This window comes from Nomascus leucogenys, chromosome 4, assembly GCF_006542625.1.
Source record: "Nomascus leucogenys isolate Asia chromosome 4, Asia_NLE_v1, whole genome shotgun sequence".
Classification (NCBI taxonomy): domain Eukaryota; kingdom Metazoa; phylum Chordata; class Mammalia; order Primates; family Hylobatidae; genus Nomascus; species Nomascus leucogenys.
This window is the reverse complement of record NC_044384.1, coordinates 99772408-99838302: the sequence shown is the minus strand read 5'-3', so window position 1 is coordinate 99838302 and position 65895 is coordinate 99772408. Positions and strand designations below refer to the sequence as shown.

The window sequence follows — 65895 nt, the reverse complement described above, 5'->3', positions numbered from 1 at the left end:
GTTAACATACAAAATTTAATCATAGGTCCATATACTTCCATGAATTGTTGGAAACCAAAATTATAAAAACAATATCATTTACAATAGCTCCAAAAATATAATGCTTGGATTTATCTAATCTAATAAAACACATATCTAATAAAGCATGAGCAGAATACATATTCTGAAATATACAAAATGCTGATGACCAAAATAAAAAGACACAAATAGAAAGATATGTCTATTGATTGGGAGACCCAATATAGCTAAATACTCCCCAAATTGGTCCATAAAATAAATGTCATTTGAATCAAAATCCCAGCAGAATTTTAGAAGAGACAAGCTGATTCTAAAATTTATGAAGAAAAGCAAAGGAACTAGAATAGCACAATTTTGAAGATTAAAAAAAGTTGAAAGACTCACATAACTCAATTTTAAGACTTACCATAAAGCTATAGTAATCAAAACATTATGGCATTAGTGAAGATAGAAACACAGATAAATCGATCACAATAGAATGTCCAGAAATAGATCTCCACAGGCCGGGCGCGGTGGCTCACGCCTGTAATCCCAGCACTTTGGGAGGCCGAGGCGGGCGGATCACGAGGTCAGGAGATCGAGACCATCCTGGCTAACACAGTGAAACCCCGTCTCTATTAAAAATACAAAAAATTAGCTGGGCGAGGTGGCTGGCGCCTGTAGTCTCAGCCACACGGGAGGCTGAGGCAGGAGAATGGCGTGAGCCCCGGGGGGCGGAGCCTGCAGTGAGCCGAGATCGCGCCACTGCACTCCAGCCTGGGTGAAAGAGCGAGACTTCTTCTCAAAAAAAAAAAAAAAAAAAAGAAAGAAAAGAAAAGAAATAGATCTCCACAAATATGACTAATTGCTTTTTTTTTTTCCCACAAAGATGCAAAGGCAATTTAATGGAGAAAGAGTAGTCTTTTTTTTTTTTTTTAAGAAGGGATAATTGGACATCTATCAGAAAATTTAAAAAGGAGGACTCTCAGCCTAAACTTCCTACCTTATAAAAAAAATTAATCCAAAATGGATTATAGCTGTAAATGTAAAACGTAAAACTTTAAGAAGAAAACAAGAGAAAAATTTCCATAATATTGGGTTAAAGAAATACTTCTTAGATATAACACCAAAAGCATTATCCATGAAAGAAAACATGAATTTGATTTCAAAATTTAAAACCTTTGCTCAATGTATGTCAGGCGCAGTGGCTCACGCCTGTAATCCCAGCACTTTGGGAGGCTGAGGCGGGCGGATGAGGTCAGGAGTTCGAGACCAGCCGGACCAACATGGAGAAACCCCATCTCTACTAAAAATACAAAATTAACTGGGCATGGTGGTGCATGCCTGTATCCCCAGCTACTCCAGAGGCTGAGGCAGGAGAACTGCTTGAACCTGGGAGGCAGAGGTTGTGGTAAGCCAAGATCACGCCATTGCACTCCAGCCTGGGCAACAAGAGCGAAGCTCTGTTTCAAAAAAAAAAACTTTTGCTCAGTGAAAAAAACTGTTAACAGAATGGAAAAGCAAGCCACCGAATTGGAGAAAATATATGCAAATCACATTCTAGAAGGGACTTATTTATTGAGAATTCTAAAAATTAAATAATAAGTAAACAAACCCAATTAAAAATGGACAAAGGACTTGAACAAACACAGCATCAAAGAGGATATAATGATAGCAAGTGAATGTATTAAAAGATGTTCAATATAATTAGCCATTAGGAAAATGCAAATTAAAACCACAATGAGATATCACTATGCCCCTGTTAGAAATGCTAAAATTAAAAATCCTGGCAACACCAAGAGTTGGCAAGAATGACGAGGAAGTGGAACACTCATACACTGCTGGTTGGAATGAGAAAAATACAACCATGCTGGAAAATGGTTTGGCAGTTTCTTATAAGGTAAACATATACTTACCAAATCGTCCAGCAATCCCACTCCTGGGTATTTGCCCAAGTGAAATTAAACCTTATGCTCACACAAAAACATGTACACAAAGGTTCACGGCAATTTTAATTGTAATAGCCAAAAACTGGAAACAACCCAATGTGCTTCAAAGGGTAAATGGATAAACACGAACTGCTGTAATTCCAGCAGTGAAAAGGAACAACCTGTTGATACACACAACCACTTGTACAAACTCAGAGACATTAGGTTGAGTAATAGAAGCCAGTCTCAAAATGTTATATGCTGTATAATTCCATTTACTTGACATTCTTTTTTTTTTTTTTTTTTTTGAGACGGAGTCTCACTCTGTCACCCAGGCTGGAGTGCAGTGGGGCGATCTCTGCTCACTGCAAGCTCCACCTCCCGGGTTCATGCCATTCTCCTGCCTCAGCCTCCCGAGTAGCTGGGACTACAGGCGCCCACCACCACACCCAGCTAATTTTTTTGTATTTTTAGTAGAGATGGGGTTTCCCCTTGTTAGCCAGGATGGTCTTGATCTCCTGACCTTGTGATCCGCCCACCTTGGCTTCCCAAAGTGCTGGGATTACAGGCGTGAGCCACCGCGCCCGGCTATTTGACATTCTTAAAAGACAAGCAACATAATATTTAAATGAGCAAAGGATTTGAACAGATACTTCACCAAAGAAGATACACAGATGGAAAATAATCACATGGAAGATATCCAACATCATTATCCACTAGGAAATACAAATTAACACTAAAATGAGATACCACCACACATTTATTTAAATGGATAAAATTTTAAATACTGATAATAACAAGTGTATAAAGGATGTGGAGTGACTAGAAGTCTCATAAATTGCTGGTGGGGATGCAAATGGTATGGCTGCTCCAGAAAATAGTTTGGCAGCTTCTTATAAAGTTCAACATATGACCCAGCAATCTGGCTCCTTAGTATTTAACCTAGAGAAGTGAAAAAGTATGCCCATGAATATTCAGAGTAGTTTTTTTTTTGTTTTTTTTTTTTTAAGACAGAGTCTCACTCTGTCATCCAGGCTGGAGTGCAGTGGTGCCGTCTTGGTTCACTGCAACCTCCGCCTCCTGGGTTCACACAATTCTCCTGCCTCAGCCTCCTGAGTAGCTGGGATTACAGGCGCCTGACACCACACCCAGCTAATTTTTTGTATTTTTAGTAGAGATGGGGTTTCACCATGTTGGCCAGGCTGGTCTCTAACTCCTGATCCACCTGCCTTGGCCTCCCAAAGTACTGGGATTGCAGGTATGAGCCACCAGGCCCGGCTTCATAGTGCTCTATTCATAGTACCAAAAATTTGAAACAACCCAAATTTCCATCACAAAATGAATGGATAAACAAACTGGAATCCATTCATACAATAGAATACCACTCAGTTGGAAAAAGGATGTGAAAATATGAATGAATTTCAAAAACACTACGCTGAGTTGAAAAAGACAGTCTCAAAATGTTACATACTGTATGATTTCATTCATGTGACATTCTCAAAAAGACAGCTCAGTGGCTGCCAGGGGTTAGGGATGGGGGAGGTCTGACCACAAAGGGGTACCAAGGGGATTGTTTTAGGGTAACAGACTATTCAGTATCTTGGTTGTGATGGTGGTTACATGTGTTATAATGTATAATTCACAGAACTGTATATTCCCTTAAAAAAGTCAATTTCACTGCACAATAATTTTTAAAAATTTACAACCCTGTATGTCACATCAAGCAAGTTTATTGTGTGTAAATTTTAAAAACAACTCAAAACAATCATGATTTTTTTCTTTGAGACAGTTTTGCTCTTGTTGCCCAGGCTGGAGTACAATGGCAAAATCTCAGCCCACGGCAACCTCCCCCTCCCAGGTTCAAGAGATTCTCTTGCCTCAGCCTCCCAAGTAGCTGGAATTACAGGCATGCGCCACCATGCCCAGCTAATTTTGTATTTTTAGTAGAGACAGGGTTTCTCTATGTTGGTCAGGCAGGTCTCAAACTCCCAACCTCAGGTGATCTGCCCACCTCAGCTTCCCAAAGTGCTGGGATAAAAGGCATGAGCCACCCCGCCCAGCATGATCCTCTTATTTGGGTCTATATGAGAAGCAAAGAGATGAAGGTCCTTGCACTCCAAGGGCACAGGAAAGATCCCACATTTGGAGCCTAGGGTGACTAGAGAGCTGGAGCCCAGAATGGAGGGAGGCCCAGACAGGGAAGAGACCCAGGGGCTGGGGCATTCGTGGATGATGTGACTCTAGAGGCAGGGTGGGCGCTGGGGCCTTGAGTACCACCAAGACCAGCTCAGCCTCTAGCCAGTGGGCAGGGAGGAGGCACCCCAGGGGCTGAGGAGCAGAGGGAAATGCCATCCAAGGGGAGGTTGGAGGGTACGCTGGGTGAGGGGGCTGGGGCGAGCATGGTGGAGTGAGCCTCCTGGATCTGGGGTAAGGGATGCAGCACAGGGAGCAAGACACAGGCCCCTCAGGGCCACTGTGGGTGAGCACTGAGCACAGAAGTACCAGCATCCTGGGGCACCATTCTTCCATCCCACCTCCACCATTCTCCACCTCCTCTACCAGAGTTTCCCCCAGAGGTTCTCAGTAGGCCCCTTGAAGGAGGGCTGGAAAAGGGAAAAGAAAGCAGGACTCAGTGAGGGTCCCAGTGGGACCAGCCCTCTGCATGTGCTCCCAGCCCCATGGCCTGCAGAGGAGGAAATGCAGGTCTCCTGGGAATGGGCTGTTCTAAGGCAACCCTCAGCCCCTGCCTCAGGCATTTCTTCTGCAACAGCCCCAGCCCATCCCCAGATAAGTGACCCTCACATGCAGCCCCTGGCACAGCAGCCTCACAGGAGGACCCAAGAGTTTACTTGGTGGATCCTGCACCTTGGGAAGCCCCGTGGCCCCCTTTAAAGATTTCCACCTGATCTATATCCACCTGTGGTCCTCACCTGATCTTCTGCAGTCACCTTTGCTAGCCGGTCTCTTCCTTCTTCTGGCTCCTTGCTGGCAGAATCTGAGCATTTCCTCATTTGTGTCCCCAGATGCTAAAAAGTGCCAGCACAGATCAAGTACTAAATAAATGCTCATTGAATGAATGAATATTATAAAGTAGAAGAGGACCAGATGCTTCTCTAAGGAGACCCAAGGCCCTAAAGTCCCAAGACCCTTTTCTCCCTGCCTAGGGACAGGTCCTGTCACTATGCTTCCTTGTACCCAGTGTCCCCAGAAAGAGGTGGGGGTGAGCAGGAAGTGACTGAGCTGGGAATGAAGAAGCTCCACGTCGGGGAAGGTGGAGTTCAGCACTGGGAACCAGACAGCAACCAGAAGAGCCAGCGCTGGAAAGGTAGGGGTGGGGAAGAGAAATGAGACAGAGATGTGGTAGACTAAGAGGGGTTGAGAGAGGCAGGGCATTTAGCTGGCAGCCAACCCGTCCTGCACCAGCTACCCTTCTGACTTACTCACCTCTGCCTGGGGTTTCTGTACACACACTTCTCTAGTCAAGAGGCCCTGGAAAGTGGCTACTTGAGGAAGATTCTCTTGTCTTAGGCCTTTGCACAGATGATTAAAGACCGGGGGTGCTCTTCCCCCAGATCTTCCCATCATTCAGGTCTCACTGGATGTCACTTCTCCAGAGACCTTACCCAGTCTCTGTCCTGTCACTCTGCTTGACCTCTTCATAACAATAATCATCTGGATTTGCATTGTGTCTGCTTATTTACATGCTTTATACCTCCAGAGGGTAGACTTCTTGAATGCAGGAACTTTTTCTTGTTCGTTTCTGTATCCCCATGGCCTAGAACAGGAGCTGGGGCATCACTGGAACACAACAAAGTTTTATTGGATGGATGGATGGATGGATGGATGGATGGATGGATGGATCAATAGATCAATGGATGGATGGATGGATATGCTACAAGGTGCGAGGGATAGTTTTCCAAGAGAAATTGGAGTTACACTTTCAGAAGGAAATGGGAATGAGTACCTGGCAGACCACACAACAGGTATTGAAGACATATTACTGTCACCATCTCCATAAAGTGGCCTCAACCCTTCCTGTTTGTGGAAAGAAGGTGGGTTGCCAGCCCTATTGCCTTCACCTCCCTGATTTCTAGTTTCCCTTTTGAAGTTAGGACTGATGGTAGATTCCCCCAGAATGGCAGTGATTTGGGTGGCTCAGAGGTTCAGACTATACTCCTAGGCCCATTCTCAGGCAGGAGGGAAGAGTGGATACTGGCTGCTCATCTGTCATGCCAACCTCCTAATAGTGGCCAGGGGGTGGCCAGGGGGTGGCCAGGTGCTGTGGCTCATGCCCATAATCCCAGAACTTTGGGAGGCCAAGGTGGACAGATCACTTGAGGCCAGGAGTTTGAGACCAGCCTGACCAACATGGTGAAACCTCGTCTCTACTAAAAATACAAAAATTAGCCAGGTGTAGTGGCTCATGCCTATAAACCCAGCTACTTCGGAGGCTGAGGCATGAGAATCACTTGAACCAGGGAGGCAGAGGTTGCAGTGAGCTGAGATTGCACCACTGTACTCCAGCCTGGATGACAGAGCAAGACTCTGTCTCAAAAAAAAAAAAAAAAAAAAAAAAAAAAGTCGTCAGTGGGCTAGGGTCTGGCCGTTCATCCTTGACTCATCCTGCACCATCAGAGTCTGATGTTGCCCTCTAGCACATCCTCTGCCAACTCAGGAGTAAGAAGAGCCTAGCTCTGGCAAGAGAAAGGTGGAGTGATGTTCTGGACTGGACAGTAAACTATGTGGATTCCCTGCCCTTCACAACATGACATGGCAGTCACTCCCATCAAGAGATGAAGTTTCCTTCCCACGAATCTAGGATGGCCTGCCATTCACTTTGGCCAACTGAATGCAATAGAAGTACCAGATCCAAGCCCAGACCTCTAGATGACTTGCATGCTTCTCTCCTGGCCTGGGCTAGCCTGCTGGAGAATGAGAAACCACATATGGAAGTGCAGTTTTCCCAGTGTGTCCATTGCCAGCCAACCTCCAAACATAGACAAGTCAAGGTCAGCAGAGCTTCAAACACACAGCTGATGGCAAAATCATGAGTAAGCTCAGCTGAGACCAGAAGAAACCCCCAGCTGGGCTGGACGCAGTGGCTCATGCCTGTAATTCCAACACTTTGGGAGGCTGAGGCAGGCAGATCACCTGAGGTTGGGAGTTTGAGACCAGCCTGACCAACATGGAGAAACCCCATCTCTACCAAAAATACAAAATTAGCCGAGCATGGTGGCATATGCCTGTAATCCCAGCTACTCGGGAGGCTGAGGCAGGAGAATCACTTGAACCTGGGAGGCAGAGGTTGCGGTGAGCTGAGATTGCGCCATTGCACTCCAGCCTGGGTAACAAGAGCGAGACTCCGTCTCAAAAAAAAAAAAACCCCCACTGGCCTGCAGACCCATGCACACTAATGGTTCTAAGCCAGTTTTAGGATGGTTTGCACCCAGCAATAGCTAACGGATGCAGGAGCCAGGGAGAACACCTACTCAATCTCAGCCTGAGAGCTGGGTGGAATGCAACCCGCCCGGAACAGGCAGATTTTGGCCAAAGTGGAGGTGAGCAGAAGGGTCCTGGGAGAGGCTGAAGGCACCGGGTTCGCTGCTGGCAGCCCCTGCTCAAGAATCCAATAGCGAGGAAGCCCCGATGGAGCAAGGCTGAGAATAGAAACCATGGGAGAAGTTATCTTCACTTTGAATCCAGAGTCCTCGTTTTCATTTGATGAGAATGTACTTAGGAAAGGGTTCACTCGTTCAGGGGCTTCTCTGTGTTGTTTACAGTGTTTTTCAGGTGTGTTTATGACACTGCTGAGCTCAATTTGGGACGGGACACAGGAGTGAGTGAATTTTACCAACATCTTCTCATCTGTAATAGGATTTTTCAGGCTGGGCATGGTAGCTCACGCCTGTAATCCCCACACTTTGGGAGGCCGAGGTGGGTGGATCAGCTGAGGTCAGGAGTTTGAGACCAGCCTGGCCAACATGGCAAAACCCCATCTCTACTAAAAATACAAAAATGAGCCAGGTGTGGTGGCACACACCTGTAATCCCAGCTACTTGGGAGGCTGAGGCAGGAGAATTGCTTGAACCTGGGAGGCAGAAGTTGCAGTGAGCCGAGATCGTGCCACTGCACTCCGGCCTGGGCAACAAGACCGAAACTCCGTCTCAAAAAAAAAAAAAAAAAAAAAAAAAAAAGATTTTTCAGAGGCTCAGCCTGAACCTGACCCCTCTGGCCCCAGGTTAACTGCAGGCACAGGTCAGTCTGAGGGGGAGGCCTCGTGAGCATGGGGTCAAGGGGAGCCCTGTGGCTTCGTCTCTCAAGGGACCACACCACTCCTTCACAGATTCAGCCGTTGGGCCCCATGGGCACGGGGCTTTCCCTTAACACCTCCTTCTCCTTTTTCCTGATAGGAGGGGACCTCACTGTGCCTCTACACCTCCAGTCCACCTCTACCTCCTCGCTGGCTTCACCCCACAGCAGGAGGGAGCTACCCACTCGGTGAAATCAGAGTGAGCTTTCCTTTGACTCACTTCCCTGGCAGGTAGGTCCTGGTAGGTAGGTCCTGGTTCTGACATTCAGACCAAAGACAGAGCTCTTCCCAACTTGGACCCCTGTCTCCAAACAGTAAGCCCACCAGTGCAGGGTACCACTCCTACTCCCACTCCCGACCCCCACACCTCAGGGCAGTCTGTCCCCTCCAGCTTCCTGACCTGACCTGGGAGAGGAAACGAAGCCAGTTTGACGTGCAGGTCCGCTGTCTACAGTCCAGTCCTGACCCCAGCGCCAGCCTTTACAATCCCTGGCTTCTGAGCTGAGGGGTGAGTAGCTTCTGACCCCCGACCACCCAGAGCAGCGGCAGGCAGCTAGCCTGAGGAGGTTGTGCAGGACACGCAGGGACAGGAGCCAGAAGTCAGTTGAGGTCTCCATCCCAAGTTCTTTGGAAAGGATAACAGCCCTCAGGCTAGCAGAGGGGCAGAGCTAGGAGACTGCTAGAGTCCTGTCCCTCCCCAGGCCTTCTCCCACCCAGTCCCTGATGCACCCCCACCCCCACCAAGAAGCTACAAGAGACAAGGCCCAAAAGAGGAGGCTTTTAATACAAAGAGGTTGGGGCATAGCCTGGGAAGGACTTAAATAAGGAGGGTAAGAGTGTCAGGAACCAACAGCTGGGGGTACAGGGACCCTGTGGAGCGGGATGATGCAGACAGAATTCCGAGCCTCTTTGATCCTCCACCATCGGCCAAGCCTGCAGGGAGTGCAAGAAGCAGCTGAGACTTGGCCCAGTCTCCACCCCATTTCCACCCAGCTGTCCAGCCTGCACCACCTTACCCGAACTTTCGAGGGCCACACATACCTGTGCTCCTGCCCTACCCCAGCCACCAGGAAGTCCCCAGAGCTGGAGAACTTGAGGCTGTTGATAAAACCCACCTGAGCAGAAAGAGAGACAACAACGGAAAGACATTAGAATGCCCCCACCCCCCACCGTCCTCAGCATCACAGTCAAGGGCTGGGCCTTATCAGGCCTGGGTTAAATCCCTGCTCTGCCTCCTGCCACCTGGGCCGACACAGGCCAGCCCTTCACTTGTTGGGACCTCAGCCTCCACATCTGCGAGATGGGGGTAAGCAGAGCACAGGGCTAGCAGTGAGTTTGTGAGGATGAAGGAGGAAGTGTACACCAAGTATGGCCTGAGGCTGGCTCCTGGTGGTGGGGCCCTGGAGACCCCATGACTGTCCCCACTGACCTAGACCTTGCATTCTCAGCACACATCACTGACAGATCCTGCCACCCTCCCCCAGGTCACCCTAGTGTGGACAGTGAGGTCCACACCCTCTAGCCTGGCACCCAATCTGGCACCAGCAGTGCAGAACTCATCACAGGGCCAGGCCTCCATGCCTCTCCCCATGCTGCTCCCTGACTTGTACCCCAGCACCCTGGACAGGGCCTAGGATAGGAAGGGGAGCAGAGGAGGGTTCCTGCCAGACCCTGTGCTAGGAGCTGGCCCTGCCCTGCGAAGGTTCCCTTCTGGCAGGAAGAAAGACCTTAAAGAGCTAATTCCAGGGGCCTAGGCAGTGTGGCAGAGACAGGCTGAGCATTCAAGCCCACTCACTCACCAGGGGGATGTCACAGAGAAGGTCAAGCTGCCGGAAGCCTTCCCCACACTGCCAAAGCCGCAAGCAGGAGCTGTGGGAGCCTGGGGAGACTGGAACAGTGAGCAACCCCTGCACCAGCCCACCCGGCGACCCCTCCTCCCTGCCTCTCAGGGCACCCACCTGTGGCCACAAGGTCTGTGTTGAGGAGGGCTGCCACTGACGATATCCAGAAGGGCTGCTCCAGGCCTGGCTCTCCCTGCAGCCCGTGAGCTTCACGCTGCAGGGCAAGTGGTCGCTTCTTGGAGACGCCCCACAAGGCCACAGAGCTATAGACAGGGAGGGAATACAGCAGTGAGGGGGCCAGAGGCAGAAAAGGCCACATGTGTAACACAAAGGATTAATGCTTGAGGGGATGGATACCCATTTCCCATGATGTAATTATTACATATTGCATGCCTGTATCGAAACATCTCAAGTACCCTACAAATACATACACCTACTAAGTACCCACAAAAAATTTTTTTTAATTCTAAAAAAAAAAGAAAAAAGGCCACATGACAGGAAGGGATCAAGGGCACACAGCCCAGACAAGGTCATCTGAGCTCTCTGCCTCATCATCCTCATTTATGAAAAGAGGTTACAACAGCTTCCCCACTGGGGGTGCCCTGAGGCAAGCTCAGGGCCCGCAGCCAGCGCTCAGGAGCAGAAGCCGTGGGCAGAGACATCCAAAGGAGCTCTTACCCATCGTCCGCGCCGGACACCATGTGCTCCTCATTGATTAGCTGGATGCAGTCGATGGAGCCCCTGGAGAAAGGGGCTGTGAGGGGCGTGGCCCAAGCCCACCCCCAGCCCATGTAGCCCCCACTAGCATGGCAGGCCACCTTACTGGTGGCCATAGAAGACAAGCTGGGACTCCTCGGGGATCTTCCACACACGTATGGTCCCGTCCCGGCCCCCAGCCGTCACACAGCACTCCCGGCTCAAGGCATCCAGCGCAGCCACGGCGTCCTGGTGTCCGAAGCTAGAGGGCCGGGCAGAGCAGGATAGGGGGGATAGGGGTATTGCATGAACTCACGCACGCACACTCCCACACCATCCACACGCCCTCTCCCATACACACTCACAGCGTCTCCACGTAGGAGTTCTCTGCCACATTCCACACCTTCACGGAGCGATCGTGGGATGTGCTGTAGAGCTGGTGGGTGCCTCTGCGGAATGCCAGACCCTAAGGGTGCATGGGGAGAGGACAAAGGGGACCTGGACTACGGCAGGCGGGAGACAGGTCAGGCCCAGGGAGGACTTCCCAAAAAAGCAAGCCATGTGGCATGTCCTGTGAGGCACTTTTGTGCCGCCCACATGCCCGTCTGCCCCTGAGCAGATGCAGACTTCTTTTTTATTTTTTTTTTTTTAGCGACAGGGTCTCATTCTGTTGCTCAGGCTGGAGTGCAGTGGTGCGATCATAGCTCACTGCAGCCTCCATCTCCTGGGCTCAAATGATCCTCCATCTCGGCCTCCCAAAGTGCTAGGATTATAGGCAAGAGCCGCCACACCCCGCCCAGAGGCGGCTTCTCAAGGCCCTCGTTGATTTCTGAGCAAGCTCGGCCCGGTCTCCCCCAGCTCCTCCTCATCCCTTTAGCCCATTTATGTATTTTACAGCACCACTCACTACCCACTTGCTACCCCAGGATGCAGGTTCCCTGAGGACGGGGACCCCAGAGGCCAGCTCTGAGCCTGGAACACTAGCATGTGCCCACTAAAGATCCACTGGGGTAGACCCAGCTCCTCACCGACACTGCATCCCGGTGTCCTGTGAAGGTGTACAGGTGCTGGCAGCTCTGGGCCTCCCAAATGAGAATGAGCTTGCTGCGGTCACCCGAGGCCTGCAGGGATGAAGACAATGACCACAGGCACCCACCATGCACCAGACCTCCTACCTGCCCCCAGGGCCAACCTGGCCTTACAAGGTACTTGCCGTCGGAGGAGATGGCCATGCAGAGGACGTGGCTGCTGTGGCCAGGGGGCTTTCCCTCGGCACCCTTCTTGGCTCGAGGAATCACATGCAGCTTCCGTCCACTCTCCACGCTCCCTGCCGTTGGGGGTGGGGGAGAAGCTACTGGGATGGGGGGATAGGGCTGGCTGGCAACCCCCCTCAAGGGGCAGCATGGAAAGAACAGCCATGGCAAATGTCCCTTTTGCCAGAAGACCTGGCTCAGCCACCGTGAGCCTCTGGACAAGCTGCCTCAGTTTCCTCATCTATGAAGAAGGACATTAGTGCCAAACAGCAGCCACAAAGCCCAAAGAAGAGAAGGGATGTACAAGGGCTTTGGGATTGATGGTGTGAGTTCTTCTGTTACTACAGCGGATGTAGAAGGAACTGCTAGTCAGCCAGCAATGGATGGGAACCCAGGAGGACCAGGCACTCAATCCCAGGACTGCACAGCCTCAAATGTCTTCTAGTCCAACCACCCACCTGTGGCATTAATTCCCATTAAATCATCATCCTGACTTTGCCCAAAGGTCTCTAGGGACAGGGAGCTCCTAAGCCCCACTGCCGGGCAGCAGCTTTCACTGTCACCCAGAGAGCACTTCTAGGGCAGCAAACCTGCCTCCAGAGACTTCCCCACTTCAGGGCTCAGCCTGCCGTGACCACTCCCACTCCCCTGACCAGCCCTCTCGGATCCGCCATGGGGACTCTAGCCCCACCCAGGCACTCACTCACACTTAATGATGGTGCAGTCTTTGGCAGCAGAGAAGATGGCTGAGTCATCGGGGGTGATGACCAAACATGTGATAGAGAGCTGGTGCCCCCGTAAAACACGAATGTCAGCCGAGGCTGGGGCCTGGATCTAGACAGACAGGGGCTGGGTCACTGTGGCCAGTGGCATAAAGGCACCACCTCACCAACCCCACCGCGCAGTGTTGGCCTTTCCCACCCAGGCCAGAAGGAAAACAAGACCCAAGGCTACAAGGACCAGATCCTTACCTGACCAGATAGACCCAAGTGTCCACCATGTTCCAGAGCAAAGACCCCCACACCCTGAGCCCCCACTGAGCCACCTGCCCACCAACCCAAGTGGCGCCCCCAGTTCCCTCCAACCTTATACCAAAATACCATGCCCACTCACCTCTTTTGCCACCGACTTCTGCAGCCTGCCCCTCTGCTCGAGCTGCATGGAGAAGAGATGGATGAGACCCTGGGAACAGAACAGCTCCACCCCCGCCCTCCCCCAACTCTCCCTCCACACTTACCACATCCTCCTTCAGGCGCCCCGCCACCTGGTCCTCCTCAAATGCACGGGCCTCAGCCTTCTCCTCCTCTGTGCAGGACAGACCAGACCAAGTAAACTGAGGCTGAGACCCCTCTTTCCCTTCCATCCTGTCCCCATCCCACTGCCCCAGGGCTGGATAATGCAGGAAGCTCCAGCTGCCTCAGCAGAGGGGAGGGCCGGCTGGAGGGTTTCCTCCTGCCTTTACTTATCGGATCAGCCCCCTGCAGGCTCCCCAGGAGGCCCTTGAGAGCTCTTGGCCACCCCCACAGGGCAGCCAGCACCGACAGCCCAGGCACCCACTGGGAACCCATGTCGGTCACCCATCAAGCGGCTGGGGCTGCAGTGGCAGGCAGCAGACCAGCGCAGGCACAAGCCCTGCCCATGGCTGGCCTGCCCACTGGCTTACCTTGCTGACGGAGCTGTTCTAGGTAGAGCTTGGCCAAGCGCAGCTTCTTTTCCTGTGCAGTTTCCTCCAGCTCTTCCTCCTCCTCCCCCTCAGGCTTCCTTGGAGCTAGGCTGTGGGCAGGAAGGGGCTGGGTCTGAGGGGCTCATCTTCTTCCTCTGGCCACTAGGATCGTGCCTTCTGGATGCTCATCCTGCCATCCAACCTCCCCCATTCCCTGCCAGCCCACATGGCCGGTGACTACACTGCAGAAAACTGAAGGATGTGACTCCCCAAACTAAAAGGCCCCACTCAGTGCCCCAGGTAGGGGCGGAAACAGACCCAAATCCCAAAGAGATCACTAAAGCATCTCAACTCTGGGGGAAAGAGGAGGCTTCCAAGAGAAACCAGGCTTCCAAAAGAAATCAGGTCACATACAAAGAGTCAGGAATCAAAATGCGCAGACATCTCAACAGCAATACTGAGAACAAGAAGACAAAGGAGCCTCACACACAAAGCTCTGGAGGAATACACTGACTCCTAAAATGCCATGCCCAGTCAAACAATCAACGACGACACTGCCAGGTGTGCAAGGTGCCACGGAATTTCCTCCCACTTTTTCTTTAAGAAGGATAGAGGCTGTGCTCCCAAACAAGAGGGTAAACTGGGAAAGAGAAAGGCAAGGGATACCGGAAACCAGAGATGCAACACAGAGAGCAGAAAAGGTGACACCATCCCCAGACATGACGGGGGCAGTCTGGATCAGATACAAGGACCCACCAGGCAGACACACCAGGACTGTCATCACCGCAGCACCATCCTTTACCCTGGGAACAAGGTTCCAAGCGAACCTTCACTGTTTGGGGATTGGCCTTTACTGGTGAAGTTACGGCTTTCCCCTCCATGCCCCAGCCCCTGGACCAGCTGAGAGTACTCACTTCACTCAAAGCCAGGTCCAGCTTTGATCTGCTCCTGGGAGCTGGGGGTAGGTCATGGGCACTCAGACACAGAGAATCCAGGGCAGCCCACTCCCTCTGATCATGTGCCTGCAGACATCTAGTCTCTGTCCACTCCCCTCACCGTGTTTCCCAGGACTCACTCGTAACCCTGCCCCTGACTTCCCCAGAAGGGACCTTGAAAACTCTCAGGAAAGCCAAAGCTGGACCATGCCCCAGAAATAATTTAGTGCCCTGTGCCTGACAAGCCTTCAGCCAACAGGGCTGGTGCTGCCCTTCCCTTACACAGCCAAGGGACCTTTGTTAACTTCGGACTTCTACTCAATTTAGCCAAACTAATTAATCTGTTGTTGAAGGATTCATATGCATGAGGCAGAACGTTAAAGAAACGCAAGGGAAGTACACACTATGATTCCACTTACAGGGCATGCTAGAAAATGCATAACTCTAGGGGCAGTGGTTAGCAGAGACTGGGGGGAAGGAGAGGGGTTGACTACGAAGGAGCAGGAGGAGTTTCGGAGGGTGATGAAACTCTTTACCTTCAGGGTAGAGGTGGTCACACGACTGTGTGTGTTTGTCAAAACTCACTGAACTATAACTTTAAAAAATGAATGTTACTATATGTAAATTACACCTAAATGGAAAATGTTAATTTTTTAAAAGAACAAAGAAACCAAAGAAATGATTAACTCAAGTTAGGAATGACAGTTGCGGCGTCTAAGTTTCTGCAAATGTTCTAGTTCTTAACCTAAGTGGTAAGTAAGTGTACAGAGGTTTACCATTTTACCATTACTCTCTGTAGTACAAATATATCTCATTCACTCTTCTGTGTCTAACACACTTCACAACACAACATTCTAAAAATATTTAAAAGCACTTAGCCCACACTAGCCTGGCACACACTCACCCACAATAACCTTCAGATTAAGAAAAGTACATTAATGGCTGGGTGTGGTGGCTCACGCCTATAATCCCAGCACTCTGGGAGGCTAAGGTAGGCGGATCACTTGAGGTCAGGAGTTCGACACCAGTCTGGCCAACATGGTGAAACTCCATCTCTACTAAACATACATAATTAGCCAGGCATGGTGGTGCAGGCCTATAATCCCAGCTACTCAGGTGGCTGAGGCAGGAGAATCACTTGAACCTGGGAAGCAGAGGTTGCAGTGAGCCGAGATCGCACCACTGCATTCCAGCCTGGGCAACAGAGTGAGACTCTGTCTCAAAAACAAAACAAAAGAAAGTACATTAAGTCTTTCCGTGAGCAAATTAAGGCAACACATACTCAATCTTAGAAGCGAGGTTCTAAAGTCAACTCCTAGGGAAGGCACTAGGATTCTCTGGTCCAAAAGCCTCCAACCCACAGGGTCAGGCCTGACACCTTGCCTGACCCTTTGAAATCCTGCAAGCAACCACACCCATCACCTGCAGAAATAAGGGAGGCATTCAAAGCCCTCTACAACCTACATGCACTTATGACCAGTCCTCCTGTTTTTGTGTGTTTTTTTTAGAGACAGGATCTTGCTCTGTCACCCAGACTGGAGAGCAGTGCATGATCATAGTTCACTGCAGCTTCAACTCCCTGGTAAGGGATCCCCAAACCTTAGCCTCCTGAGTAGTTGGGACTACAGGTGCACACCACCATACCCAGCTAACTTTTTTTATTTTTGTACAGACAAGATCTCGCTATGTTGCCCAGGCTGGACAACTCCTGACCTCAAGCAATCCTCCTGCCTTGGCCTCCCAAAGTGCTGGGATTAGAGGCATGAGTTACCAGGCCCAGCCCCCTTCCATCTTTTCTACTGCCTATTCTGGCACACTTACACGTCAGACTTTCCTCTGATCACCGAATGCCTTCCCTACCTCTTCGTGAGAGACTCCTCTTCATCTCTCAAGACCCTATTTAAATGTCCCTCCTCTGTTCCCAAAACACACAACTATAAAATACACATCTCACTACAACACACACTCTTCCCCCGCCTGCCTATCTCTGCACTTCCAACAGCAAAGACAGTGCCTGGCATGTTAAGAGACGGGGAGTCCAGTAATTGTGAAATTGCAGGAAAACTGGCAAGGGAAGAAGGATGCAAGAAATACTTGACAGCTTTGTTCTGTTTTCCTGCAATTTCGCAATCAGTCCAGTCCCTGCCAAAACCTAAGGAGGTCTCAATGGCCTCGGATTGGGGCCCAGGGTCCTTCTCACCCAGAGACCTCGCAGAAACAAGACTTTGCAGGACCAGAAACTAAAGGAAAGAGCCACGATCTCAGAGCCAAGGGCCAGAATCTTGGGTTCTAGGCTCAGCTCTGCTCGGACTCACTCAGTCTTCCGTGCACCATGGGCCTCAGTTTTCCCTCCCACTATGTGGAAAAGAACAGCTCACCTCTCGCTCTCAGAGTCGCTGGAGATCTCCTCATTCATCTTGCCGCCACTCTTGGATTTGCCCCTGTCCCCCGCAGAGTCGGCCTGGGAATTATACGGTCTTTTCTTTGGTCAGGGGTCCAGACCACCCTGGCATTGACCAAGGGCCCCCCTCGGTTCCCTCAGAACCCCAGGACTGGGAAAGGCGGTGGCTCCCGGGTTAAGCGAACGGCTTCGTAGGATTTGGCCCGCGGAGAGAGGGACGAAGCTGACTCCAGCAGGGGTCCAGGGCGAAGGGCTGGGGAAGGGCCCGGACCCAGGTCCCCTGGATGGGATGACGGTTGTTCCAGTAGCAGGGCTGACCGCGGCCCTCAGAAGCGCCATGCTCACCTTCCGCCGCCGCTTGCCGGCCCCCGCGCCAGTCCCGGCCCCAGAGGCCGGCTTTCCCCGCTTACGAACAGCCGCTGTTGCCGACATTCTGTCCACCAGGCGTGTAGCAGCGGCCGCAGGAGAACTCACGTGGCAGCTGAACCCTCCCAGCTCCCCAGCCGCATGGCAAGACCCCGCGTCTTGATAGGCTTCCACCGCCCGCCGGGCCCCGCCTCCTACTGCTCCACTGGGTTCTTCGGCAGGCTCTGCCTCGCCCCCAAGCACCCATAGGATGCACGCTTGTAGCCCCGCCTCCTGAAGTTCCTAGGCTCCAGCACCAGGCTCGAGTAGGAAGCCCGCATCTCCACGGCGCTTCCGGCCTGAAGCTGTGGCGCTTGCGCTCTGCTGCTGGCCGACTTCGAAGTCGGAGCAAGAGCCTTCTCTGTGTTTGCGCCCCTTGGCCGCTGGGGGGCGCCAGAGACGCGGCGCCCTTTCGCGTTCTGGAGCGTGACTCCTCCCCTCCTTGGGCAGCCTGGCGCTAGACCCAACGCGGATCCAAGCAGCCCCGGGCAGAGGGAGGCTGCGTCTGTATCCGGGCCCAAGGTCACCGGGCGACCGGCAGATGCGTGCTGCAGGCCCTGGCCACATGAGCAGCGCTACGGACGCGACTGCCCCGGCCTTGGATATGCCAGATCGAGTGTCCACCCGTTCGTGGGACTGGTCGCCTGACTCGGCCTGCCCCAGCCTCTGCTTCACCCCACTGGTGGCCAAATAGCCAATGTCTAATCCCCCACACAAGCTCATCCCCGGCCTCTGGGGATTGTTGGGAATTCTCTCCCTAATTCACGCCTGAGGCTTATGGAGAGTTGCTAGACCTGGGACTGCCCTGGGAGGCGCACACAACCAGGCCAGTTGGCAGCCAAGACCTCTCCCATGTCCCTGCTTTTCTTGGGTGAGTGTCCTATGGTCCTGCCCACGGCAGGGCAGGGCAAGGCCTGGTGGGACTGGCCTTTGCCCTCTGTCAGTTCAAGGCCACTGATCTGGAGTTCTGGCTCCTCAGAACTCTTGAGTCCATTGGGAAGGGCTTCTAAAGCACTGGGTTCTAAGCTCTGGGAGGATAAATCTGGCCCCAAGAATCCTGCCCCCAGGAGCCTCTGCCCACCCTCCCCCATAGCTCGGTGACTCAGCCCGGCAACCATGCCAGGGCTGAACTAGCTGACACGGGGGGAGGAGCCCCGAAGTGGAAGAGAGAGATCCTCCTTTCACTTTCCCTACCCCTCAGGACACACAGGTGAGCTGGAGAGGATAGGGAGCCAGGCAGACCCTGTTGACCAGAGTGGGCAGACTTGACAGAGTCCTAACCTTGCACTTGGGACTGGGGAAAGGGGTGTTTCTGAGTGACAAAGAGCCGGGTGTGGTCTGGGGCTGGGAATGCCGTCAGGGTGGACACAGGATGCAGTGGGAGGCCACCGAAGGGCCAGCCCGGGGTGGGGCAAGTTGATGCTGTGCTGGCCCAGGGCAGGAGTGGGGAGTGAGAGTGGGTCGTTGGGGATGAGGAGACCATGGAGGCCTAAGGGCCTCTCTGTGCCCCAGGACAGCCATGGCTCCAAAGCGGAAACCCTCAGTACAGACTGAGGGCCCTGAGAAGAAGAAGGGCCGGCAGGCAGGAAGGGAGGAGGACCCCTTTTGCTCCACCGCTGAGGCCCTCAAGGCCATACCGGCAGAGAAGCGCATAATCCGCACGGATCCAACATGTCCACTCAGCAGCAACCCCGGGACCCAGGTGAGCTGCAGTCCCCAGTCAGGCCCAGAGCCTGCCCACTGATAAGCACAAACACACCCAGGCCACCCCCTTAGGGCTCAGTTCTGGTTTTGGAGCCCAAGGCCCCCAGGTAAGCGCCAGAGCAAGGCCATGTTCTCCTGACCCCAGACATCAGGGCTGTGTCCCATCAGGTCCAGGTGGGTCACATCTGCCCTTCAGACCCCATGCAGGCCTCCTCCCACCGCACTTAGGGAAAGGCTGTGACTACATCAGTCTCCTGGGCGCTCGTCCATGTCCCTTCAGGGCAGAGCCATGTCCCTCCCAGATTCCCCCATCCAGGGCCCAGCTGTGTCCCCCCAGAACCCCCCACACCCCATGTCAGGGTTTAGCCATGTCCTCTCACACCACATCCCCTAGGGAAGAGCAGTGACCGCCCAAGCTTCCAAGACAGGGTCCCTCTTACTCCCACTGCCATCAGACTCCTGTCCCCATCAGAGCCCTCTCGGTGTGCGGCCAGGCACCCCATCCGACCCCAGCCAGCCTGCCCCCCACCTCCCCTCTGGCCCAGGTGTATGAGGACTACGACTGCACCCTGAACCAGACCAACATCGGGAACAACAACAACAAGTTCTACATCATCCAGCTGCTCCAAGACGGCGACCGCTTCACCTGCTGGAACCGCTGGGGCCGTGTGGTGAGTGCCCCGCCTGCTCTGCACATACTCCCCAGGGTCCCCAAAAGACCACAGCTACTGACCGGGGGGGCACCCCCAACTGTCCCGGGGCGCTCAGCACAGGGCCTGGCCCGACACACAGGCCAGCAAATGTTGATGGTGGGCATACCCCTGAAGGCTGTCAGTTGCAGGGAGAGGTCGGCCAGTCGAAGATCAACCACTTCACAAGGCTAGAAGATGCAAAGAAGGACTTTGAGAAGAAATTTCGGGAAAAGACCAAGAACAACTGGGCGGAGCGGGACCGCTTTGTGGCTCACCCGGGCAAGTACACACTTATCGAAGTACAGGGAGAGGATGAGGCCCAGGAAGCTGTGGTAAAGGTGAGATGGCCAAGGAAGGTGGGTGGGCCCTGGGCTGAGGGAGGGGACTCTTTGGAGAGTTCCAGCTGGTTGGGCTCTGCCACTGCCCAGCTGCATAGCCTCAGCCACAGAACTCCCCTCTGGCCTCAGGCTGGCCGGTCTCTGTCTGGTGTCGCGCCCTGCCCAGCTGCTCCTGCCCACATGTGCCCTCTATCTTCAGGTGGACGGAGGCCCAGTGAGGACTGTGGCTAAGCGGGTGCAGCCCTGCTCCCTGGACCCAGCCACGCAGAAGCTCGTCACTAACATCTTCAGCAAGGAGATGTTCAAGAACACCATGGCCCTCATGGACCTGGGTGAGGGGTGAGGGGCAGGCAGGTGGCAGGGCCTCAGGGTGGCAGGGCTGTGGGGCTGAGTCTCCCCACTCCCCTGTCCCCCTAGATGTGAAGAAGATGCCCCTGGGAAAGCTGAGCAAGCAACAGATTGCACGGGGCTTCGAGGCCTTGGAGGCGCTGGAGGAGGCCCTGAAAGGCCCCATGGACGGTGGCCAAAGCCTGGAGGAGCTGTCCTCCCACTTTTACACTGTCATCCCGCACAACTTCGGCCGCAGCCGGCCCCCGCCCATCAATTCCCCTGAGCTTCTGCAGGCCAAGAAGGACATGCTGCTGGTGAGGGCTGGCAGGGGTGCAGGCAGGCAGTGGGGCATTGAACAGACAGCCTAGGCGAGCGAGATGAGGGGCAGGTGGCCAAGAAGGCCCAGAGGGATGGACTGCCTGGGCAGGCTGACAGACGGGTGGGGAAAGCTAGGCAGACAGATAGGGTGGGGAGGGACAGGGGGGACACACAGGTGGGGTGGCTGCAGTACCAGTCATGTGAGAGAGGAGAGGGGAGGCCAGAGGTCAAGTGGGAAGACAAGCTGCCAGGGCCCATCATCCTAGGTGCTGGCGGACATCGAGCTGGCCCAGGCCCTGCAGGCAGCCTCTGAGCAGGAGAAGATGGTGGAGGAGGTGCCACACCCCCTGGACCGAGACTACCAGCTTCTCAAGTGCCAGCTGCAGCTGCTAGACTCTGGAGCACCTGAGTACAAGGTGAGTTGGGCCCCATAGAGGGGCCAGGCTATCAGTGGGCACTGTCCCTCTGCCCACCTGCCCTGGAGGTGCCCAGAGGAATACTCGCCCTCAGCCTTCTCTTCCTGTGTCTCCAGGGCCTGAGGAGGGCTTGGGACTGGGGGAAGAAAAACGGGGGATTAGCTCCTGAGCCTCCCACCCTGGCAACCAGCTTCTGCTCTCCCTACAGGTGATACAGACCTACTTAGAACAGACTGGCAGCAACCACAGGTGCCCTACTCTTCAACACATCTGGAAAGTAAACCGAGATGGGGAGGTGAGGGAGGTTCCCCCACCTCTCCCCCATCACCACTGTGCCTTAGGAAGATGTCCTTGGCTAATCTGCCCCTTAGCAAATTGTTTAGCAACTCTGGTCAGTTTCTGCCGGCCATGAGTGCGTGTGAGTAAGCAGAGGGAAGCTAGGCCTCAGTCACGAGCAGCAGGGCAAGGCGCCTGAGTGCTCGGGTGGCATCACTCCCATTTCTCACTTCCTCTCCACTCAGGAAGACAGATTCCAGGTCCACTCCAAACTGGGTAATCGGAAGCTGCTGTGGCACGGCACCAACGTGGCCGTGGTGGCCGCCATCCTCACTAGTGGGCTCCGCATCATGCCACATTCTGGTGGGCGTGTTGGCAAGGGCATCTACTTTGCCTCAGAGAACAGCAAGTCAGCTGGATATGGTGAGGTGCCCCTCTGGGCCAAGCCCTGGGAGGGTTGGCACTAAGGTGGATTGGGCCCAGTCCTTGGCCACTGGAAATTCATGGTGAATCCAAGAGAGGAATCCTTTAATGGTTAATGACTACAGTGCTCAGTGGGTTGTCCTGGGCTTTGGTGGCAGGGGTCTTAGACGAAGTGTCTGATGGTCAGGGATGGCTTCCTGGGGGAGGCAATACAGAAAGGATGGGTGCACCAACCAGACCTGGGAGGGGGTAAAAGCGGAGGCTTTGAGCCAGTTGTGGTGGCCCGCACCTGCAGTTCCATCTACTCAGGAGGCTGAGGCAGGAGGAGCACTTGAGCCCACAAGTTTAAGGCTGCCATGAGCTATGATCACACTCCAGCCTGTGTGCCAGAACCAGACTCCATCTGAAAAAATAAAAATAAAATAGAGGAGACGTCAAGGCAAGGGGATGGGCAGAGAGGCTGGGAGGATGTGAGGATGTGGCAGGTCAGGGCTTCCAAACACTTCCTGATACTGGAGCTCAGAGCAATGCCTAGTGGGGGCAGGGTGGGTTAGGGGCCCAGAACGATCGAGGAGGCTTTATCCGGAGAGTGATGGTTAGCCCAGCTGGACTTGTCTGTAGCAGGATCCCAGTGGCTACAGCTGTGGAGAAGGGGGCAGCAGCCAGAGGCTGCAGAGAGGCCATGCTCTCATCCAGGCTGGATGTGATGGGTGCCTGGCCCAAGAGCTGGGAAGTGCAGGGGAGGGAGCCCATGAGAGGGGCATGTAGGAGGTGGGATGGGGAGTGTGTGGGAAAGGGTCAAGGCTGTCTCCAGTGACTTCTGAGTTTCTGGCCAGGAGTGTCCTCACCAAAATGACCCCCCCAGACCAGCTCCTCAGCCCAGGCTGTCCCCATCATTGGAGGCCACCACCCAGCTGGCCAAGAGAGCAAGGACCAAGGATTCATCCCAGAACAGATGGGGCTGAAGTTCTAGGATGCCTGAGGTCGCCAAGAGCAAGGGGTCCACCAGGAGGGCAGAGGAGCTTAGGAAAGAATGGTAGGGTGGAGGGCTTAGGAGAGCCAGCGTGAGGAAGTCCCAAGTAGGGGCTGATGATGTCAGGAGCAAAGTCAGCAGAGCAGGCCAGGGAGAAAAGCCCCTGCCCCGGGTTTGGTCACTGGGAGGCCATTGCTGACCTTGGTGAGGACAGCAGAGGGTGCAGAGGCCTGGCCATAGGGAGCACAGTGAGGTGGGAGGGAGCAGGCCGGGACAAGGAGGGAGTGACGGCTGGAGGAGAGTGAGCCTTTTCTTGCTGGAGCAGCAAAGCCAGAAGGGATAACATCGCAGCAGAGAGGGGCCCCACAGGTCAGCAGGAGGCAGGCTGAGCTGCCCACCGGTGCCTCCCTGTGTCCTGCAGTTACTGGCATGAAGTGTGGGGCCCACGATGTCGGCTACATGTTCCTGGGTGAGGTGGCCCTGGGCAGAGAGCACCATATCAACACGGACAACCCCAGCTTGAAGAGCCCACCTCCCGGCTTCGACAGTGTCATTGCCCGAGGCCACACTGAGCCTGGTGAGTGCTCAGAAGCTGTACAGCCCAAGGAGAGAGGTGGGGTCGAGATAGGGGCTGGGACATTTTCAGGGAGGGGGCTGTGAAGAGGGACACAAAGAAGCTTCCCTGTAGTCACTCGGTTTGTCATTTGACAAACATCCACTGGTTCAACAAATCATTCCTGGGCATCCCGGAGGGCTTCAAAAAGAGGAGTCGTTGACTGAGCATTGAAGGATGAGTGCGAGTTCCCCAGAGAGAAGTCAGGGCGGACACCCCAGGCAGAAGCCCCAGCCCCTGCAGTAGTTTGGAGGTGGGCAAGGTGGAAATAAGCAGGCATGCCCTGTGACAGACATGGAGAGTGTGGGGGGCAGGACTTAGTCATAAGGCCAGGGACCAGTGACCCCTGGGCCACCCTGGCCCTTGCTGTGCCCTGCAGATCCGACCCAAGACACTGAGTTGGAGCTGGATGGCCAGCAAGTGGTGGTGCCCCAGGGCCAGCCTGTGCCCTGCCCAGAGTTCAGCAGCTCCACATTCTCCCAGAGCGAGTACCTCATCTACCAGGAGAGCCAGTGTCGCCTGCGCTACCTGCTGGAGGTCCACCTCTGAGTGCCCGCCTTGTCCCCCAGGGTCCTGCAAGGCTGGACCATGATCTTCAATCATCCTGCCCATCTCTGGTACCCCTATATCACTCCTTTTTTTCAAGAATACAATACGTTGTTGTTAACTATAGTCACCATGCTGTACAAGATCCCTGAACTTATGCCTCCTAACTGAAATTTTGTATTCTTTGACTCACATCTGCCCAGTCCCTCTCCTCCCAGCCCATGGTAACCAGCATTTGACTCTTTACTTGTATAAGGGCAGCTTTTATAGGTTCCACATGTAAGTGAGATCATGCAGTGTTTGTCTTTCTGTGCCTGGCTTATTTCACTCAGCATAATGTGCACCGGGTTCACCCATGTTTTCGTAAAGGACAAGATTTCCTCCTTTTTTAAGGCTGAATGGTACTCTGTTATGTATATGCACCACATTTCCTCTATCCGTTCATCTATCAGTGGACACCAAGGTGCTTCCGTATCTTGGCTATTGTGAACAGTGCTGCAGTGAACTGGGACAGCAGACATCTCTTGAACATACTGATTTCATTTCCCTTTGATGTATACCCAGTAGTGGGGTTTCTGGATCCATATCACCCCTTCTTGCCAGGCTCCCCTGTGTCCCAGGCATCGTTCCCCCTCCCCTCCAATCCCTGTTAGCCTTGATGTGTCTGTGGCCCCAGAGGCTTGCCTCCTAAAGTGATGGGTGTGGTAGGGACGTATTACAGGGACACAGATGCAGCAGGCTACTCAAGGGGCACAGCTGAGAGTGGCTTGGATCCCACATCCACCCAGGCCGTCCATCCTGGCCTGGACTGCATGTCAGAGCCATGTGGTCACCAAGGTAGGCTAAATTGCAGGCATGCGCAAGTGGCTTTACTAAACGTAGTATTCTCTTGCCTCAGCCTCTGCCTGTCTATGCCACAACTGTGCTGGGCCTGGGCCTCCAGCCACACTCCAGGGAGCGAGTGCTCACATGGGTTGATGTGGATCATGCACATACTCCTTGCCCCTCGTGGTCCATCACTGCAACAACCTGCTTCCTCCAATTGAGCCTTCAAGGGGGACCCCCACTCTCTACTCAGAACTATTCGTCACCTGGGGACCCACCTGGTGATTCTGTCCTTTATCCCAGACATTGCCAGGTGAATCAAGCATTCCTCATGTCTTGGCACCAAACATCCCTTTGTGTCTTTCTTTCTTTTTTTTCTTTTTTTTTGAGGCAGGGTCTCACCCTGTCACCCAGGCTAGAGTGGAGGGGTGCAACCACTGCTCACTGCAGCCTCAGCCTTCCCAGGCTCAGGTGACCCTCCCACATCAGCCTCCAGAGTAGCTGGGACTACAGGTACATGGCACCACACCTGGCTAATTTTTGTGTTTTTTTTGTAGAGACGGAGTTTTGCCATGTTGCCCAGTTTGGTCTCAAATTCCAGGGCTCAGGTGATCCTCCTGCCTCTGCCTCCCAAAGTGCTGGGATTACAGGCGTGAGCCACTGCACCCAGCCTCCTTTGTGTCTTAATCTAAATGTTACAAACAAGTTGAGCATATGTCAGAGGGGCACAGTTCTGCAATCATGAAAGGAGGCTGTTCAGGCAGGAATGCCAGTGATCACCACAGACAAGGGGTGCCATTGCTGGAGCAGGCCAACATCCAGGCTAGGGTTGCACATTGCATTTAGTTGTTGTGTCTCTTTAGTCTCCTTTAATCTGAAAACACTCCTCAGCCTTTTTTTCTTTTATAACTTTGACATTCTTGACACTCTTGAGAATACAGGCTAGTTGTTTTAGAGAATGTCTCTCAGTTTAGGTTTCTCTGATGCTTTGTCATGATTAGATTTAGGTATTGCATAGGCAGGAATGTGACATAAATGATATGCCCTTAGGGAATTCCATCTGTAGGGGCATGGCCCATTCTTGGTGATGTTAATTAACTTCAATCATCCATTAAGGTGATGTCCACCATGTTTCTCCACGGTGAAGCTACCATTTCTCCCCTTTGTAATTAATCAATAATCTGTGGGGAAATATTATTGGGTGTAAATGTCCCTTTCCTCATCACCTTTCACTCACTAGCTTTATCCGTCGATGATAACTTAACTGAAATCAACTACCTGAATCAATTTTTGCTAAGATGGTTGCAAATGGTAGTTATCTAACTCCATCATTTCTTTTATCTGTATTAGTTTGTCTTTATTATCAGTGTAGACTCATGGATTTTTATTCTATTCAGTGAGTTATAATCCATTACTGTCATTAGTTATTTTGATCCTCAAGTTGTCCCAGATTTGGCCAGCAGAAAGTCCCTTCTGTGTCCCGATCATTTTTTGAGCACATCCTTTCTCTCTGGCATCACAAGATGTTCCAGGTTCATCTCGTACGAACCGGGAATCAGCCATTTCTCCAAGGAGCCCTGGTTCCCTGGAGCAGGAAATGTTTAGAATCCAAGATCTGGGCAATAGGTGTGCTCCTTGGTACTGAGGTGTCATTGCTTTTAAGTCCTTTCAGCAAAGAGAGCTAAGGAATGTGTATATGTGGCTGGGCGCAGGGGCTCTCGCCTGTAATCCCAGCACTTTGGGAGGCCAAAGCCGGAGGATCTCTTGAGCCCAAGAGTTCAAGGCTGCAGTGAGTTATGATTACAACACTACATTCCAGCCTGGATGACAGACTGAGACCCTGTCTCTAAAAAAATTAAAAAGGAAAAAAAAGGGGAGGGAGAGGGAATATGTATGTGTGAATAAATAACAAACACATCTCTCTATATCTATTTCTCCAGTTCCAATCAAACACCACAGTGTTCTTCCATTCTTCCCCAATTCCCTATTTCCTCGATTCTCAAACAGTAAGAACCTGGGTTTCTATCAACATCAATATATCTACGTATTTGCTCAATCCTACACAAAAAGGAGTTTCAGAATTGCCATACCCATACCCTGTGAAAAACAAACATTCTAAATAGAGCTCAAGATGTATCTGATCTTACTCAGTATTTTTTTTTTTTTGTCTCGTTAGACTGAGGGTCCATGGTCAAAGTAACAGTTTGAATACAGGTTCAGATGTTACTTGGATTGGTTCTTTCTCTTCAATGTGGTTATGTTATTCGTCTGAAATACAGGTAGGCTCAGTCATTTCTGTCTACATTCTTCTTTGTTACTTTATTGTTTTCAGTACGTAGAACATTAACATAGTTCCAAAACGTCCACTCTCTGCAAGCCGTGCTCAGAAGAGTCCTTCTATCCTCCTCACTCCATTCCTACTCACCTGCTGGAGGGAGCCAGTTTCATTAGTTTCTGGCATATCCTTCCTGTGTTTTTTTTTAATTTTGTTTTGTTTTTTGCAAATTTTGCAATACACATACACACATACACATGCTAAGGAAGTGTTTTAATTTTTTATTTATATTAATGATGTTGAAGGGAGCACGAACTCTGCAACCCACCACAATCCCCACCCCTCCTTATCGCGTTCCCTATTTTCTCATTTGCTGTTCCCACTTGGCCCCACTGAGCTCTCTCCAGGCCCTGGTAACTCAGGGGCTGCCCTGGGCCTACAGGGCTGCCCGGGTAAGGACAAAAACTTCAAAAATCCAGCTTCACCTCCTAGAGGCAAATGCCCAAGTTCAAGTTGTAGCCAAGGACAGGAAGGGACAGCTGTGTGGACAGAGCTCTAGGAAGCAAAACTCAGCTGTGTGACCTGGGATCCATTTCTCCACTCTACTTTTCTCATCTGAATAATGGAGAACTGCACTGGAGCCCTTTGAATTCCAGCACAAAATTAGTTAAACCAGGAGGTGCATGTCCTGTCTTCACCATCTAGATCTGCAGCGATGCTGACCATGTGTCTGTGAGGGGTGCTAGGGCCACAGGCACAAGTGAGGCTCAGATGAGGTCCCTGCTGTCATGGAGCTTACATTCTAGTAAAGCAGGCTCTAAGCAAATGTATGCATAAATATGAAATACCATAGCAGGTAGGGAAAGTGCCAGGAAGAAAAATAAAGCAGTATAAAAGGATTTGAGTGATGGGAAGGTGGAACAATTTTAGAAAAGATGGTCGCAAGCTGGGCGCAGTGGCTCACACCTGTAATCCCAGCACTTTGGGAGGCCGAGGCGGGCAGATCACGACGTCAGGAGATCGAGACCATCCTGGCTAAGACGATGAAACCCCGTCTCTACTAAAAATACAAAAAAAAAAAAAAAAAAATTAGCCGAGCGTGGTGGCGGGCACCTGTAGTGCCAACTACTCAGGACGCTGAGGCAGGAGAATGGCGTGAACCCGAGAGGTGGAGCTTGCAGTGAGCTGAGATCGTGCCACTGCACTCCAGCCTGGGCGACAGAGCGAGACCCCATCTCAAAAAAAAAAAAAAAAAAACAAAGAAGGCCAGCACGGTGGCTCACGCCTGTAATCCCAGCACTTTGGGAGGCTGAGGGGGGTGGATCATGAGGTCAGGAGATCGAGACCATGAGACCATTCTGGCTAACACAGTGAAACCCCGTTTCTACTAAAAAAAATACAAAAAATTAGCCGGGCGTGGTGGCGCGTGCCTGTAGTCCCAGCTATGCGGGAGGCTGAGGCAGGAGAGTGGCGTGAACCTGGGAGGCGGAGCTTGCAGTGAGCCGAGATTGCACCACTGCACTCCAGCCTGGGCGACAGAGCGAGGCTCCGTCTCAAAAAAAAAAAAAGATGGTCGCTGAAGGTCCCTCTCGAGCAGAGACCTGAATCATGTGAGGGAGCAAGCCATGGACAGATCTGCAGCAAGGGTGTTCTTGCAATGGAAACAGCAAATGCAAAGAAACTGGCTTGACAGGTGGAAGGAACAGCAAGCAGACTGCTGTGGCTAGAAATACTGTGGGCAAAGAGGAGGGTGAGCTCAGAAAGGGGCGGAAAAGGCAGATAAAAGGGCCTAGCTCCCTTTTATCTGCCTTTTTTTTTAGTTCCAGAGGAGCTGAGATTCTATTCTGATCTATTCTGATGACGGGAAGCTCTTGGAGGGATGAGAGCTGGGTCATGCCCCCATCTGCTTTGTTTTTAGAGGGATCCACTTCAGCCACTGTGTAGAGAGTGGACTGTAGAGTATATGTCAGTTAACAACCAGTCAGCAAAACAGAAATTACCCTAGGTATTTCAGACAAGGGAAATTTGATACAGGGAAAGAATTGAATGACCAAATAGGGGATGATGAGGCAATCCAAAGATGAGCAACAGCCAGAAGTCACTACCACTCTAAGACTGGAGAGATAAAGGAAGTGAATGGTGCTCTGATGCCCAGAGGCTAGGATCACCCTGCAGGAGCCAGAACCACAGAGGGGCCCACCTGAAGGGAGCCCCTGGCTAAGCTTCAGAGGGAAATAAATCCTGGCTTCTTCCCTCCTCCCATCCGCCAGTCTTGTGCTGGTAACTTTCATTGGCTGAACATACCCAAAGTCAGTTGACAAAGGAGCCTGGGAAATACAGTTCCCAGGAAGGCAGTATAGCACTGGGGAAGAAGGGAATGAATCTGAGGGCAAACAGGCAGATGGCCAGCACAAGGTGCAGGAGCTGAGGCCAGGAGACCAGTTAGAAGGATGCTGAAATGGTCCAGGTGAGAGGTGGTGGTGGCTGGGACCAGCTTGATGGTGATGGTGAGAAATGGCTGGATTCCAGAGACCTCAGCGGACTGGATCTAGGGTGTGGGGGGAGAGGGAGGCATCCTGAGATGGACACTAAGATGGAGAAGATTCTGGGAGGAGCAGGTTGTTGGGGAGGGGTCGAGAGTCACGGTTCTGTTTTGGACATAGGAAGTTTGAGATGCCCATTAGTGAAAGTCCTGGTGGGGAAATGTTGAAAAGGCAACTGGATACCCGTGAAAAGAGGAAGAGGCTTCAGATACCAATGCAAGCTATCAGACTATAGATAGGGTTTTGCCCATGAAACTGGGTGACTTCACCTGGGGGCATATGCCCCACTGGAGTTACATGGCTTTCCGTGAGCCAACCACATTGGGGTGGGGAACCCTGACATTCACTGATTAGTCAGGACTGGGTTTTGTGCCTAATCAGGAAAATAGAGGGTGGGGATCTTGTTCACCCAAACTTCCTGTCCTGAGAATTGGGGAGGGGTGGTTTCCTAAAGAAAATTCAGGGTGTTTAGCCAGGTGTGGTGGCTCATGCCTGTAGTTCCAGCTACTCAGGAGGCTGAGGTGGGAGGATCGTTTGAGCCTGGGAGGCAGAGATTACAGTGAGCCAAGATTTCGCCACTGCACTCCAGCCTGGGCAACAGAGACCCTGTCTCAAAAAAAAAAAAAAAAAGGAAAGAAAAGAAAATTTAGGGTGCTCTTACCAAAAGGGGACCTGTTTGCTAGCAGCAAAACCAAAAGCAAACAACAGCAACAAAAAACCAAACAGCATCTGCCTGCTAAGGCCTCCCCTCACTCATCTCACACACTATCATGGAGCACCTATTCTGTGTGAAGTTAATATTAGCTGAGCACCTACTATGTGCCATGTCCTATGCTTTTCTCTCACTTTTCCAGCCTCCTTTCTTTCTGAGAGTACTAGCCCTCTTGGGGGGCCAGGGCATGCCTAAGGGTCCTCCTGCTTCAGCTCTTGTCTCACTGGTACCTCAGTTTCCCTTTAATATGAGAGCTAAATGCTGTGATTACTCCCATTGATGAGGATGGGGGAGGACAGGAGATGGGGGGGCCACTTCTCACCACTGAGAAAGGTAGAACAGGCTCTGGCTGACTCCAAAGCCCACACACTAACCCTCTCAAGTCTAGGCTCCAAGCCTGTGCCTGCTCTGTCCTCCACCCCTCCACCCTAGAGGCACCCCCAAGCACTTCCACAGCAGAGCCTCCAGCCTTCAGCTGGCAGCTGCTAGGACCCAGGGGGCTGGCGCCAGGCCCTGCCCCTCCCTTGCCAGCCCTGTGTGGCAACATCAGAGTGACAGCCAGTACCATCTCCGACAGGGGCTGAGTTGCTGGAGCTGGACTGGGGCAGGGGAGAAAGAGAGCAGACTCATCCTTGCACCCCTCCATGGGCCTGGCCAAGCCCCCAAGAGGATGGCAGCCTGGGCGTCGGAGCCACCTCCTGGGCAGCCAATGAAGTGAGGGGCCGGAGGAGCAACGGACAAGAGGAGCAGGGGACAGGTGATGGAAATCTTGCTGCTGTAGGCTCCATTCTGCCATCTACATCCCAGCGCAGGGTGAAGCCTGAGAGCCCAAATGGCCAACTCCACAGGGCTGAACGCCTCAGAAGTCGCAGGCTCGGTGGGGTTGATCCTGGCAGCTGTCGTGGAGGTGGGGGCACTGCTGGGCAACGGCGCGCTGCTGGTCGTGGTGCTGCGCACGCCAGGACTGCGCGACGCGCTCTACCTGGCGCACCTGTGCGTCGTGGACCTGCTGGCGGCCGCCTCCATCATGCCGCTGGGCCTGCTGGCCGCACCGCCGCCCGGGCTGGGCCGCGTGCGCCTGGGCCCCGCGCCATGCCGCGCCGCTCGCTTCCTCTCCGCCGCTCTGCTGCCGGCCTGCACGCTCGGGGTGGCCGCACTTGGTCTGGCACGCTACCGCCTCATCGTGCACCCGCTGCGGCCAGGCTCGCGGCCGCCGCCTGTGCTCGTGCTCACCGCTGTGTGGGCCGCGGCTGGACTGCTGGGCGCGCTCTCCTTGCTCGGCCCGCCGCCCGCACCGCCCCCTGCTCCTGCTCGCTGCTCAGTCCTGGCTGGGGGCCTCGGGCCCTTCCGGCCGCTCTGGGCCCTGCTGGCCTTCGCGCTGCCCGCCCTCCTGCTGCTCGGCGCCTACGGCGGCATCTTCGTGGTGGCGCGTCGCGCTGCCCTGAGGCCCCCACGGCCGGCGCGCGGGTCCCGACTCCGCTCGGACTCTCTGGATAGCCGCCTTTCCATCTTGCCGCCCCTCCGGCCTCGCCTACCCGGGGGCAAGGCGGCCCTGGCCCCAGCGCTGGCCGTGGGCCAATTTGCAGCCTGCTGGCTGCCTTATGGCTGCGCGTGCCTGGCGCCCGCAGCGCGGGCCGCGGAAGCCGAGGCGGCTGTTACTTGGGTCGCCTACTCGGCCTTCGCGGCTCACCCCTTCCTGTATGGGCTGCTGCAGCGTCCCGTGCGCTTGGCACTGGGCCGCCTCTCTCGCCGTGCACTGCCTGGACCTCTGCGGGCCTGCACTCCGCAAGCCTGGCACCCGCGGGCACTCTTGCAATGCCTCCAGAGACCCCCAGAGGACCCTGCCGTAGGCCCTTCTGAGGCTCCAGAACAGACCCCCGAGTTGGCAGGAGGGCGGAGCTCCAGCATACCAGGGGCCACCTGAGAGTTCTCTCTCCTGAGCAGGAGAAAGGAGGGTGGTTTCCGTGGGGGCTCATCCAGCCCCTGCACAGGTCACAGCAGGTGCCCTGCTGGACATCTGGCTCTGGAACAGGAGGAGAAGGGGTGTCTGCAGCCTGGTGAGGCCCACGGACTTCTGAGAGCCAGGAATCCTGGGGTCTGGGCCCAACACTGCATAGCACTGTGCACAGGCCGACCCTTCCTTAGGCCTCAGCTTTCCCATATGCACCCTGCAGCATCTCCAAGGGCCCCTCCAGCATAGGTGGTTTGTGAAACTCACAGGTGGTCCCCAGGCCAAGGTGGGCAGGTGTCACAGAGAAGAGGGCCCTGAGGGCTCACAACCAAAGTGATCCGCCAAGCAGGGCAGTATCTGGGTTACAGCCACAGCAGGAAGAACCACTGGAGAGACACTCAGAAGGACTTCCCTGACATCTGCACCAAGGAGAGTCTGGACAAAGCTACTGAAACTCCTCCATCTGCTTCTAAAATGCCCGGAAGACAACTGGACCAGTTTGGTGTTAGAAGTAGGAGGCTGGATGACTTCATCCCCAAAGGGTCCTGAAGCCCCAAAACTGGCGTGTGGAAGGGGCTGAGGCCTAATTGAGGTTGGTGGATTCACACATGGGGGTCCTCCAGGACCTCAGCTGCACCCATTTTCTGGAAGTTTTGCTGCCCACAACACCAGTATTTCACAACTTCCTGGTCACTGAGAATATTTATTCAAAAACAGGGATTGAAAAAACTGTACAGAGTGTCTGCTGCTGAGAACTGGGCCCCTGCCCCATGCCGCTCCCCCAGCTACCTGGCAGTGCCCCCTCTTTGGGGTGCCCCCTGACAAGCCCAGCCAGTTCATTCCAGTCAAAAGGGTATCAGTGGAAGCAGCAAGAAATCTGCAGGTGGTGGGGAGAGAAGCCTGGCCCCAGCTACCCCCCGGGCCCTCCTCCCTGACTCCCACAAGAATGCAGGAGGCCAGGAAGCCCTAAGGGATGGGGAGTGCGTGAGTGACACCCGCCATGGTGGGGCACTAGGGAGTCTCCTGGCTGCTCCCTGTATCCAAGCACAGAGCTGAGGAGGTAGGGCCCCCTGCCCTGGGGCTGCCGCAGCTCAGACCCCTGGGCCAGAAACTGCCCCCACTCTGAGAGAAGGAACTCTCATAGACGGAGGCAGGGTAGGGGGTGCATCCATGCGTCTGGGCGTTAGCGGCGTTTGGGACCCCAGGGTGGAGTCTCCTTGGGTGGGTAGGGTGCGGAGGCAGCCCCCTGCTGGTGGTCCTGCCTGCCCCTGCCTGTACCTCAGCTGGCCTCAGTAGGGGGAGAATTTCTGCCGCTCAGCCTTCTTGCTCCCATTAGCCGCTGCCATCTTGGCAGTGTAGGCCGCCAAGCCCGGCGGCGGCCCTGGGGAAGCAGGTGGTAGAGCCAAGAAGGGCACGGGCTTGAGGCCGATGAAGTTGGAGAGGGAGATGGCATAGGGTGTGCCCAGAAGGCCAGGGGGAGCTGTGGGCAGGGCCGTCAGGGGTGGCGAGAAGGGGGCAGGCAGGTCTGCGGGGGCCGAGCCGGGCGTCCCCCCAGAGGTAGACTTGGCCGTCTCTAGACTGGAGAGAGGGATATAGAGGGGAGACAAAGGGGAAAGTGGGAGTGAGAGAGGGGCAACGAGGGCAGAGATGGGCATGAGATTAGATGAAAAGCAAGAGAGAGGTAGTGAACAGAGAACAATCACATGGGGTGGATGTGTTTGAGGGGAAAACAGAGAACAATCACATGGGGTGGATGTGTTTGAGGGAAAGATGGGAAAGGTGGAAGAGGAAGGGAAGAAAGGACAAGCAGATATAGCATGAGGTGCAGGGAGAAATGGGGTGGCCAGAAACCCAGGGAAAAGAGACAGCAATGGAGAATGAGAGGTGGATATATAGAGGGGAGATGGGGCAACAGAGGGTGAATTAGGCAAAAACCATGGGGAATTGGAGTAGGGTTAGGAGAGGCAGAGGTCGGGCCCAGACAGAGAGAGGAGGCCGGCTTCCTCTCCCCACCCCTGCCTTTCTTGGGCACATGAGAACCATGACCTGCTCCCCCACTGCCGCCCAGTCCGCGCTCACCAGGCAGTGATGAGGTACTGGGCCAGGGCGATGGAGACCGGAGAGCCAGTGATGGTGACATGCCGCTCCCCAGCGCCCTCTGCTTGGTTCCCGATCTTGATATGTGCCCCTGACATCTGCCGGATCTCACTGATCTTGCTGCCTTGGCGCCCGATCACACAGCCAATCAACTAGAGGGAAGGCAGAATTCAACCCTGGGTGAGGCCCAGACCCCCAGGCCCCCTACCCACCCTCCAGCCATCCCATCCCCTGCTCACGTCGTTGGGAACCAAGAACTCCTGTGAACTGGTCTGTGTGCCGGGATCCAGTCCTGAGGGGGAGAAGAGGGACTGAGTGTGGTTCTGGGCCTTTCCCGCCCCACCATTTCCACTCTCCCTGGAAGGGAGGGGGCTGCCCTCTTAGGACCCTCCCCCTGCCTCCTTGTGCAGGGGTGGCTTACCTGGCACCACGCTGGGTGTGGCAAAGGGGACCGCATGGCTTGAGAGCTGCTGGAGCTTGGTGACCTGTGCCAAAGAGGGGTCGGAGGTCAGAGGAGGCATGGTTCGGGAAGGGGTGCCTTGGGCTATGGGTCACTCACCTCAGCTGGGGTCACAGCCCCATACTGACCCTGGACAGAGAAGCCCTGTGGGGACAAAGTGGGTGAAAAGGGGGTTACTGTGACATTAGGGCAGTTCAACCAGAGTCACTCCTTCCCCCATCCCTGGACCTCCAATTCCTTCTTCCATCCCCTCCTCCATCTCAATCCCCCTTCTCCAGTAATGTGTCTCACTGCTCCTGTTGTTCCCCTCACCTGGTTAGCAGAGAGAAGAACAGTACCTAGGGAGAGGCTCGGATGGTAGGGGATAGTGGCTCCTTTGGGTGGGGACTGGAAAGCATAAACAGGGACGCTCTGTCAGGACCCTCTCAGGCTCCAATAACCTCCCCAACTGCCCAGCAGCCTCAGGCCCCCACCATGACCCCCAGGGAAATGCACATGATCCCTGGAGCTCATCATCCATCCCTGCAGCCCTGCCCTGCCCCACCTGCAGCACAGGCATAGGGTTTGGGGTGCCTGACAAGGCAGACCCAGGGCCCATCTCCTGCCCCCCTCTCCCTGCCCCAGGGCAGCACCTCCAGGATAACAGCGCAGATCTGGCGCACACACAGGATGATGGCATCAGGCACCCCAGACACTGTAACAGCTCGCTCTGTGGAGTTGGGGAGCAGGTCCCCTGCCACCTGTACCTGGGCACCCGTAGTCTGCAAACAGAGAACAGGGGCCACTTCTGGCTGCTCCCATAACCCAGAAAAGGGCTGCCCAGGCTCAGAGCTCTCTGGGGGGGAGGACGCCATAAGCCCAACACCCCTCTTACAACTGCTCCCTTGCCCTGGATTCCCTGTGGGTGGTATCCCTCACCCCTCACCTCTCGGATCTCCTTGATCTTGGTGCCAGCCTTCCCAATCAGTGAGCCACACTGACTGGCAGGGATGACAAGGCGCAGGGTCACTGGAGGCCTGGAGACATTTCCACCATTTGCAGGAGCAGCACAAAGGTCCTGGGACAGGGAGACGGTGGGTCGGCCATGCTTGTCCCTGCTGCACCTGCCCAGGGGTCAGGAGGGTATCCTTTCCCCAGTCCCACTTCAAGGGAACACTGCCCTGGGCTTGACCTCCCCTCCCACCCATAGCCATTATCTGGAGTCGGAGTCGCGCTCCTCCTGGGGAACCACTCTTGGCCTCCTGCCCCGGCCAGCCACGGACCTCGTCCAGTTTGAAAGCAATCATGGAGACTGCATGGAAGACAGCCGCTGTAGACCCGGTGATGGTGGTGATGCGTTCGGGGCAGGAGCCCTCGGAGATGGTGATCCGGGCACTGCTCTGCAGATACAGAATGAGCGCCGGGCAGCGGGGCAGCTTCCCTGCTCCCTTGCTGGAACTTGTCTGCCTGCCCCACTCACCAGGCCCGAGGCAAGGCTCAAAACTGCCACCCTCTGGGGCACTCACTGGTCAGCCCAGGAGTGGTTCAGGGAGAAAGTGGGGCAGGGATCTCCCCTCCACATCAGGTGCCCTGGGCTCCTCCCCCAGACTCCATCCTCACCTGCTCCCGGATTCGCTTTACAGTCTCGCCCTTCTGTGGGAGACAAAACAGACAATCACTCTTAACTTAGAGGTCACAGCCTCCTTCCCTGGGCTGAAGCCTCAGCTGGAGGGGGATGTACAGAGCAGAGCTGGGCACCTACCTTCCCGATGATGCTGCCCACTTCCTGCGGACAAGACAAGAGTCGTCAGATGGGTGCTAGTGCCCAGGCCCAGCCCCTCCCCACTGGGATACCCAGTGAAACCCAGCCCAGCCCAGCCTTTCCTCGCCTTGCCTCGCCTTGCCCTCCGCCTCCCGCTCACCTTCCCGTGCATCAGCATCCGCAATGTGAGGGTGATGCTGAGCTCTGGCTCCTCCTCCAGTCCCCCATCCGAGCCGCTCATTCTGTCAGGCGAGGCTGGGGCCACAGTGACCTGCGAGTGTGTCTGCGCTGCAACCTGGCCGGCTCTGGTGGGGGCAGCCAAAGAGGGGCTCGAGAGGAGCCCAGTTCACCCTGCCCCTGCCCTTACATGGGGACCCCAGAGCTGGGCTAATCAAACTCCCAGAGGAAAGAGACTGCATGGACCTTGAGCGCCATACATCCCTCTGACTGGGGTGCTTATGTGTGTCTCACGAGCTGTGTAAGCCTGGGGAGCCCATTCAACCCTCTGAGCCTCAGCTTCCCCATCTGTAGAAGGGGATACAAATTCCCATCTCCAAAGAGTGATGAGAACTAAAACAATAAGCACATACATGGTAGGTACCTAGCCTTTCCCTTACCCTGAGACACTAAAAGAAATAATTAACTAGGAAGCCTATGGGAGTCCAGAGAGGAAAGCCTCCTCCCTGACCTCTTGGAAGAGGTAACCTCTGTGGAGGGGGCCTTGAAGGTGGAGTTCAGGCTGAAAGCTTACTCCATATGAGAGGCACTTGCGTCCAGCGGCCAGACGCTGGATGGAGCACAGAAGAGCAGCTGGGGAGGAAGCTGGAGCAGCCATGGGAAGCCTTGAAGGGAGGGAGGCCTCGGGTGTGGTCAGGTCTTGCCACTGCCTGGTAAAGGCTTGAGGCAGGGGTTGAGGGGGGAATTGAGGCACACTCCCACCTACCAGAAGTCACTAGGGCAGAAGCTCACTACAGACACCTCTGGGCAGGGTTCATTCAGCACTGGGCTGCAGTGGGTGGGGCAAAGCGTGTCAGGGGACTGGCAGTTCTGCACGTTGGTTTCAATCTCTCTCCTATGTGCTGGAAATGGCCTTGGGAACAGGAGGTAAGAAGTGTCCAGGCTGGCCACATTCCCAGCCTGGAACACTTTCTACTGTACCAGAAACAAGTCACTTGGGCTCTGAGTCTCAATTTCCTCCCTCATAAAATGGAGGGAATACCTCTCCCTGGGACTGCGTGATGGGTAAGAAAAGGTTTTGGTGGGCTGCGGGAATGTCAAGGCCATTAACTGATGGAGGAAGGTGGAGCCTGAGATTAGCTGCTGGGATTAGCTCAGTGGCCAGCCCTCCCCACCCGACCCTTTTTCATGCCCCGACTTAATCCTCAACCTTAATCCTGCTTGGAAATCCCTCTCCTTAGGCGGCTGTCTCCTGCCAAGGCTCAGCCTTGATGGGGAGCTCACTGGGGGACCAGAACCCTATGGGGAAAACAGGGAGTGGGACCAACTGGTGCTAAGTCTGGGCCAAGACCAAGCCCTAACACTGCAAATTCCTCATGCCCAGGAGGGTGTGGGGGTGAAGGATGAGTGCGTTGAGCTTGGAACACTCCAGAAGTCTCTGGGCGCCTTCCTCCTCAGCCCCTTGCCCCATCCCGACATAACAGGAAAGGGCATGGAGTTCTGTCCAACGCCCTCTTCTGAACTCCCCTTGCTAGACAGAGCTTGAGCACGGAAGGTGAAAGGGGCTCCCAGCCTGGCTCCCTCTCAGAAGCCCCAGCAAGCTACCGTATGGCATAAGGTCTTTGTTTCCTCACCTATCCAACGGAGGTGACACCCTGCTCCCCTGGGCGCAGCTGCTTCTCCTTCTATTTGAGTTCTGCCACAGGGACTCCAGAGGGTGGAGATGAGCAGTGGATGCAGGGACTGTGCTCTCCGAGCATCCTGGCCAGCCTCATGCTGGCTGCCCTTGCTAGACATTCCCCCAGCTGCCTGCACTTCCCCCATCAAAACACTTGTGATGACGTGCTTGGTTTCTGCCTCTCTGGACAGCCAAGCCCAGGAGCCCCTTGGAGCAGGAGCCCAGGCTGCTGCCTTCTCCTTATGTCCCCAGGGCTCAGTTCAGAGCCAGGCCAGAGAAGGTGCTCAGAACATTCTGAGCTCAGCTGGAACTCAGCTAACATACTAGTTAGCTGAGCAGATGAATTCACTGCACAGGAGAACCTGATGCCTGGAGAGGATCAGTAACCTGCCCAAGGTCACAGAGAGGTGGGACACGGTGGGACTAGCATTGCTAGTGTGAAGCTATCCAAAGCCCCATCTGCCTCCCCTTTCAGGCTGCTCCTGTCTGGATCTGTTAGTCCTCTTCCTGGAGGGCGGGCTCCTTTGAAAGTGGGGATTGTGCTTCAGTCGTCTCTGAGACCTTTGCCTGGCTAGTAGACAGGGATCCTATTTGGAAAGGACTGACAACTTGTCCAGAGCCTTGGTCTTAAGTTCCAAAATTTTCTGGGGTTCAAAGACCCCCTTGGGATGGTAACCAGTAGGAGACCTGACATTGTCCCCAAACCATCTCCACATGACCTCTTGTGGCTCCAGGAAAAATGGGGCAGGAGGGCTGGAACACGGCCAGAACTAGAGCTTCTGCCATGAAAAGATGCCTGGGTCTCCAGCAGAGACCCACCGCCCCAAGTCCAGTGGGTAACTTTGGCCAGGTCCTCACCTGACCTAAACCCACCTGTATTGTGTTTAGGGAGAGAGTTGCTGGTCTATCTGCGCCCTTCCTATTCTGAGAGACTCTCAAGGTCTTTCCCATCTTTAGGCAAGAACAAGGGGTTCTGACCCATGTCTTCCAAATTATTCTCCTAGGGCCCAAGGAACAAGCAGCCCCATTAGGCATCACTGGCTCCCCCTGCCCTCACTGGGGCTCTAGGGAGTCATTTGCTGCTCCAGTCGGGTGGGCCCTGGGTCTTTGCCGGGCCACCCACGTGGCAGCCACACAACATGCCACAGTGACCTCCAGCTCACCTCCGAGGGTGCCCAGCCCCCTCTGGTCAGCAGGACTCCCTGGCAGGACACACCAAGCTCACACCAGGCCTCTGACCTCGGGCATTCCCTCCTGACTCCCAGGCCCCCTCCCCAGCCCCAGTGCCCACTCCTTCTGTCCCTGGCTTTCAGCCACTCAGGCTGGACGGGGCGGGGGGGGTGACAGCTGTGTAAGCGATGGTGGCTGCCCCCTTCCTGCCCCTCCCCCCCAGCTGTCTCTCTCCCATGACAGCTGCCCAATCAAAGGGCTGGGGGCTTAGCCAGCTCACCCCACATGCAGGGATCAAGTGTCCACCCTGCCTTTGTTCTGGAGCAAGAACAATCCGGGGGAGGGGAGGGCTCCTGGGGCCAGGCGATTCAAGTAGACTGGCCCGCCCCTTGGGGGATTCCCTCCACTCTGCTGGCCAGCATGTCTGGACCGGCTAGGGCCTGTGGACCCACCTGGGCTTCACTCTCCATCTCACATCCCCCCACATCCTCTCAGCACCCCCAGCTCCCCACCTAGCAGCCCCCTTCTCTTATTCCCACTCCCAAAGCAGCCATGCTAGCCACACCCAGTGATGCTGGGGAATGGCTCGGAGCATCCGGGGAGGCAGGGTGTGGTGGGGGTGGACCCTGGGCCAGAGCAGGTCTGCATCCAGGGCTCCTAACTCTTCTGCCCAATCCCTTCTCTGGAGATGCTCACTCTCCTAACTAGCCAGGCCTTCATAAGAACTGCCCCAGCATCCTTGGACACACGTGCCCAGCCTCTTGGCCTCCCAGTCTCCTGGCATGGCCAATCATCTATAGTTGGGAGAGGAGGAGGGGAGTGGGGAGCCTCAGGTGAGCATCCTGGGGTCCACAAGTTCCAGCCTCTGGCTTCTTGATTCAGATCTGCCATATAGACAAAGTGCCAGGAAGGGAAAGGCAGCTCCGACAAGTTGGCAGGCGCCAGAAATACTACAGCTTCCATACACCATCATTAAGCAGCCCCCAGGAGTATTCGGAACCAAGGGAAACCAAGTCAAGCCCGGGCCCAGGCTGGGCTCCAGGAGAAAGGCCACAGCCTCATGGTACCCATCCCCTCACTCTCTCACCTACACTGAGAAAGGCCTCTAGCTTCCATTCTCCGTGCTGAAAACTGTACTCTGCTGCTCAACAGCCACCCACGGCTGCCCAGTGCCCAAAGAATAAAGCCTGAGCTCCACGGACAGGCCATCAAGGACCTTCATGATCCAGCCCGTCTCTCTTGTCTCATCTCCACCCCATCCTTCACACATGCCAGGCTGCGGAACACACTTAGCACCTCCAGCCCTTCGGGCCTTTGTCCAGGCTTACCTCAGCTCAAAAGGCCCATCCTCCCCACTCTGTCAAAATCCTTCTCAAATGCCACCTCCTCTGTGAAGCCCTCCCCAGGCTTCCCAGTCAGATGTGATCACTCAGGCCTCTGTGCCCCTCAGAGATGTTGCTGCAACTCAAAGAAGTCCCCGTTGGGCATTTCTGAGCCTGTCTTTCCACTATACACAGAGCTCCAGAAAGAGGAAATTTGAGACAAGACCAGGGTCAGTGTGCAGGGAGAAGAGTTAAGGTTCATGGGGCCTGGGGACATTTGGAACCAAAGATGGGGCTGAGGGTCCCAGAGGAGTAATGAGAGTAGAGTGAGAAGACCCAGACATGAGGGGCCAGCCACATGGGCAGAGGTAGGACCTGCCTGGACAGGATTCCTGGTTCCTTTCTCAGCATCCCCAGCCCTACTCCTGCCGTTTTACCAGGACTAGGAGCTCCCTAGCTATGCTGCTGGGGTAGGGGATTTGGGCTGTGCTTTAGGTTTTCAGAGGGTGGGAGCAGAGTGGGTCTCCTCATGGAAGAGCGGGACTGGAAGAAGAGCTGGGGGGTGGGGTGCGTTTCACAGAGTTGAGTTGGGCTCAGCCTGTCACAGCTGGAAAGGTCTCACCAATCACAGGAGGGGCTCGAGGCCCAGACAGGAAGGGAAATGTTTGTAAGGCTACATGGGAGGCAACTGGCAGAGCTGGAGAACCCAGGGGTCTACCTGTGCAGCTCAGAGCTCTTTCCTCAAGATGTCAGCGCCACTGGGCAATGGTGATGGAGGCTGGAGCGGCAGCAGTGATGGGAGTAGGGAGGGTGGACAGCCCGTCTGGGGACACAGGGTGGGGCAAGCCAGCCTCCTTGTGGCCTGGGCCTGCCAGGGTGTGTGGGCTGCCTGCTCCCAGCCCCCCACCCTGAGCATGCAAGAAGAACAATCCCCTTGTGTTTGGGCAGCCTGAGCCTGCATGCTGATGAAGGCTAGGGGGTGGGGGCTGGGATGGGGGTGCCCTGAAGGTTGAGGGGGCTCCAGGACCTGGGAAGGCCAGGGGATTTTTTCCGATGGGGAAAGAATAGGGTCCCAGGTACTGGTCCTGAGGCAATGAGGGTGACCCACGGAACAGGGAAGGCAGGAGCTCAGCTCCTAGGCAGTTCATGGATTGTAAGAGCCTTTGTGGCGGAAGGCCAGCCCCTGGGGACACATGTCCTGCTGGTTCAGCACGAACATGAGCATCCTGGGCTTGGTGGAGAGAAAGGAATGCACCTGGCCCTGGGTGCATCATCACCTTGGAGACCACTCCCCTGGGTGCTGGGGCCGGGTGGGGCACTAGGTGCCACAGGTCTCAAGATGGCGGGCCAGGGATGGGGAGAGAGGAGGCGGGCACCTCCCTCTCCTGGCCAGGCAGGCATGAGGGCCAGGCTGAAGTGAGTAGCAGAGCCTCCCGCCCCCACCCCCCAGGACCCCAGCCAAGAAGCTAGGTCAGAGCTAAAGGGCTGAAGAGTTATGGGGCAAGAGGGACCACTCTGAGCCCCCAGCTGTCATCTCCACACACCCCTGGCCTGGAGATCTGTATCTGGCTCCCCCAACGACTGCGGAGGATGGGAAGGGGTGTGTGCCCAGCCAGGAGCTACAGGGGAGTGGCAATGAGGGCAGAGATGGAGCAGAACCAGAACCCAAGACAGGAGGCAGAGAGAGGAGCAGGCCCAAAGGACAGAAACAGCGAGTGGGATGGGGGCCTCAAATCTGGGATCTAAGGTCCAGGAAGCCCCTCCCTGGTGCCAAGAGCGCCTCTGGCAGACCAGCGCCCCCCACCTGTGCAGGCCTCAGCCGTGTGGGACAGAGAACGTGTTCCTCGCAGTCTCACAAACCCGGGACCCCAACCGAGGGATCTGGGCGCGGGCTCCCTGCCCCCGGGCGAACCCCCAAACTTCGCGGCCCGCCGTGCCCCGCCCGGCCCGCGCCCTACCTCGCTGGGGCTGTCCTGCGGCGGCGGCGGCGGCGGCACGGCGGCTGGGCCGCTCAGTCCCACATTGTCCCCGGGAGAGGCGGCCGCTCACAACTGCGAGTGACATCAGCTGCGAACAATGAGGGGTTTGACAGGCGCGGAGCCCGGCCGGCCCGGAGCCCGGCTCCGCGCCCCCCCCAACCCCCCGGCCCGCCCGGCCCGGCCCCTCCCCGCCCCCTCCCCGGATCCGATTACAGAGCCGCGGGCCCGCCCCAGCCGCCCCAGTGCCGCAGCCGCCCGCCCCGCCCCGCGCGCCGCGGTGCGCCCCGAGCGGTGGCCGCTTCCTGGAGGGCTCGGGCGACCCTTCCCCTGCCACTCCCAGAGCCCCACGGGTTGGGGGTAGGGGCGTCCGGCCTGAAGCCTGGTCCCCAGCCACGGCCTTCCCCGCACCGCCCGCGCTGCGCCCGGCTCCGAGCCCCTCCGCTCCCGCCAGGCCAGTCCTTCCGGCCCGGGCCGCCCGCCCGGCGCCTCTGCCGAGCCCCCTGCACCCGCATCCCCGCCTTGGCCCCGCCAGCCCTGGCTCCGCCTCGCTCCCGGCCCGGGTCCCTCCGAGCTCCGGCTGGGACCCCGCGCCCCGCCTAGCTCCCGGCTCTGCTCGCTGCGCGCCATCCTCCGCTCGGGCTCGGGCCCACCAAGACCCGCTCTCCTCGGCCACCCACAGCTGCACGGCCCGGCCCTCGTCCGCGTAGGACAGGCTGGAGGAGGGGCGTGAGAGCCGTGTGGCCCTGTGCACCCGATCCTGTGATAACCCCAAATCTACCCCCGGAATTCCTTTTAGGGATAGGGTCGCAAGGAACGGGCTCCGTTGAGTCTTTTACTGGGGAAGGGATACTAGTGGGGGTGGAGATGAACGGTTCTCAAGTCCCCTGGGCACCCCCCGCCCTCGAGGGAGCAACTATTCCTCCTCCTCCTCCATAATCGGCTCAGCCTGGTCCCACTGACCTCCACCTCCCCCCACAGCTGAGTCTCTTGGCACCTGGGTATGTGTGGGTGGGAAGGGGAATCCAATCTCCCTTCCTCTCCATCTGGCCTGGTGGACAAAGGGCAGGGGGACCATCTGGTCCCGCCGGGGTGGGGGAGGGGCCCACAGTGTTGGTCCCAGGGGTGGGGGAGGGGCGGCGCTCTTTAGAAGCAGAAGCCAGTGGGGTCTAATTGCATCACTTTATTTCACCGACCTCCACTCTGGCTCCCACCCTCCAAGCCTCAGAGCAGGAAACAAGCTTGGCTGAGATGCCTCAGGCCTGGTAACCTGGGGAGGGGTGTAGAGCACCCAGAAGGAAGGGTAAAAGCAGGGGGGGCAAAGCGGTGGCCCTCCCTTTCTGGGGGTCACTTCTGGGCTAGGGCCAGCTGAAACCTGTGTCCAAGTAGCTTTCAGGGCTGGCCACACCCTAAGCCTTGCAAAAGGGCCTCCTGCAAGGGCTGGCCCATGGGGTCCCCACCTTCCCAGCCAGTGAGATTAGCATGGTTAGGAGCCCACACGTGTGCAAGTGCTTGTGTGGAGGCTCATGTATGCATGTGTGTATATGCAAAGCTGCACATGACAATGTGCATGCCAGTCCAGAGTTACATGTACCTATGCAGTTGCTCTCAAGCGAAGGGTCATATTTGGGAACAAGGATGGCTCTAAACATGTAAGCGTGCATGTGGGCATATATGTATCTGGGGCCTAAGGAGGTGGGGAAGTGAGTGTTGGGGGAAGGGCTGGCCTTCAGGGCATTTGCAGAAGGAGGAGTGGGTGGAAGGGAAAGGCTGGGCAGAGCAGGGGAAGGAGTGAAAGCCAGGCAGGAAAGTGGAAGAACAGGAGAAGCTCATGTAATGGATTACCCTCCACCGGATTATGTTCCTTGATTCCTGAGGGTTTTTTCTCTTGATTTTACCCCCTCAGTCTATCACTGCAAGAGAAAGAGGCAGAAAAGACAAACAGACCACAAAAGACAAGAACCCAGACATATAGACAGACGCACCTGTTGCATGTGCATGAGCCAGAGCCCGTGAGAGAAGAGAGAGCGTGCAAGAGAGCGAGCTCAGGGCAGGCAGGCAGCCCACCCCCTGCAGCAGTGCTGGGCTTCACTGGAGCCCCTGCAGGAAGTCCAGCAGCCCTGTATGCCACTCCTCTGGTTTGTCCAGGTAACAGGGGTGCCCCGCCCCCTTCATGATCAGCACCCGGTAGTTGGGCAGCTGCTTCAGGTGCTCAAAGCTGGTCTGACCCATGGGGTCCTGGTCTCCATATACAATCAGAGCTGGAGTCTGAGAGGAAGCATAGGGGGGTGGGGCAGAGTCAACAGGGACCTGCCATAGCGTCCCCAGCCCTCCCCACCACTTCAGTCTCTTCCTGGGACCACCCCATATGAGGGAGACAGACAAGCTGGCCCAGTGGGTGGGGGCACAGATTGGTGTCTGCCCCAGAACACAGTTTAGCACAGGGCTTGGCACAGTAGTCTGCTGAGTAAACCTAAAGGGTGGAGTTGGGTGGTCAGCTCCTCCCAGAAGACACCCCTTAGTTACCCAGCCCCCAGATGAGGAAGGCCCAGGGATGCACCCTTCCTTGCTCCTGGCAGGGGCACCTCAGCTTCCCACACAAGGGTACCTTCACACTGGCATAGTTGGCAGCATTGATTTTGTCAGTGCAGATGGGGGCCACTGGCACATAGCCCAGGAGCTGGGAGCCAGGGGCCGTGAGGAAGGGCAGGGAGTACATGCCACTCAGTGATGGACTGATCACAACCGGGGGGCCCAGCTCCAAGGCATCCACCACAGCCGCCAGGAAGCTGGCAGGGGCCAGCTCCCCAATAGGGGCAGGGGCTGCTGCTTCCTTGGAGCGCCCCAGACCTGCAGGGATTCAGGTGTGAAAGAGACAAGACAAGGGCAGTGAATGGCAAAACAAGGGAGATGGTTGCTTTCTCCAGGAAGCCCTCCTAGGTCAGTTTCTCTGTGGCCAGGTTCCTATAACACCCAGTGTGCCCACATTTATTCCTACAGTAGCCTCACTCTATCCTATCTGTGCCAAGCATGAGGCACTTCTCTCCACGTCTGTGCCTGTCTCCCCAGCAGTAAGTGTCCTGGAGAGAATCAGGCTCTGAAGCCCAACAAGTCTGGGTCCAGAACCCAATTCTGCATTTATTGTCTATGTGACCTTGGGTAGGTCCCCCTCAGCCCTCTCTCAGCTGCTCAGTTTCCCCATCTGTTAAAGGGGGATAACAAAAGTATCTGCCATTTAAGATTGTTGTGAAAATTAACTGTGTGAAAGGCACCTGGCCCTGGATTGGGACAGGAGAGGCTCCTGAAGGACAGCAGCTGAGGGGCGGGTTCTGCAGCTCCTCCTCAGTCATTCAGCCTTCACCAACAAGGTTAGCTCCAGACCTTCACCCTGAAGCTCAAGCCAACCCACCACTGGAACCAATCCTGCCCGGGCTGGAGGCTCACCCTTGAGCCCTGAAACCATACCATCCCTGGCCTGAGGGGGTGGGGCCAGCCATGCTGCTCCTTTCACACCTGGCACCAAGGGTTGGGACCCAGCCGTCGGGTTATGACAGGCAGTCTGGGCACTGATCCCACCTCCCCTAGAACCCAGCTCAGGGCTTTGCATATGGGATCACAACTGGGCGCCTGGCCACCCACCCAGGCCCTGCCTTGTCCCCCAAGGCTCCAGAAGTCTCAGGTCTCACTCCTTAGGGCTTCCAAAAGCCTATGGTTATGACTCAGTCAAAATACTTTACTTCCAATTGGCTGAGCACCGATTACTCTGTGTCAGGTACTAGCCACATACTCACATGGATTATCTCATTCCATTCTCATTAGAGCCAGCCCCAAACATGACTGTGGTTATCTCCCGTTGCAGATGAGGAAACAGAGGCTCAGAGACACTGAGACAATGCCCAGGTAACAGTGAGGAGCAGCTGGGCGGTGAGGACCACGTCTGGATCAAGACTGCTCAGAGGCCCTTGCAATGTTCTTGACCAAACGCTGTCAAGTTCAGGGCCCAGCCTGGCTGGGTCCTCCAGATCCCACCACCCCCACCCCTGGAGGGGGAGGGGCTACATGTTATAGGAACCTGGCCCTGTCCCTGATGAGACCTCCCCAACCCCTGCCCAGAAGCCTGCCCCTTAAGTACCTGGCAGGTCAATGGCCACAGCCCGGTAGCCAGCCTGGGCCAGCCTGTGCAGTGTACCCAGGTTCTGCCAGGTCTCGGAGGAGAAGCGAATACCATGCAGCAGCAGTACAGAGAAGCGAGCCTGCCCGCTGCCGGGCCGGGCCTCTCGGAAGAAGAGGACCTGGCCCTGCACCTGGATGGTGCCCTCGCGCTGCTCCACGCTTGCCGCCATGCCTGCCGCTGCTGTGCTGGTGAAGGGCCTGTGGTTCAAAGCCACGATGATGAGGGGCCATGGAACACCCTGCCCAGGGTGGCGGTCCCAGAGGAGCAGCAAGGAAGCCTCCAGGAGGCTTCCAGAACTTTAAGAACATGCTTTGGGGTCAGGAGGACATAGGTGTTATTTCTGCCTCCGCCATTTACTTTAGTGTGTAACCTTGGGCCTCAGCTTCTTGATCTGAAATATGGGAACAATAAAGCCAACCTCAAGAATTAGGAATTTAATTAAAAGTTTAAGAAAAATTATCGGCCAGGCATGGTGGCTCACGCCTGTAATCCCAGCACTTTGGGAGGCCGAGGTGGGTGGATCACCTGAGGTCAGGAGTTCGAGACCACCTTGGCCAACATGGTGGAACCCCACCTCTACTAAAAATAAAAAATAAAAAATTAGCCAGGTGTGGCAGCACGTGCCTGTAGTGCCAGCTACTCAGGAGGCTGAGGCAGGAGAATCGCTTGAACCCAGGAGGCAGAGGTTGCAGTGAGCTGAGATGGTGCCACTGTGCTCCAGCCTGGGTGACAGAGTGAGACTCAGTCTCAAAAAAAAAAAAAAAAAAAAAAGAGCCAGCTGATGGTCACATGTAACTCTCATTAGGCCAGGCGCGGTGGCACACACCTGTAATCCCAGCATTTTGGGAGGCCGAGGTGGGCGGATCACCTGAGGCCAGGAGTTCGAGACCTGCCTGATGAACATGGAGAAAGAAACCCCATCTCTACTAAAAATACAAAATTAGCCAGCTGTGGTGGCACACACCTGTAATCCCAGCTACTTGGGAGGCTGAGGCAGTAGAATTTCTTGAACCCAGGAGGCGGAGGTTGCAGTGAGCCGAGAACGCACCATTGCACTCCAGACTGGGCAACAAGAGCAAAACTCCATCTCAAAAAAAAAAAAAAAAAAAAAACAGAAAAATTATCAGTGGGGGTGCCTGCTGTAAAAACTCAGTATGTGGTGGGGCTCCATTACGATTACTGTTCTTATTCTCATCGTTATTATCCTTTTCTATAAATGGGGATAATTCAATAGTACTAGCTCATAGGTGGTTGATAGGATTAAATAAGCCCATGCATGTACCATGCCTAGCATGTAGTAAGGGTTCAGTGCTCAATCAACAGTAAGTTACAGGTCATGAGTTGGCAACGCAGGCCAGAGGGAGCCCAAATTGGGGTAAAAAGCCCATTTTATTTTATTTTATTTTTTATTTTATTATTTTATTTTATTCTATTTATTTATTTTGGGACAGAGTTTCACTCTTGTTGCCCAGGCTGGGTGCAGTGGCATGATCTAGGCTCACTGCAACCTCCACCTCCTGGGTTCAAGCGATTCTCCTGCCTCAGCCTCCCGAGTAGCTGGGTTTACAGGTGCGAGCCACCATGCCCGGCTGATTTTTTTTTTTTTTTTTTTTTTTGAGACGGAGTCTCGCTCTGTCGCCCAGGCTGGAGTGCAGTAGCGCATCTCCGCTCACTGCAAGCTTCGCCTCCCGGGTTCACGCCATTCTCCTGCCTCAGCCTCCCGCGTAACTGGGACTACAGGCGCCTGCCACCACGCCCGGCTAATTTTTTGCATTTTTTTTAGTAGAGACGGGGTTTCACCGTGTTAGCCAGGGTGGTCTCGATCTCCTGACCTCGTGATCCGCCCGCCTCAGCCTCCCAAAGTGCTGGGATTACAGGCGTGAGCCACCGCGCCCGGCCTAGTTTTTGTATTTTTAGTAGAAACGGGGTTTCGTCATGTTGGCCGGGCTGGTCTGGAACTTCCTGACCTCAAGTGATCCACCCACCTTGGCCTCCCAAAGTGCTGGGATTACAGGCGTGAGCCACCGCGCCGGGACTAAAAGCCCGTTTTCTTCGTCTTTTTTTTTTTTTTTTTTTTTTTTTAAGAGAAGATGTCTCGCTCTGTCGCCCAGGCTGGAGTGCAGTGGCGCAATCATGGCTCACTGCAGCCTTGACCTTCCTGGGCTCAAGTGATCCTCCCGGCTCACCCTCAGTAGCTGGAACCACAGGCGCGCTTCCACACCGGAAAGCCCATTTTCTAGAGGCGGAAACCGAAGCGCCCAGTGGGAAAGGCGACCCGCCGGGGTCGCGGGGTGCTCAACGCGCTGCTACCTGGGGCCCAACGCGTTGACCTCGCGGTCAGGCTGCTTCCGCGGACCACGGTTCTGGCTCGCTAGCTCTGGAAGGGAGCACGGGGAGGGAATGGTGGCAACCCCCAAGGAGGGGACCCAGGGATCCGAGAAAGGAAGACTTGGGGTAGGTGGGGTTGGATTTTGACTGGAGAGAAGAAAGGGTCAGGAGTGCAGGGCGGGTACCTGGGGAGCTGCGTGGACTCGCGCAGACGGGAAGCAGGCGCGTGCTGGCGGTGAACTGGGGACGGAGGAGGAACGCTGGGAAGAAGCCGGGCCCCATCCAGCGGGGGGCGGGGACTGGGCCCTGCTCCGGGGCGCCCTCTTGTGGCCACAAGCTCGCAGCGTCCATAGACTCCGCTAAACTCGTTCTTCTCACAGCGGCTTCCGTTTCCCAAAGCCTCTCGGTCCCACATGCCCCAAACGCGGTGCTGAGCACGGTTTCGAACTCTTCAGCGACCTGCCCCACATGGACATGGAGCAGTCTGAGGAGGAAAGTTCCTTCGGGATCGCATCCTTGCTGCTCTCTTCCTGCCCCCCATCCCCCTTATCCCCAACCAGAACTGCCCAGGGCAACTTGTTGGCCTGGCACGGAGTTGAGGCCCGACAGGTTTGAGTGCGAGGCTCCGCCAGTGTCTAGCCAAGTGGCCTTGATCGTTTTCCCAATGCCCCCGAGCCTGTTTCCTGCCTGTAGAGCGGGTCAGATGTTGCCAACCTCTGCAGAGTAGCAATAAAGAGTAAACGCCACGCTCTGCACAGCCTCCCAGTGCTGGGCCTGGTCGCCACGCGGAGCCTTGGGCCTGGGACAGGCCAGACGTTGGTAACACGTCGCCAACCAGGGCAGGCGCCATGAGTAGACGTGAAGGAGCCCAGGGCCAGCCCAAGCTCTGACCGTGGGTGTGCGTCGGGGAGGGAGTGGGGAGGAGTGGGTAGGAGTCAGGAAAGTGGCTCGGCCAAGACCTGGAGCTGCTGCATAACAATATCTGGCATTTACACAACGAGGCCTCTGCCCGTTCTGTTCTGAGGCTTGACCCGTCCTTAAGAACCGAGGACAACCCTGTGCGGTGGGTGTTATCCTTAACTCCATTATACAGGCCAGAGAACTGAGCCAGGGTGGAGATGTTCCACTGGGAAGAAGCCACATGGCTCTCCGCCGGCCCTCAAGCCAAAAACAATTCCGAAAATCTGGGCGGGGGGCGGGCCAGAGAGCGTTGGGGCTCTGCCCCCAGCACCCCCTCCACGCAGACGACTCGGTAACTGGGCTGCATGCCCGCGGCTGCGGAGTGCGCAGGCGCGCCTAGGTGGCCGCGCTCCTGGCCGCCTAGAGCCGGAGCGGCCCGCGGAGCTGCGGAGGCAGCCATGGTCCGGGCGCTGTGCGGCTGCTGGTTCCGCCTGGGCGGGGCCCGCCCGCTCATCCCGTTCGGCCCGGTGAGTCTCCCCGAGGAAGGAGGCCGGTCGGTGGCCCGGGGGAGGGCCGTCTTTACCCCGCCCCTTGCCCCGGCGCCCCGGGGCAGAATCTCTTGGGAGAAGCAGACGCTGGGGCCGCGAGTGTGCGTGTGCGCGCGTGTTGTGTGTGCGCGCAGGGTCTGCATATGTTCTTGGGGGTCAGGGTGTATGCGTACGCTCGTGTGTTTGCGTGGTGTCCGTCAGTGGATTTCTGCGCGCTTGTATTTTGGGGGGGGTGTGTTCGTTGATGTCTGCCTGCTTGTGTCAGCGTATGTCTTCCGAGTGTATTTCTGTGTGCGTGTGATTTTAAGGGTATGTGTCTACCTGTCTGCGTGTGTGCATTTCTGGGGGTTTGTGTGTGTGTGTGTCTGCTTTCCTGTGCATGTACCTTTCTTGTGTGAGTGTGTCGTCTTACGGTTGTGTGTATGACCTTGCTTGAGTATTTCTGAGGATCAGCCTGTGGTTTTGAAAGTGTGCATTTCCATCAGTCTGTCTGGCTTCCTGATGCCTGACTATGTGCGTGATGTAGAGGGTACCATTACAAGGGATTGATTGCACACGGGCCAGTGTGTGTGCAAGGAGGCTGCATGTACATGCAGAGAATAGCTTGTGCAAAAGAAAAGCGTGTGGGGGCAAGACTCGTATTTGTGCGTGTGTGCACCTGTGTATCATTGTCAACGCATATTCCAATGACCTAAGGCGGGCACAGTTTACCCTGCCCCCCGCAAACCCCCCCCCAGGCGGCCGGCTGCAGGTCCACTACAATTGCCTAGTACTGCAGGCACTCTGGGTTGCCAAGGCAACAGCCTAAGCCCCGCCCTTCCCGCCTTGGAGAAGCGCGGGGGTGCCCCGAGTGGACAGCAAGGAAAGGTCCCTCGCTTCCTGTGGGAATCTGTGCTAACGCCCAGTTAGAGACGCGCGTCTGAGGTTGTTAGTGGTCTCGAAGAAAAGAGGAACGCGCTCTTCATCCACTAGGTCCTGGTTTTCCAGAAACAGCAGAAAGGCGGCTGCTGCTGTGGCCCACAAACCCCCCCGACCCCAAAGCCTGGGGATGCGGGCTCAGTAAACATCCCCAAAACATCCCGGAGGGATGAATAGGAGGGCTCCTAGCTTGGGCAGGCGCCCAGCTGGCACTCAATAAAGATGTGCTGGCCCGGAGCGGTGGCTCACGCCTGTAATCCCAGCACTCTGGGAGGTCGAGGCGGGTGGAATACGAGGTCAGCAGTTCGAGAACAGCCTGGCCAACATGGTGAAACCCTGTCTCTACTAAAAAATACAAAAATTAGCCGGGCGCGGTGGCAGGCACCTGTAATCCCACTATTCGGTAGACCGAGGCAGGAGAATTGCTTGAACCCGGGAGGCGGAGGTTGCAGTGAGCCGAGATTGTGCCACTGCACTCTAGCCTGGGCGACAGAGCAAGACTCCGTCTCAGAAAAATAAAAATAAAATAAAGATGTGTTTGCTGGACTCCTGGAAGGAAGCAGGAGTGCTCATCCTAGGCCCAAGAAATGACAGGAACAGCCCTGATCCAGTCCACGGTATTATCAAAATCTCACAGGAAGCTTAGGAGGGCAGCCACGAGGTTATCCCATTTTACTGACAAACGGAAGACACAAGGTCAGGAAGTGGTAGTCTCAAAGGCCTGTCCTGTTTGAGTCCTGGGTCCTAAGGGCTGGTCCTCTGGGGTGGCAGAGACCCCAGACTGGAGGAGTCCATGAAGCAGGTCATTTGGCCAGAAGCTGTCTGTGTGTGGGATGGGGAGTAGCAGGTGGCATTCATCTCTCCAACCTCTACACTGTGCTTTTCAATTCTGGGTGTACCATGCTCCTCCCTGGCCCTGCAACCCCTCACTCCTCAGCATTTTCCTCTATTACAGACATTCTCTGTGAGCCTCTTCATAACAGCTGGGTTAGACCTTAGTTATAATGCGATTGTAAAACACATTCTGATTTTAGCAGTATTAAATGCAGTGAGATTAAAAGAACCATTTCCAAACATGCCCTTAAATGGGAGGTCCCTTTGCAGGCAGTCTTTCTCCTTTGATAGCCCTCACCACTTTTTCCACCTGCGAGGCTCCAGTTCATCCATCACCTCCCAGCTCCACGGGTTCCTCCTTGGCAAACCGAGTGTGACCTGGTAGTTAGAAGCCCATTCCTAGGTTCAAACCCCAATTCCCCACTTGCTACTTGGCACTTTGGGCAAGAGAATGTACCTCTCTGAGCCTCCATTTCCTCGCCTATACGAGACCTATAATCACGTCTGCTCCCCAGCATTCTTGGTGGAAAAGAACCTTGTATGTGAAGTGCCTCACTCAGGGCCTGCTGTCATAAGCGCTTGATGAACGGAAGTGGTTTCAGCTGATGCCATGATGGTGGCGGTCACTGAGCATGCTGTGTGCCAGGGAACACCTCAGATGCACCTCCTCACACTGTGAGGTATCTGAGCGCTTGCCCTGACCTGTGGAGTAGTTGAGCGTGAACACCCAGAACTTTGCCCAGAGCAAGGGAAAGGGCAAGGGCTAGAGCTCTTCCTCTGCTGGGGACTCTGGGTGGGGTTTTGAGTGGGATCCAGGGTCCTTGTAGGGGCTCAGTCCCAGCCTCTTTTGCCTCTCCTCTCCTCCTCCAGACTGTGGTACAGACCTCCATGAGCCGGTCCCAGGTAGCCCTGCTGGGCCTGAGTCTGCTGCTCATGCTCCTACTGTATGTGGGGCTGCCGGGCCCCCCCGAGCAGAGTTCCTGGCTCTGGGGAGACCCCAATGTCACAGTCCTGGCTGGTCTCACCCCTGGCAACTCCCCCATCTTTTACCGCGAGGTGCTCCCACTCAACCAGGCACACAGGTAGGTGCTGCTCCAAGGATCTAATGGAGGGACTAGGCCCAAGGGGAGTCCCTGTGTGGGACCCCCATTATACTCAGGGTGCTCAGGGCCTAGGAGGGCAATGGGAGAAGCCTAGGAATAAAGAAAGGTGGGCTACACCAGGTCCCCAGCATACACATTCCCCTGTGTGCCTGCAGGGTGGAGGTGGTGCTGCTTCATGGAAAGGCCTTTAACTCTCACACGTGGGAGCAGCTGGGCACACTGCAGCTACTGTCGCAGAGGGGCTACCGGGCCGTGGCCCTTGACCTTCCAGGTGAGCACCCCCACCCCTTTGTCTAGGGAAGCCCTAAGTGTGGCTGGGGGGCAACTGGACCCTAGTGTCTGGACAAGTCGTGGCAGGTCACAACATAAGGTGGCACCATGAAAAAGTCTGTGTTTTCATTTTCTACCATGAAAACTACAGTGTGAATTCTAGGTCATGGAGCAAATAAAAACTCTTCACAAGCAGTATACTTTCTTTTTTTTATTTTATTTATAGATATTTTTTGAAACGGAGTCTCGCTCTGTCACCCAGGCTAGAGTACGATGGCACAATCTTGGCTCACTGCAACCTCCATCTCCCGGGTTCAAGCAATTCTCCTGCCTCCGCTTCCCCAGTAGCAGAGATTACAGGTGACTGCCACCACGCCTGGCTAATTTTTGTATTTTTAGTGGAGATGGGGTTTCACCATGCTGGCCAGGCTGGTCCTGAACTCCCGACCTCAGGTGATTCGCCTGCCTCGGCCTCCCAAAGTGCTGGGACTACAGGTGTGAGCCACTGCACCCAGCCAAGCAGTGTACTTTCTATGACAAACTATATAGGTTTTGTGTTATTAAGTACACAAATGATTTATGCTATCATTCTTGTCATTTAAAAAATGAAAAAATGTCATCGAGTCATAGAGGATTAAAAAATACTAAAAAATAGTGAAGCTCTGAGAGACTGGTGCCGCATTTCTCTCCCTCTCTAAGAAGTTTAGGGGATGCCACACCCTCTTCTGGGTATTCTCACACGTAAAGATGCAACCAATATAGAGGATTGTCTGGTGGGGACTGTAAACATGATTGGTATCCTGTCTGCTTAGCACATCCATCTGTAGCTTGGTTTTCTCCCCCTACATCATGTCTCAAGGATCATGCCGGTCCCTGCAAACCTCCCTCTTTGTTGTCAACCCTGCAGTGTGTCCCATAGGAGGGATGGACAGGCTTTATCCAGCCATTCCTCTACTGGCGGAATGCTCAAGCAATGTAGTAGCTAAAGCATCCTTGGACATGCTTCTTTGAGCATGTGAGCAATAATTTCTCTAGGGTAGCTACTGAGGACAATTGATGGGCCAAAGGATGTGTTTTGTTTTGTTTTGTTTTGTTTTGTTTTGTTTTGTTTTGTTTTGTTTGAGAGGGAGTCTTGCTCTATCACCCAGGCTGGAGTGCAGTGGCGCAATCTCGGCTCACTGCAAGCTCCGCCTCCCGGGTTCACGCCATTCTCCTGCCTCAGCCTCTCCGAGTAGCTGGGACTACAGGCGCCTGCCACCATGCCCGGCTAATTTTTTGTATTTTTGGTAGAGACGGGGTTCACCGTGGTCTCGATCTCCTGACCTTGTGATCCGCCCGCCTCAGCCTCCCAAAGTGCTGGGATTACAAGCGTGAGCCACCACGCCCGGCTTGTTTTGTTTTGTTGTTTCGTTTTTTTTTTTTTTTTTTTTTTTTTGAGACAGAGCCTTGCTCTGTCACCCTGGCTGGAGTGCAGTGGTGCCGTCTTGGTTCACTGCAACCTCCACCTCCTGGGTTCAAACGATTCTCCTCCTCAGTCTCCTGAGTAGCTGGGATTACAGGCGCACGCCACCACGCCCGGCTAATTTTTGTATTTTTAGTAGAGACAAGGTTTCACCATGTTGGTCAGGTTGGTCTCAAACTCCTGACCTTATGATCCGCCCGTCTCGGCCTCCCAAAATGCTGGGATTACAGGCATGAGCCACCGCGCCCAGCCGCCAGGACATGCATTTTTAAATTTAGATAACTACTACCTCACCCTCCAAAAACACTGTATGGATTTATCTTCCCATCTGTCATGTATGAAAGTGCCCATTTCCCCATGTCTCCCCCAACACTGGGTATTATTTCAGTCTTTCATTTTGCTAATATTGGATGAATGAAAGATACGCTGCATGCAGCCCATGGCCCTTTCCTTCTGCCAGGAGCTTTGAATCCCAGGCTCCTGGTGGGGAGTGAACTTAACTCTATTTTCCAACCCAGCATTTCATTTTTTTTTCCTTTTTTTTTTTTCTGAGACAGAGTCTCACTCTGTCACCCAGGCTGCAGTGCAGTGGCACGATCTTGGCTCACCACAACCTCCGCCTCCTGGGCTCCAGCAATCCTCCTGCCTCAGCCTCCCAAGAAGCTGGGATTTCAGGCGCCTGCCACCACGCCCAGCTAATTTTTGTGTATTTTTTAGTAGAGATGGAGTTTCTCCATGTTCACCAGGCTGGTCTCGAACTTCTGACCTCAGATGATCCGCCCACCTCGGCCTCCCAAAGTGCTGGGATTACAGGTGTGAGCCACCACTCCCAGCCAAGATATGCTTTTCTAACAGGCATATTACATTACCAAAAAATAGCTTCTGGGCAGTTTTAGGTAGTGTGTGCCAGTGCCACTGGTCCCCAACTTTTTCCCCCACTGTGGTGGGCAGGAAGTCCTGTGCCCCTTCCCAGTGCCCCTCAGCTGGTACCTGCTGCTGTTCCTAGGTTTTGGGAACTCGGCACCTTCAAAGGAGGCAAGCACAGAGGCAGGGCGGGCAGCGCTGCTGGAGCGGGCGCTGCGGGACCTGGAGGTACAGAATGCCGTGTTGGTGAGCCCCTCGCTGAGTGGCCACTATGCCCTGCCCTTCCTGATGCGAGGCCACCACCAGCTACATGGATTCGTGCCCATCGCACCCACCTCCACCCAGAACTACACCCAGGAGCAATTCTGGGCTGTGAAGGTACTGGGAGAAGGATCTCAAAGGTCCTGGCGCCCTGTCTCTGGCTTGGGAGGGTTCAGGACTCAAGTCTTACTTGGAGGGACATGGTCTTATTATCCGTGATCCCAACTTGGAAGAGTTGGATGGTGTTGGGGAAGGCTTCCTAGGAAGTGGCTTGGGGGTCAGAAACTCACCAGGCCCCAAGATCACAGCCCCCTGCCTTGCCCTGCAGACTCCAACCCTTATCCTGTATGGAGAGCTGGACCACATCCTGGCTCGAGAGTCACTGCGGCAGCTCCGCCACCTGCCCAACCACTCTGTGGTGAAGCTACGCAATGCAGGCCATGCCTGCTACCTCCACAAGCCGCAAGACTTCCACCTTGTCCTGCTTGCCTTCCTTGACCATCTACCTTGAACTAACCCACTCCCAGGTCCCGGCCTGGCCTGAGCTTGGACAGTCTGGACCACCACCCTCCCCCGACCAGGGAGACAGCCTCTGGGATTGGAGGCCAGAGGCCAGAGGGTCAGACCCAGCTAGGACTTCTCATTTCGTCTCACAGACACAATAAAAAAGCATATTTGTCCTGCCTGGGAAGTGACAGGTTCCGTTTCCTGGTATGCTGTGGGAGAGACAGGAGTGGGAGGCAAGTCTGGGAATACTTTGGGCCTGGGAGCTGGAGGGGATGTCCAGCAGTCTGAGAAGGCTAAGAATGTGCCACTTCCTAAGTGCCTGGCCTCACCACTCTGCCTGAGTTTCCTCATCTGTAAAACGGGTATGATGGCAACACCTAGGTTGGAGGGTGGTTATAAGACTGAATGAGTCTGGATAACTGAGTACTTGGCCACATAAGGCTGGGGAATTGCTGATGGGAGGCAGGGTGTATTACTGCTGCTGCATGACCACTGGGATTGGTGGGAAATCCAGGGTCTGGACAGCCAAGCCAAGGGAGTCAGGAACCTAGAGGGTGTGGGGAACGCAATTTAACAATCAGCCAGCATTGGCTGGGCGCAGTGGCTCACACCTGTAATCCCAGCACTTTGGGAGGCTGAGGCAGGCAGATCACAAGGTCAGGAGATCAAGACTATCCTGGCTAACACGGTGAAAACCTGTCTCTACTAAAAAATACAAAAAATTAGCCGGGCATGGTGGCGGGTGGCTGTAGTCCCAGCTACTCGGTAGGCTGAGGCAGGAGAATGGTGTGAACCCGGGAGGCAGAGCTTGCAGTGAGCCAAGACCAAGATCACGCCACTGCACTCCAGCCTGGGTGACAGAGCGAGACTCCGTCTCAAAAAAAAAAAAAAAAAAAAAAAAAAAGAGCCAGCATTGGCTGGGCACAGTGGCTCACATCTGTAATCCCAGCACCTTGGGAGTCCGAGGCGGGTGGATCACCTGAGGTCAGGAGTTCAAGACCACCCTGGCCAACATGACAAACCCTGTCTCTACTAAAAATACAAAAATTAGCCCAGCGTGATGGCACGCACCTGTAATCCCAGCTACTCTGGAGGCTGAGGCAGGAGAATTGCTTGAATCTGGGAAGTGGAGGTTGCAGTGAACCAAGATTGCACCACTGCACTCCAGGCTGGGCAGCAGAGTGAGACTCCATCTCAAAAAAAATAAATAGCTAAATAATTAGCCAGCATTGTTGTGAGTTAAAGTCTATTTGCCCGCATGAATAAATAGGTAAATAATTAGCCAGCATTGTTATGAGTTAAAATCTATTTGCCTGCATGACAGAGTGAGACTCTGTATCAAAAAAATAACTAAAGAATTAGCCAGCATTGTTATGAGTTAAAGTCCATTTGCCCCTATGTTATGTGTGAGCAGCCAAGACTTAAACCTCAGGAAAGGTGGGACAGAACCCCTCCCCACAGCCTGCCTCCTTGGCCTAGAGATTGAAGTCTTTGTCCCTCACCCTTCCCCAAGCTGACTCAGCCCCTGGAGCAGAGGGCAGACCTGGCTGGGAGTACAAAGGGCAGCTGGGGCACAAGTGGGCAACTGCAGCTGTGGCCTGCAGGGGGCCAGTGGTACACCTATGCTTGTTTAGCCTCCCCCTCCGGTGGCTGCAGAAGAGCCAGTTTCCTCAGACTGTCATCCAGGGTCACAATTACATCCATTCACAGTGACATCATCACACCCACCCACCATCTCACACTGTCACAGACACAATCATACCCACTGATAGACTGCATACGCAGTGGCACGCTCACACCGTCACACGTGCTCTTGTCCATGCATTTATTCCCATTCCTGGCACAGTGTCCGGGCTCCGTACGCCCGGGGCAGAACCTTGCAGGAAGTGGAGCTCACAGACTCCCGGAGCTCACAGTGTGGGCAGACACACATTGGCCAATAACTTCAGTACAAGCGGAGCTGAGGCGTCAGGGAGGACCTCCCCGAGGGGCTGAGGCCTGCGGAGGGGAGCCGTTGGAGACCTGCCGAGGAGGGCAGGGGCGCAGGCCCAGGGCTTTACAGCTCTGCATCATGAGAGCCTCGGGGCGGCCCCCTTTCCTCCCGCCCTATCCGGGGACTGAAGAAGGAGGCGCCCTTAGGGGACGGGACCGTCCTGAGCTCCCGGCGCATACCCGGGGACAGGAGTGGCAGGCTTGTCGCGTGGGGCGGGGCCAGCCCAGAGCTCGCAGCTCGCGGGGCGGTGCTGGCCGCGGCGGCCGCTGCCCGGGGGCGGGATCCGGATCTAAGCCTCCAGTAATCCCGCTGAGGCCCGAACCAGAGGCGGGCGGGGACATCCGCGCCGACGCGGCCGCGGGCGCTGGGACGGCCCTCACTGGAGGTCTTCCGTCTCCGCCCCGACATCTGGCCCCGGCCACGTGGTGGGCGGACCGGGGCGGTCCTGATCCTGCGACCTCGCAGGCCACCTCGCTGGACCAAAAGTCCAGGCCACAGTCAGGGAAGGGCACTGAGAGGCGAGCGTGAGCCCAGCGACAGGAGAGTGAGGTGGGGGCCCTGGGGAGGGATAGAGGGACTGGGGCTCCGTGGCTTGAAAGCCGGGCAATTGGGAGGCGTTGGGGGTTTTTTTGTTTGTTTTTTTGTTTTTTGTTTTTGTTTTTGTTTTTGCCTTTTTTTTTAGGAGGGCGGAGGGATCACAAGTCTGGGTTCAAACCTTGCTCGGCTACTCTCTGAGCTGTCCTGGAACCTCTCTGAGCCTCTCAGCTTTCTCCTCTGTAAAGTGGGCATTCTGAGCACAAACTTCATGGGGCTCTTGGGGATTAAATAAGGAAATGTGCAGGAAGCAGACAGCCCAGCGCCTGAAACAGAATGGGTGCTCCTTAATGGGGGCTCCGAAACACGGTATCCTACCCCTGTGGGAAGTCCGGGAGCCGCCGTGGGGACAGGCTGTGTGCAGGAGCGCACCGGGTCCAGGGGCTGGGAGGGGTAGTTAGCCATTCACTTTGCCCCCAGCTCACCACGCGCAGCGCCATGACCAGCAAGGGTCCCGAGGAGGAGCACCCATCGGTGACACTCTTCCGCCAGTACCTGCGCATCCGCACCGTCCAGCCGAAGCCTGACTATGGTGAGAAGATAGTGGTTCCAGAGCCTGTGACGGGGCCTAAGGGATGGGGACTGTGCTCTAAACCAGCCTCCAACCCCTGTCACCCAGCTGAGCCCCACTGTGCTGTCCCAATGGCTCCCCAACCCATTCCCCAAGTAAATAGACTGAGGCAGCCCCTCCAGGTTAGAGAGGAACCCTTTCCCCCAGAGGCTCTGCTGCTGACCAAGGTTACTTCTGGCAGCTGGTTAAAGAAAAACTTCACCTCACTCCCCAGGGCAGGAGTGGTGGGGGAAGCCTGAGGCAGCCACAGGGAAAGGAGAGGCCCTCCAGAAGCCCACTGGGGCTGGACAAAGGCCACAGCCCTTAGGGAATCAAGCTTGGTGGCTAGGGCTTGGGAGGTGGCTCCTGCCTATTATCCCAGCACTTCAGGAAGTTGAGGCTGGCAGATTGCTTGGGCCCAGGAGTTCAAGACTAGCTTGGGCAACATGGCAAGACTCTGTCTCTACAGAAAAATACAAAAATTAGTCAGGAATGGTGGCGCACCTGTAGTCCCAGCTACTCCAGAGGTTGAGGTGGGAGGATCGCTTGAGCCTGGGAGGTCGAGGCTGCAGTGAGCCAAGATCGCACCACTTCACTCCAGCCTTGGTGACAGAGTGAGACCCTGTCTCAAAAAAACAAACAAACAAAAAAAAAAAAAAAAAAAAAAAAAAACTTGGTGGCTGGGAATTGTGTACATGGGTCCAAATTCCTCCTCTGTGATTAATCAGCTGAGAGATGGTGGGTGAATCTCTTCATGTCTCTGTGCCATAGTTTCCCATATTTAAGGAAGATAATGCCTTCCTCCAACCCTGGACATCCCCCTGGCCTTCCAGAAAGGGTCACTGACTAGTCAAAAATATCTTCTTTCTTGGGGATGGAAATGCAGGCATCTCTGAGGGATATGGATTGTGTTGGGGAGGCAGCAGCCCATTTCTGGGTATGCTCCCCTCTCCGGGCTGCCTGGGCTGGTGGGAAGCTGTGGGTAGGCAGAAGCAGCCCCAAGACCCTCTGTGCCTCCAGGAGCTGCTGTGGCTTTCTTTGAGGAGAGAGCCCGCCAGCTGGGCCTGGGCTGTCAGAAAGTGGAGGTGAGCCTGGGGCCCTAAACGGGGAAGGGAGGTGGGCCTGGGCACTTCCTCACCCTACTCAGACCACCTCCCTTCCTGACCATCTCCAGGTGGCACCTGGCTATGTGGTGACCGTGTTGACCTGGCCAGGCACCAACCCTACACTCTCCTCTATCTTGCTCAACTCCCACACGGATGTGGTGCCTGTCTTCAAGGTGCGTAAGGGGCCGGGGAGGTGGGCAGTGCAGTCCTTGGGGACAGACATGATGCAGACCCCAGGATTCAACCTCAGGGAGCGCATCGTCCTGGTCCCAGTCCTGGCACTAACTCTCAACATCCTTATGATATTATACCACTCAAGCAGCCTTCATCCAGCAACAAGTTCTGGGCCAGAGTAGGGTGGGGACTGGGGGGTGGGAAGCAGGGGACAGCGATGGGGGATGGCAATCAGCTGCCTTCTTCAGCCCCCGTCTTTCCTCCCCCACCACTCCACCTGTCACTCCAACCCTATGGTGGGCTCCTAGGTCAGAGCCGCTGTTGACCAGAGTGGATTAATGGCTAAATTTGGGGTTTGGGCCCCTCTTCCCATCCCTGCCCCCAGGAACATTGGAGTCACGACCCCTTTGAGGCCTTCAAGGATTCTGAGGGCTACATCTATGCCAGGGGTGCCCAGGACATGAAGTGCGTCAGCATCCAGTGAGTGTCCTCCATTCCTACTCCTCCACAATGTCCCCACTGATCCAATGGATTAACCCAGGACCTGAGGGGGTGATTGGAGAAACTCAAGGCCAAGGAACACCTTGACCCCTTGGACAGGAATTACTGCCATGACCGTTGCATGGATAGGGAGATTCAGACCAGAGAGGGGCAGGGACTTTCTGGAGTCCCTATCAGGGTGTGGCAGGGTAGAGTCCAGGGCACAGGACTCCAGCCTGCTGGCCTTGCCTGCTGGGCCAGCCTGAGCATCTGGTGGCTCCCCCAGCACCTGGCTTATGCCCCCTCAGGTACCTGGAAGCTGTGAGGAGGCTGAAGGTGGAGGGTCACCGGTTCCCCAGAACCATCCACATGACCTTTGTGCCTGGTAGGAGTGGCTCAGATACCTTTGGGAAAGGGGAGGGTGGGGCGGGGCAGCCTCTTCATCTCATGTCCCTGCTGCTTTTACAGATGAGGAAGTTGGGGGTCACCAAGGCATGGAGCTGTTCGTGCAGCGGCCTGAGTTCCACGCCCTGAGGGCAGGCTTTGCCCTGGATGAGGGTGAGCAGGTTGGCAAGCCGATGAGCAGCCAGGCAGGGAGTAGGAGGCCGCTAGTGGGGACTGGGCTGCTCTACCCTCTGAACCCCCTTTCCCTCCTCAGGCATAGCCAATCCCACTGATGCCTTCACTGTCTTTTATAGTGAGCGGAGTCCCTGGTGTAAGTATGAGCTTGGAGGGAGGGCTCACTCTACAGGTGGGAGGCTAGGCCAGAAAGGGCACGGTCCTATGAAGGGTTTCACAGCAAAGTTGAGGCCTGAGAAAGCCTTGAACCCAGGGCCTCTGCCTCCCAGCTCTTTCCTACCTGAGCTTCTCTGAGGGCAAGCCCTGACTGGGCAGAAACCAGCTCTATGCTATGGGCCCTGAGGGGGGACAGGACCCTGCCAGAGGAGCCTGGAATGAGGGGGAGACCTGGGCCCACCCCAGGGCTGATTGTATCTGCAGCCCCTCATGCTGAAGACACTCCCTTCCCCCTACACCTCCCCAGGGGTGCGGGTCACCAGCACTGGGAGGCCAGGCCATGCCTCGCGCTTCATGGAGGACACAGCAGCAGAGAAGCTAGTACGTGGCACCCCGGGAGGGAGTCTGGGAGTTCAGGAGGCTCTCTCCTGAGGCCACTGTCCCATTTAACCTCATATTCTCATAGCACAAGGTTGTGAGCTCCATCCTGGCATTCCGGGAGAAGGAATGGCAGAGGTGAGGCAGCCTGGGAAGCGGTGGGGTGGCTCTGGGAGGTGGTACCACAGAGGATAGAGTCTGAGCCACCTCTTTTATCTGTTGCTGCCGCTACCCTGCCCCCGCACCACAGGCTGCAGTCAAACCCCCACCTGAAAGAGGGGGCCGTGACCTCCGTGAACCTGACTAAGCTAGAGGGTGGCGTGGCCTATAACGTGGTACCTGCCACCATGAGCGCCAGCTTTGACTTCCGTGTGGCACCGGATGTGGACTTCAAGGTGCCACCTCCACCTGGGTTTGGAAGAGGGATCCTGGGTCCTCAATCTTGTCCTAGAGGCCTCTGGAAAGCCTGAGGGATCAGCTCGTCTCCCTTCTCTTAGGCTTTTGAGGAGCAGCTGCAGAGCTGGTGCCAGGCAGCTGGCGAGGGGGTCACCTTAGAGTTTGCTCAGGTATGGACTTGGGACATGTGATGGGAGAGTGTGAGAGCCAGGAGAGACCCAAGTGTGCAACAGTGGAGTGTGTGCTTGGTGTGTCTGCATATGTCTGGGCATTTCTTTATCTGTGAGAGACACATTTTATTCCAACAAGCATTCGTTGTAGAGGCCACTGTGGGTGCTGGGGAATGCTGTGGGGAGTAAAATTAGGCACAGTTCATGCACTTGTATGGTGAAACGGGGAGATATAGATCAAACATTTATGTGATATTACTTTTTTCTGAGAGAATCTCACTCCGTCACCCAGGCTGCAGTGCAGTGGCACAATCTCGGCTCACCTCCGCCTCCCGGGTTCAAGCAATTCTTGTGCCTCAGCCTCCAGAGTAGCTGGGATTACAGGCACCTGCCACCATGCCCAGCTAATTTTTGCATTTTTAGTAGAGACAGGGTTTCACCACGTTGGCGAGGCTTGTCTTGAACTCCTGGCCTCAAATGATCCACCCGCCTTGGCCTCGAAAAGTGCTGGGATTACAGGCATGAGCCACTGCGCCCAGCCATACTTTTATATAACACATGTGGTACAGAAAAGGGTGACCCCTTGCACTCTGAAAACCTGTAACTGAGTATCCAACTAGTCTGAGAGGTCTGGGGGAGCCATCTTGAGGAAGGGGCACTTGGGCTAGGATCTGAAGGATGGACAGGAGGTAAGTAGATGGAGGGTGGGAAGGTCCCAGACCTAGGACATTTGAGGGGCTGAAAGAGGACCTGTGGCTGGACTGGCCACCCAGATGTCTGGGTAGGTGAAGGAGTAGGGGTGGGGAGGTGTTCTATGCTAGGCACAGCCCACTCTATGGGAAATAGGGCAAGATGCCCAGGCCCATGTCTTGATCCTGCCATTCTTCCCGTCCCTCAGAAGTGGATGCACCCCCGAGTGACACCTACTGATGACTCAAACCCCTGGTGGGCAGCTTTTAGCCGGGTCTGCAAGGACATGTGAGCATGCTGGCCAGCTCTCCTCACAGCCCAGCCCCCTACTCCTCTCCTTCCTGCTGCCCCCTCCCTTCTCCCTCCTTCTCCCACCTTCCTTTGCCCCTTCAATTCTCCCTCCCCATTCATCAGGCTCTTTCTCCTACAGGAACCTCACTCTGGAGCCTGAGATCATGCCTGCTGCCACTGACAACCGCTATATCCGCGCGGTGAGCCACTTGCATATAGTGCCTGGGCAGTGGACTGGGCCTGAGTGCTGGCTTTTCCCTAACGGCTCTTCCTCGCCCCTGCAGGTGGGGGTCCCAGCTCTAGGCTTCTCACCCATGAACCGCACACCTGTGCTGCTGCATGACCACGATGAACGGCTGCATGAGGCTGTGTTCCTCCGTGGGGTGGACATATATACACGCCTGCTGCCTGCCCTTGCCAGTGTGCCTGCCCTGCCCAGTGACAGCTGAGCCCTGGAACTCCTCAACCTTTGCCCCTGGGGCTTCCATCCCAACCAGTGCCAAGGACCTCCTCTTCCCCTTTCCAAATAATAAAGTCTATGGACAGGGCTGTCTCTGAAGTACTAACAGCAAGGACACTCATGGAGCAAGAATTTTCCTTTCCCTGGGGACATGTTACCATCTCCATTTCACAGATGAGGAAACTGAGCCTGCCTGTGAGCACTTCCCCACTACCCCACACTGCTCTGTGCCCCTTGACACAGCACACCCATTCAGTGTCTGTGCCTAGCAAGAAAGGGCCACAGTTCCTATTTGAGTGGCCACCATACTTAGTTCTGACCTGTCAGGGATTCCATTCCCATCGAAGGGGGATACTAAGGACCTCAGGAACCACTCCCATCTTCCTGGGTGTACATCTGGGATCCTAAGACAGGACCAGAATAGCACCAGCTGGGCCCCTGCCAGATGGGGGGCAGGCAGAGGGCCAACAGTGACTGCTGTCTCCTGTCAAAACCTGTACAACCTTGTGTTGGCAGCAGGGGCCACAGAGGGGCAGGGTCCCTGGTAGACTAGGTCAGTTCATCTTAGGGGCCTCAGCACCCTGGATCTGTGTGTGCAGAGGCCCAGGAACTGGGCTTCCATCTCAGCCTTGCTAGGACCCCCAGGTAGTACCAAGAGTAAACTATGGCCCCAAAAGCAGAGCCTGATCTAGCCAGATCTGCTCTATCCTGTTCTGACTTCCCT

The 65895-nt window shown here is 55.2% G+C and overlaps 7 protein-coding genes across 13 annotated transcripts; 4 read left to right on the top strand and 3 right to left on the bottom strand.

Moving 5' to 3' along the window:
• Positions 1 to 8997: 8997 nt before the first annotated feature.
• RRP9 (ribosomal RNA processing 9, U3 small nucleolar RNA binding protein) lies at positions 8998 to 17525 on the bottom strand. Its single transcript, XM_030811663.1, has 15 exons — positions 17370 to 17525; positions 17002 to 17084; positions 13689 to 13798; positions 13263 to 13330; positions 13139 to 13180; positions 12733 to 12859; positions 11975 to 12099; positions 11801 to 11893; positions 11138 to 11238; positions 10900 to 11034; positions 10755 to 10817; positions 10194 to 10339; positions 10035 to 10114; positions 9277 to 9350; positions 8998 to 9168 (listed from the first exon to the last, which is right to left on the bottom strand). The coding sequence occupies exons 1-15, from the start codon at positions 17454 to 17456 to the stop codon at positions 9075 to 9077; spliced, it is 1428 nt and encodes a 475-aa protein (XP_030667523.1). The 5' UTR covers positions 17457 to 17525; the 3' UTR covers positions 8998 to 9074.
• Positions 17526 to 17896: 371 nt separating this feature from the next.
• PARP3 (poly(ADP-ribose) polymerase family member 3) lies at positions 17897 to 24450 on the top strand. 2 transcript variants are annotated; one of them, XM_030811662.1, is made up of 12 exons: positions 17937 to 18300; positions 18523 to 18639; positions 18942 to 19131; positions 19679 to 19804; positions 19975 to 20163; positions 20363 to 20495; positions 20581 to 20807; positions 21078 to 21227; positions 21436 to 21522; positions 21749 to 21926; positions 23321 to 23476; positions 23892 to 24450. In XM_030811662.1, exons 3-12 carry the CDS (start codon positions 18949 to 18951, stop codon positions 24059 to 24061), a joined length of 1599 nt encoding a protein of 532 aa, XP_030667522.1. In that variant the 5' UTR covers positions 17937 to 18300; positions 18523 to 18639; positions 18942 to 18948; the 3' UTR covers positions 24062 to 24450. The 2 variants fall into 2 exon arrangements, with proteins under 2 accessions (XP_030667521.1, XP_030667522.1); XM_030811661.1 differs by lacking the exon at positions 18523 to 18639 and having other exon boundaries at positions 17897 to 18300; positions 18947 to 19131.
• A 6462-nt stretch (positions 24451 to 30912) lies between these two features.
• Positions 30913 to 33098, top strand: GPR62 (G protein-coupled receptor 62). The gene has a single exon (XM_030811660.1). It carries the CDS (start codon positions 31246 to 31248, stop codon positions 32335 to 32337), a length of 1092 nt encoding a protein of 363 aa, XP_030667520.1. The 5' UTR covers positions 30913 to 31245; the 3' UTR covers positions 32338 to 33098.
• PCBP4 (poly(rC) binding protein 4) lies at positions 33048 to 43096 on the bottom strand. Of its 2 annotated transcripts, none has more exons than XM_003257135.3 (13): positions 42968 to 43096; positions 36823 to 36967; positions 36663 to 36686; positions 36521 to 36553; positions 36184 to 36300; positions 35847 to 35978; positions 35554 to 35682; positions 35234 to 35308; positions 35021 to 35065; positions 34883 to 34946; positions 34701 to 34753; positions 34444 to 34613; positions 33048 to 33942 (listed from the first exon to the last, which is right to left on the bottom strand). In XM_003257135.3, the coding sequence occupies exons 2-13, from the start codon at positions 36901 to 36903 to the stop codon at positions 33654 to 33656; spliced, it is 1212 nt and encodes a 403-aa protein (XP_003257183.1). In that variant the 5' UTR covers positions 36904 to 36967; positions 42968 to 43096; the 3' UTR covers positions 33048 to 33653. The 2 variants fall into 2 exon arrangements, with proteins under 2 accessions (XP_003257183.1, XP_003257185.1); XM_003257137.3 differs by lacking the exon at positions 42968 to 43096 and adding an exon at positions 38474 to 42897.
• A 1057-nt stretch (positions 43097 to 44153) lies between these two features.
• ABHD14B (abhydrolase domain containing 14B) lies at positions 44154 to 50343 on the bottom strand. Of its 2 annotated transcripts, XM_003257144.3 has the most exons (4): positions 49673 to 50343; positions 47118 to 47356; positions 45594 to 45835; positions 44154 to 45253 (listed from the first exon to the last, which is right to left on the bottom strand). In XM_003257144.3, exons 1-4 carry the CDS (start codon positions 49900 to 49902, stop codon positions 45074 to 45076), a joined length of 891 nt encoding a protein of 296 aa, XP_003257192.2. In that variant the 5' UTR covers positions 49903 to 50343; the 3' UTR covers positions 44154 to 45073. The 2 variants fall into 2 exon arrangements, with proteins under 2 accessions (XP_003257192.2, XP_003257194.2); XM_003257146.3 differs by lacking the exon at positions 47118 to 47356.
• A 388-nt stretch (positions 50344 to 50731) lies between these two features.
• ABHD14A (abhydrolase domain containing 14A) lies at positions 50732 to 57338 on the top strand. Its single transcript, XM_004087884.2, has 5 exons — positions 50732 to 50914; positions 53558 to 53769; positions 53946 to 54061; positions 56529 to 56764; positions 56976 to 57338. Exons 1-5 carry the CDS (start codon positions 50753 to 50755, stop codon positions 57156 to 57158), a joined length of 909 nt encoding a protein of 302 aa, XP_004087932.2. The 5' UTR covers positions 50732 to 50752; the 3' UTR covers positions 57159 to 57338.
• A 95-nt stretch (positions 57339 to 57433) lies between these two features.
• Positions 57434 to 65286, top strand: LOC100603023 (aminoacylase-1). 4 transcript variants are annotated; one of them, XM_030811659.1, is made up of 15 exons: positions 57434 to 57516; positions 60162 to 60273; positions 61312 to 61376; positions 61466 to 61570; positions 61957 to 62051; positions 62360 to 62436; positions 62520 to 62609; positions 62710 to 62766; positions 63094 to 63167; positions 63253 to 63302; positions 63415 to 63559; positions 63662 to 63730; positions 64629 to 64708; positions 64851 to 64911; positions 64996 to 65286. In XM_030811659.1, exons 2-15 carry the CDS (start codon positions 60180 to 60182, stop codon positions 65158 to 65160), a joined length of 1227 nt encoding a protein of 408 aa, XP_030667519.1. In that variant the 5' UTR covers positions 57434 to 57516; positions 60162 to 60179; the 3' UTR covers positions 65161 to 65286. The 4 variants fall into 4 exon arrangements, with proteins under 4 accessions (XP_030667519.1, XP_030667518.1, XP_012352220.1 ...); XM_030811658.1 differs by lacking the exon at positions 57434 to 57516 and adding an exon at positions 59191 to 59696; XM_012496766.2 differs by lacking the exon at positions 57434 to 57516 and adding an exon at positions 59488 to 59691.
• The last annotated feature ends 609 nt before the right edge of the window (positions 65287 to 65895 follow it).

Excerpts from the sequence above, each read along its gene's own strand:
- LOC100603023 (XM_030811659.1), top strand. The coding sequence starts at position 60,180 with ATGACCAGCAAGGGTCCCGAGGAGGAGCACCCATCGGTGACACTCTTC. Across the intron at positions 60,274-61,311 it reads CCAGCCGAAGCCTGACTATG|GAGCTGCTGTGGCTTTCTTT; the intron begins GTGAGAAGATAG and ends CTGTGCCTCCAG. Across the intron at positions 63,731-64,628 it reads TCACCTTAGAGTTTGCTCAG|AAGTGGATGCACCCCCGAGT; the intron begins GTATGGACTTGG and ends CCCGTCCCTCAG.
- RRP9 (XM_030811663.1), bottom strand. The coding sequence starts at position 17,456 with ATGTCGGCAACAGCGGCTGTTCGTAAGCGGGGAAAGCCGGCCTCTGGG. Across the intron at positions 13,799-17,001 it reads AGCGACTCTGAGAGCGAGAG|CCTAGCTCCAAGGAAGCCTG; the intron begins GTGAGCTGTTCT and ends TCCTGCCCACAG. Across the intron at positions 10,115-10,193 it reads CACAGACCTTGTGGCCACAG|GCTCCCACAGCTCCTGCTTG; the intron begins GTGGGTGCCCTG and ends CAGTCTCCCCAG.
- ABHD14A (XM_004087884.2), top strand. The coding sequence starts at position 50,753 with ATGCCCGCGGCTGCGGAGTGCGCAGGCGCGCCTAGGTGGCCGCGCTCC. Across the intron at positions 50,915-53,557 it reads CGCTCATCCCGTTCGGCCCG|ACTGTGGTACAGACCTCCAT; the intron begins GTGAGTCTCCCC and ends CTCCTCCTCCAG. Across the intron at positions 54,062-56,528 it reads CGTGGCCCTTGACCTTCCAG|GTTTTGGGAACTCGGCACCT; the intron begins GTGAGCACCCCC and ends TGCTGTTCCTAG.
- PARP3 (XM_030811661.1), top strand. Across the intron at positions 19,132-19,678 it reads GCAGCAACCCCGGGACCCAG|GTGTATGAGGACTACGACTG; the intron begins GTGAGCTGCAGT and ends CCTCTGGCCCAG. Across the intron at positions 19,805-19,974 it reads GGAACCGCTGGGGCCGTGTG|GGAGAGGTCGGCCAGTCGAA; the intron begins GTGAGTGCCCCG and ends TGTCAGTTGCAG.
- ABHD14B (XM_003257144.3), bottom strand. The coding sequence starts at position 49,902 with ATGTGGGACCGAGAGGCTTTGGGAAACGGAAGCCGCTGTGAGAAGAAC. Across the intron at positions 47,357-49,672 it reads GAGTCCACGCAGCTCCCCAG|GCCCTTCACCAGCACAGCAG; the intron begins GTACCCGCCCTG and ends TTTGAACCACAG. Across the intron at positions 45,836-47,117 it reads TGTGGCCATTGACCTGCCAG|GTCTGGGGCGCTCCAAGGAA; the intron begins GTACTTAAGGGG and ends GAATCCCTGCAG.
- PCBP4 (XM_003257135.3), bottom strand. The coding sequence starts at position 36,903 with ATGAGCGGCTCGGATGGGGGACTGGAGGAGGAGCCAGAGCTCAGCATC. Across the intron at positions 36,554-36,662 it reads TGGGCAGCATCATCGGGAAG|AAGGGCGAGACTGTAAAGCG; the intron begins GTAGGTGCCCAG and ends TGTCTCCCACAG. Across the intron at positions 34,754-34,882 it reads CACACCCAGCGTGGTGCCAG|GACTGGATCCCGGCACACAG; the intron begins GTAAGCCACCCC and ends TCTCCCCCTCAG.
- GPR62 (XM_030811660.1), top strand. The coding sequence starts at position 31,246 with ATGGCCAACTCCACAGGGCTGAACGCCTCAGAAGTCGCAGGCTCGGTG.